The sequence below is a fragment of the Pogona vitticeps genome, chromosome 2 (genome assembly GCF_051106095.1).
Source record: "Pogona vitticeps strain Pit_001003342236 chromosome 2, PviZW2.1, whole genome shotgun sequence".
Classification (NCBI taxonomy): domain Eukaryota; kingdom Metazoa; phylum Chordata; class Lepidosauria; order Squamata; family Agamidae; genus Pogona; species Pogona vitticeps.
The window spans coordinates 151,042,302-151,103,249 of NC_135784.1; the positions used below are offsets into that span (position 1 = coordinate 151,042,302).

A 60,948-nucleotide genomic window follows, 5' to 3' on the forward strand; every position below is an offset into this window, starting at 1 on the left:
TCCCCCACTTTTTTCCCTTCACTTTTTTCTCTGGCAAATTCTGTCATTAAACTAATTATCTTCCAAACCCTCAACCCCCTCTTTTCCTCCTCTCCAACCTGCCCTCCTGTTCATTCCCCCGGTTAGTACACTTTATTACTTTTTTAATTTATTCCAAACATAGCTGAATCCTGGGATATGCTGAAGAGCAACTTGTTTTGGTGTACGTTTTGACACCGATGCACTGTCATCTGTTAATTGTTAAAATGGCATATGGCTTTTCTAGGCAGAATTCAGGCTTAATTTGCGCTAAAGCCCACTGGCTGTGGAGATTAGCATAGCTGCTCTTTCATTCATTGCTTCTGTAGATGCATAGGTATGGAAGTGATCTATCCGAATGGCTTGTCTGTTCAATGATGCCAAGCAACAATCTAATCAGAACACACTTGTCTGGAAAAGTGAGTATGTTAATTCATGGCAGGCAGCAGGAAAGCAAAAGATGCTGCAACATCTTAGGGATGCCTGGTTCAAAACACTTATTTAAGGAACAGCTCTAAGAATTCACCAACTATTGTGCCTGTGGATAACAAACCTGGAAAGAAAAACAATCTTTACAGAGAATGGTTGGACAACTGTAGCTGTTAAAGTGCCGCTTCTATAATCCCTCACTACTGGCTTTGTTGGCTATGGCTAATGGGAGTTGCAGCACAGTTACTACCTTTGTTATAGAGGCAAAATTACACATTCAAACCAGTTCTTTCTTTCATTCAAGACTGAGGCTCAAAAGAGTAAACCTCCCTCCCTTGCCCTGAGGAAACTTAGGTGAATGAGATCTGAGGACTGCTTGTCTGCACAGAAAAATGGATGACTATACAGTAAATGCTGTAGGATGAATGATTGAAGGAACATTCCTGCAGTTTGGAAAGAGGCTGTTACGGTGACTCTCTTATTCTGGCTTAGCTTGAGGACTCTGAACTCTTGTCACAAATTTGCCGCATGAGGGGCCATGAGGGCACAGCCTGATAACAGGATACTGTATATTTTTGGGTCTTGGCAGCCTTCAGGAGAGGAAATGCAGCATGAGAAGAACCAGACCAAATGTTACAGGAGGCGTAGAGTGCTGGTGTGATGTTGCCTGTTCAGCTAACAAAGTCCTTTGCTCTGTAATAGCGTATGCATTGTCACTCTCTTCCAACATTCTTCAGTCCTGCCATGTGGTGCAATTCAACATTGTGTCACTGCTGAAAAAGAGGCATGCTTGTTGTTCAGATAAACAGACCCTGCTAAACCCTCAGACTATGCAACTTTATAAAGCTTAATCCTGTTTCAAAAGAAGTCGTTTAACAGTGCTGGCTCAAGACATTTGCCATTTGAGACCAAGAATAAGTTGAAGCCAGCCTCATTCTGACTGCAGATGCCAAGCAGCCTGGATTTGACAGTTCAAGAAATGGAATTGGGCTCCTTCAGGCAGTGGTTTTGTATAGTGCAATATTTCCCAACCTGGGGGGTCTCCTTATATGTGTTGTATCCCTTTCTTTTACTAATTTTTTTTGTAACTTCAGAGAGGAATATTAAAATTAGTGTATATATGAAAAACAGCCCCTTGGGAGGAGAAAGATGCCTCTGCTTTCTGAAAAGGGATGCCTTTACCCCATTAAAAATGCTTTTTTATGCAGACATTGTGGTGGCGGGTTGCAGGTTACTTGGTTACTATTATAAAAGGAGTTTGCAACTTGAAAAAGGTTAGAAACCACTTGTTTAGATTATGCATATACCACTTTGTCCCCTCCAACAAGTTTGTTGGTACTTTGCGCTTCCCAGCATTTGCTGCACGAGCTGGCCTCTACATCCTGCCTTAGTGGCCAAGCTGATCCTATTTCAGAGGAACTGTAGCCATAACTCACAGCAGTATATTAACACATAAAATGGGGATATCTTTTTGCTGTAGTACAGAAAGATGTAACTTTTGGGTGATGCAGTTGAAGCACCCGAACAATCCATATCATCTGCCACGCTTCTCTAGCTTCCTGTGGGCCACCAGAAAAAAAGAAAAAATGCATCTGAACCCCTAGTAGTGTGAGGGAGTCCTGCCAACATCCTTTTTTTTGAAGTTAATAAATGACCCCTCCGCCAACCCTAGTGCCTTTTTAAAAGTGCTTCGCATGGGAAATTTAACAGGTGAAGCTTCCCCAGCCTGCAAGCCAGTGGTCCCCCCCCCCAAAAAAATGAGGAAAAATTCGTCCTCCTGTCAACTGAAACCCCATCAAATTCGAAGGAAGCTTGGCTCCGCTTTTCCTGAGGGAAAGTCATCAGGCGCCCGAGGGGGACGCCTAAATTCCCACCCCTAGCCTAAACCCATCCACCTCCCGCCCATCCGAGCGCCCTTGAGCCCCGCCCCGCGCTCCCTTCCGCCCAACGGGCTTCGCCTTTAGCCCGCCCGACGAAGGGGGCGGGGCTATTAAAATGAAGCAGGAAGGCTGGTCTTTCACGCTTTTGGGGGCCTTTGACCGAGGCGTGCTCCGCCCCGCGTTGCCGCTGACGGAGCCGCGTTGCGAGGACCCTCTCGGGCGCTGCTCGCTCTGCTTCCAGCAGCCGTTGCCGCCTCTTCCTCTTCCTCCTCCTCTTTTCAACCTTGGTCTTCACCCCCCCTCCCTCCCTTTCCCTTCTGCTTGAGGCGGCCGCTGCTCTTTCCTCCCCTTCGCCCGCCGTGTCAGGTCCGCCGGTCGCGTCTCGCCATGACCTTGTTGACTGCCAGCAGCAGGGCGGCCGCGCGCCTCTTGGGGGCCAAGGTGAAGGAGGTTCTGATTCCGAAGTTCTATATATATATATATTTGGTGTTCTTTCTCCCCTCCCCCTCCCCCCCCCACACTCCTCAGTTCCTTTTTGGGGGGGGGCGCGAAAGATCCTTAAAAGGGCCGCGCCCATTGTCGGTCTCTGGGGAAGGGTGCTTTAAAGGGGCCGCGCGGTGGTCGGCCGGTCGGCCCACGGGGTGGTGGTCGGTCTCTCTTGTAGCTGTGAAAATGGTGGTGGCGGAGGCGGCGGCCTGTGGTGGAGATCGCTGTCCTGGAAATACGCCCGCGCCGTGACTGGGCCCACCGGCAGTCCGAGGCTGTGCGATCTTTGTTGGCGAGTTATTCCCCCAAAGTATTCTAGGTCAAGATTGCAATTTCACTGGAACCTGAAAGACTTGGAGGGAGGTGGGTGGGTGGGTGTGGAGAAATTACTCTTGGTGTGGTTACGAGCGAGTAAAAGGGTGAGTACGTGTATACACATGTGCAGAATATTTTCTGCCCTTGGGTTGGGATCGTCTCCTTTTTCTGCCTACCTTCATCTTTCAAAGAAGTGGCACTCAATGTAGGACATTCTAAATTATCTCTTTCTGTTCCCTCGCCCGGATCCCTCACAGCATAAATGAAATTAGAAGTGGAGCGGGATTGTCCTGGATTTTTTTTCTGGATGAAGTAAAAAAAAAAAAGGCCTCAAAGAAAGGCAGGAGGCTTGGGAGATGGAAATCATGTGGAGTGACTTTTGGGGAGGAAGCTGCAGCCCTTCCTTCCTTCCCCAGTATGATGAGGTGTATCTTTATTTTGGGATGGCCTGATACTGTTCTCTTGGGAATATGGGGTCTTGACAGTGGCAGCCTAATTTTTCCTCTCCACCATTCACAGGGCGTCCAGATCAGAAGCAGCTGAATTATTCTGGCAGCAAAGAGCTTATAGGTTTGGTATTTAGGGGAAAGGTGTGCCATGATTATACTGATCTCTTTTTTTAAGCATGTGATTGAAGTAGTTAAATTTTGCTGCTTTAGTTGGTGGAATCATGGCAGAGGGGGAGGGCTGGGTGCCCCCTTGCCTGAGCACCTAAAGAAAGGTGTTTGCAGGGTGTCTAAAGGATAAGGAGGTCAGTGGTCAAAGGGTAATCTTTCTTTCCCAGCTGTGCTGAGTTTTACACCGTTGCTGCTGCTTCTCTTATTTTGTGGCAAGTGGGTCATTGGTGCTATTTGTTTCTAATGTTCTGTTTTTAAAGGTGGAGGTAGTTCTAGCAGTTGTGCCATATATGAATCTGTATAAATCAGGGGCTCTTGACTGGCTTCTGTCCCAGCGGGAACACTGTGTGCAAATTAGACCTCTTACAAGGAAGATGCCTTGTAAAATGACATCTTCCTTTTCTTTCTCTTTCTCTTCCTCTTGGTTGTGACAGACAGTTAAAGTTGTGGAATGTGTCAGAGGCATTTAACACCACTCGGCTGCTCACATCCTGTAACAGGTGAAAGCAGTTTTCTGAGGCAGAGATTGCCCCTGTTTCATTTCCCCCCCCCCCATGGTTTATATTCTCCCTTGGCACTGCTTCCTTATCTGCCTTCTACAAAAAGTTCAATAGCTTGTTTGCTGTTGTCTCGCTGGAAAGTCTGTCCATGACCTCTTTGTAGGGCGAAGGGCCCCTTGACAATTTTATTTGGACTCCAGACCTATGCAGTTCCCCAGCAAATTGATTACAAATGACAGATGCCAGCGCTTTTATTTCTGGCTTATTTACTTTTCCCCAGTCCTGGCTCTTCTCCCCCGCCCCATTTTGTTGTGCTTGGATTGCATTTTGGTGGTGGAGGAAAGTTGCTGTGCCAGTTCTGTCTGGGGCAGATAGTGCTTATAGACAATAAGGCATAAAGAGTGAAATTAAAATTAGGACATTCTTAGCATGTATCTGAAACAAAAGCCTGATGACCCAGACTTGTAGTGACCCATGTAAGCTCTTCATCTTTATGCTTCTAATCCTCTCCCAGCCATCCTCCCCTTGGCCTTTTTGATCACTGTCATTGTCTTTTTGTGTTCAAATGTGCTTCTTGTGTACTGCCTGTTATTTCCTCTTCAGAGAGTTAACTGCATTGCTAGCATGCTTAACTTGGTTATTCATTCTGATACCAGGGTATCTAGAGATGCTAGTACAGTATTTTCTAGAATCTGCAAAATGGTGATTTCTTCTTTTTAGGGGTTTTGGGGAAAATGAGGGTGTTTTACAGAGTGTAGGATACCTTGTGCATGCCTTACTAGTTTGGTTTATTCTAGCAGTTGTGGTTTCTAGTTTTACAGAGATAGGATACGGGGAGTGCTTTTTAGTGAGTCAGACCTTTGTTCCATTTAGCTCAGTATTAACCAACACTGACTGGCAGCACTTCTCCAGGGTTTCAGGCAGGAATTTTTCCTAGCCCTGCCTGGTGTCATCCTTGGATAGAAACTGGGACTTTTTGCATACTGCAGATCGGCAATGCCATTGAACTGTGGACTAGATTGTGAGTGGCTTGGGCCTACCCACAATGGCCATGTAAACTTAATTTTAATGCTCCTGATTTCTTCCCCTTCCAGCCAGTTTCTCCTGTGGAGTGATTGGCCTTCTCCCCACTCTGGCTGAGAAACAAGTAGTAAGAGGACTGCCTCTTAGTTCTCTATTTTCCACCCTGTTGCAACAACTCAGCATTGGTTGCTAGCAGCCAAGAGAGGAGGCAGTCCTATCATTTTCTGTTTGTGTATAGTCATAATCATTCCGTGGCACAACGTGGATAGATGTGGAGCATGCTCATTGGAAATCACGGTAATGTAATGTCAAGCTAGAATGTACTTGTTTTGTCCTGTCCTGAAAATTCAGTTCATGGAGTTGAGGCAGGTTTGGGTAGCTGTGAACAGGTGCTCTGCCTGCAGTGACAGTGGTAAAACTTGCTTCTTTTCCGAAGTGTTCTGGATTACAGGTAAAGGCAGTAAAGGCAGAAATTAGAGGGGTGTGTGCTTGTGTTCTGTGAAGCATTAGCAGAGGAGCTAAGATTTATGTTTTGATAGGGTGCACCTAAGAACAGTTTCCTGATCTTGTGGTCTTCACCTGTGTTTAAGGGTGAGGCAGTGAATGTGCTTGGGCAGCATCCACAACCACAATCTGCAGTTGTGCAACTAGATTCATATATGATTCAGAAACTGACTCCCTGTCAGTGAGTGCAATATAACTATGCACCCAGCAGTTGCACCAAGAGGTGAGGTGCTGGTTGTAAGCAGAACTCTGCAAATATCTGAGAATTGCACCGAATAGGCTATTCATCACCACCACAGGCCTTCACTGTTCCTTAGTCTCGGGGATTGTGACCCCCAGGAGGTCTCCGATGGTGGCGGGAAAGCCCTGGGAGACCTCCTGGGGTCCCCCGTCACCATCGGAGATCTCCTGGGGGTCCCTTTTCCTAACCGTTGGGGCGAAAGAGCAGCCTCTTCGCCACCAACGATTTGAATGGAACGAAAAAAAAGGCAGGGGAAATTTGAATTTCCCACCCTTTCCCCCTGTCTTTTTTTGTTAGTAGGTCCAGGTTCCGTTCGCAAGTCGATGCAAATTTTTGCGAACGGACCAGTTCATAAGTCGAAATGTTTGTAGGTAGGGACGTTCACAAGTCGAGGTTCCACTGTACATACTGTAGAGTGACTACATATTTGTTTAATATGTATTCAAAAATGTAGCCATGTTAGTACAGTTTCAACAATAACAAAAAAGTAACTGGTGCCTTAAAAATAATTTTATTTCAGTACCTACTTCTTTGGAAAAGTTGTTTGAGTCTGAAGAAGTGGGTTGTAATCTGTGAAAACTGAAATAAATTTGGTGGTCTTAAAGGTACCACACTACCTTTGCTTTTATTTTCTTGTTGCATACAAATAAAGGGTATTTGGAACAGTTGTGCTTGCTTGGGTTTTATTCCTTGCAGAATGCTCTCTCTTCCTGTTATCTTGTGTGTTGCAGGGCCATCATCCATTTCATGCAGTGGGTTTGTCCTGAGAACAGCTGCCTAGGGGGAGACCAGGGACTGCTAAAGTATTTGTCTAGCGGGACCCAGTCTTGCTGCTTTTCTTTGTTTCACTGAATTGGGAGGTGTGGTGTGGAGAGGGATGGGAGAGACACTGTCAGTTTGATTTTTTTCGAGTCTGAAAATGAAGAGTGTTTCCTAGCAGGTGCTGTGGGGACGTTTTGTGTCAAGACAGGCATGGACAGTTAAAATGCCAACGTCACTCACCTGATGCATGGAGGCTTCCCCCCTTGTGAGTTAGCAGTTGCTGGTAAGGTGGCCCTTTGTCTTGGCCAGGCTGCGTCATCCAGATACTGATAACAAGGTTAGAATGACATGGAGGTACTTGGCTGGCCTTGCCACCGTAATTGCACTTATGTTGGCTGAATCCTACTGCGTGGAGCTTCGCATCAAAGTCTCTGTGTAAAAAAAGGCAGCATTCATGAAGATCTTCTGACTGCGTCTGCAAACGATCTAGGCAGGAACAGGAAAAAGATGTCTTTTATTCCCCACCCTTCTAGTTTCATATTCAGCATCTACTAAGGGAGGCAAATGGACTCCTGCAGTGTGTGCATTTAGAAATGAAATATGGGAAAAAATTATAAAAGCTGTATTGTGTAAAGGGAAAAGGAGAAAAACGGGCAATGAATATGTGTATTTTTGAATAAAGGAGAAGGATGATTATGATTACTGTATAAGTAACAGTATGTAAGATCTAATGGTCCCTAGGGGGAGGGGTGCACTTGTATTTTGTGTTTATCTATTTAGTAAGTTTTATTTATTTGTAGTATATGTATTTTAAAATATAGTATATGTATTTTATATATATAAAATAAATTAGGGTAGTGAAAATGTATTTCCAGAAGTTAAATGCAGTGCCCTTGGTCACAGTGCGCTCACTTGCTTAGATGCCCTAAACAGATTTGCGTAGGAATCCCTTAAGTGGCTTGAACTTATAACACAGAAAGGCAGCGTGATCCTGGGTGAGGTCTCTGATCTGCTTCATCTCTCCCCTGCAAGGCCAGGATGTGACAAGTTTAGTTATTTTTGTTGCATTTCCATGGTATCTTTTCTGAGAAGTTCACTCCCTTCATAGCAGGGAAGTAATAGGGGAAACCTTCCCTTCTGGAACTGATGGTTTATCTACACTATGCAGTTAGTTTGATACCATTTCAGATGTCATTACTTCATGCTATATAATTCTGGGGTTTGTAGATTAGAGAGATTGTACTTAGATTTCTCGGCTATATTTCAAGTGAGTGAAGTAGAGCTCTCTGGCAGAGAACTTTGAGCATCTCACCAAACTGGAAATCCCAGAAGTTCATAAGGTGGAGAGATGACAGTTAAGTGATATCAAACAGGTATCTCTGTGTATGGTAGATATCCTATCAAGAAAATTAACTTCTAAAGATCCAACCTGCCTGCCTTTTGTGTATGTATTGGAACTTGGACAGTTACTTTTTTTGTACTGTAATTTCCCAGACTCTATGCTAGCTAGAAAGGGTTCTGGAAGTTGCAGTGTAAAAGTGTAGTATCTGCAAGCCCTAATATGTATCTCTGTGCCCTCTCGACTTTGTGCACACCCAGAGGGTGTTGTTGAACCAAAGTCGTAGGTGATGGCAGAAGAGATGCCATTTATTCGAGCTGTTTCCCCTCCGTTGAAGCAAATTTCACTGGTGAATTGCTGCAAATTAAGAAGTCGGTGTAAGCATTTGCTGTGTGTTGTGCAGCAGAAGTACAGCAGGAGAAGCCTGTGCTGACATCTTAACTTGCGGCAAGTCACAGCTGAGATTTACCTTTAAGATTGTTGAGCCAGTGGGCATAACTAATAAGATTCTGGCCATGGTATTTAATGAAAAAATACTGTCATTCTGCTTTTCCACTAATTAAGTTAAAGCAGATTTATTTTGTATTAAATATTTATGCAAATATTCCAACTGATTGCAGAGTTGTTTCCGTCTTGTGGAAAACATTCTAAAGGGGGGGGCAAGGGTTGCTCTCTGTGCAGTAGCTGAGATTTGCAATATCCTCCACTAGGCCATGAAGCTCACTGGATGACCTTGGGGCAGTTGCCCTTTTTCTCATTCTTACCCTTCCTTGTTGTGAGTATAAAGGGAGTGAGGAGGAAAGTTGTATGCACTGTGCTGAGGTCACTGAAGGAAAGGCAAGTAGAAATGTTTAAAAATAATCTTTGTATCAGAAGTATTATTGCAGAATTGATAAATGTATCATAACTTTCACTTAATAAAGTGAAATATCAAGAGTCTTTGGGCACCCGACACCCGATCTTTCATAGTACATATTGAGGGACAGAGAGTAAATACCCTGACATAGGTAAATACCCTGTTCTTCTCTGCACTCACAGGAGACTCTGTCGGTGTGGAAACTCTAAGGAATAGGTTGTTAGGGAGAAGCTATGCATTGCATTAGCACTGTGGCTTAGCAGCCACATCAGATTTTTGAAGCCAATCCTTTGGAATGTAAGTCTTCATTTTGTTATCATCTGTCTTTTGATTACTGTTTTATTTGTTTCTGGGACAAGACTTGCATGCTTCCAATTCCTCAAGCCTTGTGCTTCAGAAGCTCTATAAATAAAAATTGTTATTTTAAAAATTAAATGTACTGAAATGCTTTGGAATCTTGCTCGGGGCTTGTTCTTCAATTTGCAAAGAGAAAAGAAAAGAGAAAAAGAAAAAAGGCTCCAGTTTTGCTTTTAAATTTTACCTTGGATTTCTCTGGACGTGTTTGCTTTTTCAGAGGTTATGACAACTGTTTTGACCTTATTTCTGCCTTGATAAGGTGGACAACTAATAGTGTTTTCTTAGACATGTTCATGCTGGTTTTGCCCTTTCAGATTTGGGAGAACTAGAACTTTTGCTGCTAAACGTCATTTAAAAGTTGGGGTTGTTTGCCTCTAGCCCTGCTGTATTTGCCTGCAGTGGTCAGCGGGAGTGCCTCCCTTGAGCAACGGAGAGGAAGAAAGAGACGAGCATCTGGGCACGGCTGAGGAAGAAGTGTTAACAGGAGGTGCTAGTGGGAGAAGCTTCTCTTAACACTTGCAGTAGCCTTCAGAGCTGATCACCACTACAGTCAATGGGTAGCTTCTAGGGTTGGTTGGCAGAGCTTAGAAAAGCTGCTTTTTAAAGATGGGAAAACTCCCAGAATTTGCTGGCCAGCCTAGCCATGGCCATCAGGCTAAAAGACTGTAGCAGTTGTAGCGCTTGGAAGTTAAATCTCTGGACTAGGGGATTAACTTCCAATTGGTCCTTGTGTGACATGGCCTGAAATAGAAGGTCTCTTCATCTACTGCTTAGATTTCACTGTATTTTTTGAGGGTGTCTCATGAGTGGTAGGTGACAGTAATAATAAGAACTGCAGTGACTGTAACCATGGCAGATGTTTGATGCTGCACAAGCACTCTTTACTACAGGCAAGCAGAGACTGAATGGAAGAAATGAGTCGTTCTCGAGAGTTCTTTTGAGAGAGTGGGAACCGGGGGGGGGGGATTATGTTTTGTATTAGAAAAACAAATGTGAGAAATGGTTAAGATTAACTAGATAAATCTCTCAAGGCAGAGCTTGCACTGCCAGCTAAAACAGATGATGGGTGCCACATGCACATATATGTAACACAATTATTACATTGTAATGCAATTAAGAACACACACACACAAAAACACACACACACACACTCTCTCTCTCTTACACTTTTTTTAGATCTCTCCACTTCTGGAGTTGTGCACCTATAAAATAAACACAACTTGAACTCATTTTCTGCACTAGAAATACGTTATTTAACCATTTGGCTGACAACCAGGAACCTCCCCTCTTCTTCCCCTGGCCCCCAACACCCCCCTTTGTGATCATTACTGTGGTGGTTTTCAATATATGTAGTGAGCTCTTGTTTTCTGAGAGAAGCATTAAGCAGTAACACTAATATATTACTAATAGTCGTATGGAATTTGAAAAAAGCACCTTGTCCATAAATGTAGGTTTCAGTAGGGTGGGGTGGAATTTTGGGGGGAAAAAACCCATATAAAAATAGCCTTCCTCCCTGAGTACCTGATTGTTCTGTCCGGAGCAGTGGGAGCAGTCCGTCCAGGTACCAGGATTGGTTACTCTGGCTGTAGGAATTTTTCTTCCTTTGGAAGCTGTTTAGAAAACTAGGAGCTTATAGCGTTCATCGTAACCGGACAAGGAAAGTTTCCTTACATTTTAAAGAAAGGATGACCTGCTGTAGAACGATCTCATGTATGGGGGTTGCCGAGTCAGGTGAAGAAGAGGGAAGAATCTAAAGGAGTTTTCCTATGCATTATATTTGGATTCTGGAAGTTAATACAGTTTAATTCTTTGGGGACCTGAAAACAAACAAACAAAGCAGATGTGTACAGAATTTGGGGATAACTTGCACATAGAGAGGGAGAGAACATGAAACCTGATGTTGGTTGTCTGCAGAAATTTTCCAAGTGCCTCATTAACCTAATGCAGTCGGTCTGCACAGTGGCTTTCATGTTCTTTGTCAAGAGTTGAACAAAGGAAAGTGGAGCCATTGCAGTAGGAAAGATAAAGGAATAGAAGGTAGGATTTGTGATACAATTAAGAAGATGGACTGTGGTACAAAGACTCCTCCCTGCAATAGCCATTGTAGTATGTACACTGGCCTTTCACATTCTAGGACAAAACGCGACCCTATGTTGGGATCTGATTCCCTTGAGCTTTCCACTACCTACAGTATTGCCTGCTTGCCCTAAGCCTTTGAAGTGAATCTGTGTGATAGCCAGAGTGTCTCCTGTATTCCTGCCTCTTCAGACATGACAGTACCAAGGTTGTCATGGATTTATGAGTTTTCTGGATATAGGCTGCTTCTTAGCTTTCCCACTGCGCTTTCACCAGATGTTCCTCGTTAGCCAAGCAATAGTGAATGAAGATAAACATTGTTCTTTCGGGTTGCTCATCCTGAAGAATCTGGCAACATTTAGCCAAGCATTTCTTTATGTGTGTGTGTGTGTGTGTGTGTGTGTGTGTGTATATATATATATGTCTATATATGTGGGGGGGGGGGAAGGTCACCCATATATCCAATATAGTGTAGTGGATAGAACATTGAACTAGGATTCAGATCTGAGGTCAGATTCTCAGATTGTGGAAACTCACTGAGGGATAGTGTAGGTTTTTTAAAAAAAAACCTTTAAATCTCTCATGTAACTTGAAAACCCTAGTAGGCTCACCATCAGTCAGATGCCATTTGATTGCACGTAAAAAAATTCCCAAATAAAGGTCAGTATTAACCCTGAAAAGATGAGGTGGTTATAGGCTCCTTGATTCTCCCAGTGCTCTGGCAAAAGTAAAATTGTATTCATGCTCCAACTACCGTACAATTGCACTCATCTCACATGTTAGCAAGGTTATGTTCAAAATCCTACAAGATAGGCTTCAGCAGTATGTGGACCAAAAACTCCCAGAAATACAAGCTGGATTTCGAAGGGGCAGAGGAACTAGATACCAAATTGCTAACTGTGAGGCTCCCAAGGTGGAAGCCTTGGTAGGAGTGCCGCTGCTCCCGAAGAGTAACAGCCAGACCCAGACAACTCCCCCACCATCCCCACCGCGACGGGAAGAGAGAGGTGTGGAAACCCCTGATTGGGAGACAGAATGCGGCGGAACCCTCACCCTGAACAAGGGGGTAGATACCCGAGACTTAGAGGAGGCTGTGAAAGGGTTAAGCTTCACCCGCGAACCGGGGCAAGTTCAGGCGGGAAAAAGAGGGGAGGAGATAGAAGCCGGGATGGGGGATATAAGAGGGAGGGCCAGGGATATTCCAGGCGGTTGGGAGTGGGTTTGGATGGGGGATCCCTGGACCCACAAATGGGAGCAGGTTCGGATCCCTCATGAGGAGGCCGAGAAGCGGCGGCAACTGGGGTTGAAGCCTCGCCCTTCCTATTGGGGAGAAACGGAGGCTAAGGAGTGGCGAAGAAAGTTGAGAGAGGAACGAGAGGCGGTAGCCCGGGAATTAGAACGTAAACGACAATGGCATATCGCCGAGTTGAAGAAGCTGGGGGGTTACCCGGTCCATGGGGCGTCGAAGGAGGAGAGGGATCCTCCTGGGACGGATGGAGCGGCGATGAGGAGACCCTACCGTTAATCTCGCTAGATGAAGAATTGAACCCTGGACTGGGACCTGTGCCGCCTTCAACAGGTCCTTGGAACCCAGAGAACACCAACCCCTTTGTACATAGTTTGTGGACTCCTTCTAAACATAACCTCGGTCTTCAGACCTCCCTCAACCCTTTCATGGGGGTAGTTCCTGATGATGTTAATGTCGAAATAAATACTGTTCCGTTTGATGTTCCTCCTGTGCCTCGTCTGTTTATTGGAGAGAAGACAGCCCACACCAGCGAACCTTCACATATTGGCGCCCAACGTGGGGCTGTCAGCCCCTCAAGAAACGGAGGGGTGGATACGACAAATAACAGAAGGTCAAGAGGCACTGATGAAACAACTGGCGGATCAGCAGAAACTCATCATAGATCAACTAAGCAGAACACAAATAGGGTCGTCCGCCAAGACACCAGCAACGGAAGGAAGAGGAGCGATTGCACACCGGCCGCCGATCAAACTCCAAAAGATGGGTCCCCAAGACGACCCGGCGGCGTTCCTGAACATATTTGAACGGGTGGCGGTGGCGGCACAGTGGCCAAAGGACCAGTGGGCCCTTATCGTGACCCCCTACTTAACAGGCTTACCCCAGGAAATAGTGGATACGTTAGACCCGGAAGATGCAGGTGACTACGAAAAGGTCAAGACCGCAATCCTCAACACGTTGAACCTAAACGAGGAAGCTTACCGCAGGCGATTTAGGGAGCTACGGTTGAAGCCGGGCATACACCCACGAACGGTAGCGCAAAAGATGAGAGTGAACGCCACACGGTGGGTGCAACCCAAAGGAAAAACGGCAGAACAGGTGCTAGAGCTAATGATACTCGAGCAATTGGTGTCAACGCTCAGCCCAGGACCCAGGAACTGGGTGGTGAAGCACAAACCAACGTCGGTAGAGGGCGCTGTTACCTTACTGGAAGACTATCTAGGAGCGGAAGATCCATGGTTAAACCGCCCTGCGGCAGGGGGAGAGAAACCCCGGAGCAAAGACAAGATGGCGGAGACAGCGAACGCGGGAGCGCCACGAGGGAACCAGATGACGACCCCCAAAAAGCAAGGCCCCGACCGCATCGAGTACGTGAATACAACGGGGTCCCGGATTCCCCGCCCAACGATCACAACCGACCCGGCCAAAAGCAAGCTGGCGCCCACTTGGAACCAAGGGAAAGAAAAAATGACCGCGTGCTTCGGCTGCGGCCAATTCGGCCACATCCGGAAGTTCTGCCCAGCTGAAGAGTATGCCTGGGCCAACATTTATGCAAACGTCGCCAAGGTGGGTGAGAAGTTCCATCCCGGGTGGGTAGTGACCGCAGAGGTCAACGGCCAGAGGAAACGGGCCTTGATAGACACAGGGTGCACCCGGTCGCTCGTGAGAGAGCTAGAGGGACCGAGACTGGGAGAGACTGTAGTGGTAAGGTGCATCCATGGGGACGCCAAAGAATATGATACCGCTCGGGCAAACGTGACTATCGGGACTCAGGAGGCCACACTGGAGGTGGGAGTAGTGCCCGGCCTAACCCGAGAGATGCTGTTGGGCAGGGACTGGCCGGGCCTAGAGGATTTGGCACGACGTGCAGAAGACAGACTGGTTGGCGAAAAGGGAGAGGGAGAAAGGGAAGGAGAAGTAATGCAGTTGTCCAGAGATCAATTAAGGGGCCTGCAGCAAGATGATCCATCCCTGAAACCTTATTTCCAGAAGGCCAACCCAGAAGGGGAGACCCCGATGAACGGGGAAGGATTTGAGGTGCGCCAGGGGCTGCTATACCAAATACGTAAGGGGGAGCAGGGTGAGGAGTCGGCCCTGGTGGTCCCAGACCACTTAAGGGGCTGGGTAATGCATTGGGCACACGATTTGCCAGTAGCTGGGCACTTGGCAACGCAGAAAACAGTGGCACGTATCCGACAAAGGTTTTTTTGGCCAGAGATGGTGAAACACATCGAGGACTACTGTAAATCATGCCCAGAGTGCCAATTGACTCAACCAAAGACAGGTCCGGGGGCAGGATTAATACCTATGCCGCTGGTTGATAGGCCGTTCGACCGCATTGCAATGGACATTGTGGGGCCCTTAACTAAGTCGGAAGGGGGCATCAATATGTGTTGGTAATCATTGACTATGCTACCCGATACCCAGAGGCCCTCCCCTTGAGATCGACCACGGCGAAAGTACTGGCTAAAGAACTCTTGGGGGTATTCTCAAGGGTGGGGTTCCCAAGGGAAGTACTGACGGACCAAGGGACTAACTTCATGAGTTCAACGTTCAAGCAAATGTGGGATCTCTTGGGGGTCAAACCCCTCCGAACTTCCATTTATCATCCCCAAGCCAATGGCTTGGTGGAAAGGTTCAATAGAACCCTGAAGGGAATGTTGAGGAAGGTGGCGATGGAACACCCCAAAAAGTGGCATTTGTTTGTTAACCCTTTAATGTTTGCAGTGCGGGAAGCCCCTCAGTCATCGACGGGTTTCTCACCATTCGAACTGTTGTATGGAAGAAAACCCAGGGGAATACTGGATCTAATACGGGAGAAGTGGGAGGAAGGAGAAGATGCATCACGGAATGCCCTGCAGCAAATAGTAGAGATGAGGAACAATTTGAAAATAGCCTGGGAGGTGGCTCAGGAGAATCTGGCCCAAACACAGGGGAAACAGAAAGAACGTTACGATAAGAAAGTGAAACCCAGGGAATTTGAGCAAGGGCAGAGAGTACTGGTGTTGTTGCCAACTGAGACTTCGAAATTCTTGGCTAAATGGCATGGGCCGTACGAGGTACTAAGACGGGTTACTGAAGTAGACTATGAAGTCGAAACCCCTGATAGAAAAAGGAAAAAACAGGTTTTTCACGTGAATCTACTAAAAGCGTGGGTAGACCGTGAATGCTTCTTCGACGGTGAGGCAGATGATGAATTGGGGCCAGAAGTTGGGGAGATGCGGGAGGAGGAAGACATAACAGTGGGTGAACGTCTGAACCCCACCCAAAGGGGGCAAGCCCTCTCCTTGAAATCAGAGTTCCCACAGGTGTTCTCCAAGATCCCGGGACAAACAAATCTAGTGGAACACACCATTGAAACTGACCCGGGGGTGGTGGTAAGGGAGAATGGCAGAACGTGGCCTCATCACGTGAAAGCCCTAATGGAAAAGGAGGTAGAGGACATGTTGAGCATTGGGGTGATTGAACCCGCCAAAGGCCCATGGCGCAGCTTCCCGGTCATTGTACCCAAGCCAGATGGGTCCTTAAGGTTCTGCGTGGACTTTCGAAAGGTTAACGCAGTTTCAAAATTTAATGCCTATCCCATGCCAAAAGTAGGGGATTTGCTGGATAAGTTGGGGAACGCGCGCTACCTGAGCTCAATCGACCTAACTAAGGGATATTGGCAGATTCCCGTGAGGGCTCAGGATCGGGAAAAAACAGCCTTCTGCACCCCCAAAGGGCTCTTCCAATTCGTCAAAATGCCGTTCGGACTACATGGGGCAGCTGCCACCTTTCAGAGGCTCATGGATAGGTTGTTAGAGTCCCAGGGAGAATGGGCTGCGGCATACATTGATGACATCATTGTTTTTAGCGCTAGCTGGGAGGAGCATCTCACACACCTAAGGAGGGTACTTCAAGAGTTAAAAAAGGCTGGATTAACCGTCAACCCCAAAAAGTGCCGGATAGGGTTAGATAAAGTAGAGTATTTAGGCTTCAAAGTCGGTCAAGGAGAAATTCAACCCCAGGAAGAGAAAGTGACTAAAATTTCCAAGTGGTATAGACCGAGGACCAAAAAGGAGGTGCAGCAGTTTTTAGGCTTAATTGGTTATTATAGACAGTTTATACCGCGGTTTGCCTCTATAGCGGCACCCCTCACGGACCTAACAAGAAAGGGGGCCTCGGTCAAGGTTAAATGGGGACCAGCCCAGGAACAGGCCTTTGAGACACTAAAAGGAATAATTTGTGAGTTGCCCATCCGATTCTCCCCAGATTTCTCCTGTCCCTTTGTGTTGTTCACTGATGCCTCTGATCGAGGTCTCGGGGCGGTGTTATCCCAGGTAAGGAATGGGGGCGAATATCCCATTTTGTATTTAAGCCGGAAGCTGAAACCCCGGGAGGAAAAATATGCAGTTATAGAGAAGGAGGCTTTGGCTATAAGGTGGGCCACTCACGCCTTGAAATATTATTTGCAAGGGGCCCCATTCACCTTGGTAACGGATCATGCCCCCCTCCAATGGTTAAACCGTATGAAAGAGACAAACCCCAGATTAACTCGCTGGTACCTGGCGTTACAACCATACTCATTCACTGTCCAATACCGCAAGGGGAGAGAGCACTCTAACGTAGATTATTTCTCCCGGCAGGGTCCGTGGGCGCGGAGCGAGGAGGAGCGTGCGGCACTCTCGGATGGGGGGGTATGTGAGGCTCCCAAGGTGGAAGCCTTGGTAGGAGTGCCGCTGCTCCCGAAGAGTAACAGCCAGACCCAGACAACTCCCCCACCATCCCCACCGCGACGGGAAGAGAGAGGTGTGGAAACCCCTGATTGGGAGACAGAATGCGGCGGAACCCTCACCCTGAACAAGGGGGTAGATACCCGAGACTTAGAGGAGGCTGTGAAAGGGTTAAGCTTCACCCGCGAACCGGGGCAAGTTCAGGCGGGAAAAAGAGGGGAGGAGATAGAAGCCGGGATGGGGGATATAAGAGGGAGGGCCAGGGATATTCCAGGCGGTTGGGAGTGGGTTTGGATGGGGGATCCCTGGACCCACAAATGGGAGCAGGTTCGAATCCCTCATGAGGAGGCCGAGAAGCGGCGGCAACTGGGGTTGAAGCCTCGCCCTTCCTATTGGGGAGAAACGGAGGCTAAGGAGTGGCGAAGAAAGTTGAGAGAGGAACGAGAGGCGGTAGCCCGGGAATTAGAACGTAAACGACAATGGCATATCGCCGAGTTGAAGAAGCTGGGGGGTTACCCGGTCCATGGGGCGTCGAAGGAGGAGAGGGATCCTCCTGGGACGGATGGAGCGGCGATGAGGAGACCCTACCGTTAATCTCGCTAGATGAAGAATTGAACCCTGGACTGGGACCTGTGCCGCCTTCAACAGGTCCTTGGAACCCAGAGAACACCAACCCCTTTGTACATAGTTTGTGGACTCCTTCTAAACATAACCTCGGTCTTCAGACCTCCCTCAACCCTTTCATGGGGGTAGTTCCTGATGATGTTAATGTCGAAATAAATACTGTTCCGTTTGATGTTCCTCCTGTGCCTCGTCTGTTTATTGGAGAGAAGACAGCCCACACCAGCGAACCTTCACACTAACATGCGCTGGATTATGGAGGAAGCCAGAGAGTTCCAGAAAAACATCTGCTTCATTGACTATGCAGAAGCCTTTGACTGTATGGACCACAACAAACTATGGCAAGTCCTTAAAGCAATGGGAGTGCCTGACCACCTTATCTATCTCCTGAAAACCTCTATGTAGGACAGGAAGCAACAGTTAGAACTGGATACGGAAACACTGATTGGTTCAAAATTGGGAAAGGAGTACGACAAGGCTGTATTTTGTCTCCCTGCTTATTTAACTTATATGCAGAATACATCATGCAAAAGGCAGGACTGGATGAATCCCAAACCGGAATTAAGATTGCCGGAAGAAATATCAACAACCTTAGATATGCAGATGATACCACTCTGATGGCAGAAAGTGAGGAGGAATTAAAGAACCTCTTAATGAGGGTGAAAGAGGAGAGCACAAAAAATGGTCTGAAGCTCAGCATCAAAAAAACTAAGATCATGGCCACTGGTCCCATCATCTCCTGGGAAATAGAAGGGGAAGATATGGAGGCAGTGACTACTTTCTTGGGCTCCGTGATCACTGCAGATGGTGACAGCAGCTACGAAATTAAAAGGTGCCTGCTTCTTGGGAGGAAAGCAATGAGAAATCTAGACAGGATATTAAAAAGCAGAGACATCACCTTGCCAACAAAGGTCCACATACTCAAAACTACGTTTTTTCTAGTAGTGATGTATGGAAGTGAGAACTGGACCATAAAGAAGGCTGACTGCTGAAGAATTGATGCTTTTGAATTGTGGTGCTGGAGGAGACTCTTAAGAGTCCCCTGGACTGCAAAGAGAACAAACCTATCCATTTTGAAGGAAATCAACCCTGAGTGCTCACTGGAAGGACAGATCCTGAAGCCGAGGCTCCAGTACTTTGGCCATCTCATGAGAAGAGAAGACTCCTTAGAAAAGACTTTGATGTTGGGAAAGTGTGAAGGCAAGAGGAGAAGGGGACGACCGAGGATGAGATGGTTGGACAGTGTCATCGAAGCGACCAACGTGAATTTGACACAACTCCGGGAGGCGGTGGAGGATAGGAGGGCCTGGCGTGCTCTGGTCCATGGGGTCACGAAGAGTCGGACACGACTAAACGATTGAACAAACAAATTCTTGTTTTGATCTGCGTGTTTACAAGCCTGTTCATTTCCCTAAAAAGGGAGTTCCATAAGTCAGCTAGATTCCAGATGCTGTAAGATATCAGGAAAAAAGTTAATATGAATACTAAACTTAAAGAGAAGACTCTGCTTGAAGCCGTGCTAGCATGGAAATCCATCACAATATGATCTTAAGAGCTTTCAGATTTAGGGAGCCCAGATGCCCGCAGGAGATACCCAGGCGGCTTGTGTGCACTTATCTGAGCCCTCACCGCTGCTATTCTTGAGATAGTACAGCTGTCTGCCTGGAAATATGGTGGTGAATGATCTCCTTTAGTGTACTTTCCAGTGGGTTTTTTCTGTCTTTTCCTCCAAGCCCTCCTGTTGGGAAGTGGTCCCATGTTGTTCTTCTAGGTCCAGAGTGGAGATGTGACGCTTGTTGCTTAGAGACAGTGTTAGAAACCACACCACGAGTCCCAAAGCATCCTCTGAACACTGGCTGACTTTACCTTGTTCTGTTACCAAAGCGGTTTTCTCTCGCAAGCTGAAGCTAAGCTGTATGGCTGCCTTTTGGTGACAAAGCCACCATTTTAGCAGTTCCGTAGGTTCTGTAATATTCTTAAATCTGAACCCTGGATCTCTCTCTCTTTGAGAGTTGTGGTTGGCACAACTCCCCATCTTTTTTAGAGAGGCCTAATGCACGAGGACAGCTTCTGAATGGGGCTGGCTCTTCACGATCTCTGGGGCAGGATGTCTTTGTGCAGTTGGAGGGGTGTATGCGTTGAGCCGAGTAGTTCAGCAGCAGCCTGGGCTGTGGAAGAGGAAGGGCTTGTGTCCATACACTGCCCGAAAGAGGCAAGTGTGGGGATGAGATGAAGGGGAAGCTAGCAAGAAGGAACTCAGGGGTGCTCAGAAGAAGCCTCCGCAAGGGAAGAGCAGGGAGTCGTTAGCAGTAGGTGAGTTTAAGGGCAGCGCTCTGGGAAATGGGTTGAACTTTTAATTTGGATGCTTACTAGGATGCTTTGGCTTCCTGATGGATCCAAAGGGGCAGCAGCAGCAGAAGAGGGCTTTAAGCTTTTGGAACACTTCTTCTTTTCCTTGGTTCCTCCATAAATTTTGGCTGAAGACCACGGATGCTTTATTTGTATATGTATCTCCCTTTGAAACTAAGAAAGCTGAGTATGAAATCATGGTGACCAAAATCCAGCAAGAAGAAGAAAAAAAATCTGGATTTGTATAAATGACTTAAATTCCACAAAATGTGCATGTGCTTCCACATCACTTATTCCTGCCCTTTCATGAAACCATAGAAGGCACACCTCTTGGGACGCGGTCTGGGAGCACTTTCACAGGGAGTTGAGTCATTTTACACAGAGGGACAGTTAGTATTCTGAATCTTTGCTGTCAGAGCCTGGCTAGTGGATCATCAAGTGCAGCTAGAGGGTTTTGAATAATGTTTATTATGACTATCTGGTTGGCCCATTTCAGGGCTGGCCCATCTAGTATTGTCTCCTGCACCTCTCGAAAGGAAAGCTGGGATAAGACTGCGGATGGGCACTTCCAGTGTTGGCAGACCTAGGTTGGAACTCAGCAGCTGGCAGGTATCCAGTGCTGCTAAACTGGCCAGATGACTGGACTGTGAAACTTGGAGGGCACTTTGCTTTCCCAGATGAGAGTGACTCATAATGAAGGTTTGAGGGATGGGCTCTTGACCAGAACTCTTGGGCAGCTGATGCTGGACGTCATGCGGTATGACACACTATGGGCTTTTGAAGCAGTAGAAAAATCGCACATAAGTGGGAGGATGCATTTGTGAGAGGGGTTGGCAGCTGGAGGCAGGAGGGGGTGAGGAATAATGCCTTGTTTCCTGTACTGAAAGAAATAGGAACCAGCATTTTAAAATGACATCTGGGAAACAGAAAGTTTTTAACCCCTGGTTTAAAGCTAAAGTTGCTCCGTGGTAAAACTTCGGTTTTGCTTTGAGCCTGGTTGATTGGCAGGATGCAAGAAAGCTGGAGTTTCCCACATCCACTGAATGCAGAAATGGTTCTGAGTACCACAGGGATTGCAAGATGCGCTTCTGCATGCTTGTTGCCGAGGCTGCCTTGGAGAACACGTCGTCTGCGTGTTTCTGAACACCCCCTCCCCTTCTGAGTAGAGTATGCTGTGAAAATACAGGTGGTGTCCTTCAGCAGACTTCACTTGCCTGACATGGATGGGTATCTTCCGTGGTCCAGAAGATGGGATATCTTTTAGGAGTGAATAACAATGATATGTATGGGAGGGGAAATTTTTATTAAACACATGTGGACACGCTATTGTTGTTGTTGTTTTTCTATGAAGTTAGCCATGTTGAAGAAGGTATTTGTTTTTTTGGGTTTTTCCAGAATTCATCATGTATCATCTTTGCTGCTAGACATGCCAGCGCTTCCACGGTAAGTAGTTCTTTTAATTCCTTGTGTATTGTGCAGGGGGGGTGAGTTTTGGCTGCGTGAGTCCCCTAGCTAAACCCAGAAGACCGTGATAGCATGAATAGGTCAGCCAGTGTCTCACATTGTCTCATCTGCACTTCAGCAGAGAATTTGATGCCATCTTCCCTTTTACCTTCTCTTTTTCCTGGGTGTGAGTCACTGACATTAATGTCACAGTTTGTGTGTGATCAGTCTCCATCCTTTGTGTTTTCAGAACCTGAAAGATGTTCTTGCAAACATGATCCCCAAGGAGCAAGCAAGATTGAAAAACTTCAGGCAGCAGTATGGCAGCACCGTCATTGGCCAGATCACTGTGGATATGGTGAGTTGTGTAATCTTAAGAGTCGGGGCCCGAGAGCACATCAGGATGTAAAAGCCATGGTTCTCAGTTCCTGCATGAGATTTAAGCCCCTTGTGTGCAGATTGAAGGAACCGCGAAGCCCCCCTCTGTGCTGTGCCTCCTTGTGCTGCCAGCTGGCAAAAGGCCAACAGTGACAAGGAAACGCCAGGGATCCCTGGGGTGCGTTCGGGCAACATCAGCAAAACCCCACAGTGCCTTAAACCTGGAAGTTGCCTTTCCAGAGGCACTTTTCCTGTCTCTTCCACAGGCCTATCCTTGGGACCGCTTTTAGATGGGATGCTAAGTTGAAATGTAGGCAAAGGAGTGAGAAGGTTTTTGTGACATTAGAGCACATTTTCAGAAGGACATTGGAGGGGGGCGGGGAAGGATACTGTTCACTGCCAGGTCGAAGGGTTTGCCTAAGAACTCTAGACTCTGTCCTTACGTCGAATGTTGTGAAGAAGCAAGAACAGAAAGGGCCTCTCACTGGCATTTGGGAGAGCTGCTATTAGTCTGAATGGATAAGAAGTACGGATTAAATGAATTAGCATATTTTTCTTTGTATAAGATGCCCCATGTATAAAACACCCCCCCCTCACTTTTCTAAATCAAAAATTCTTTCTTTGCAAGAAAATGCAACATTTTTGATTCAAAAAGCAGCTTTCCACCTCCAGGTTTTGCAAAGAAAATGCAGGGGGAAAGCAATTTCTGCTTTCCCCCTACATTTGCGTTGCAAACGGGCAAGCAGGGCTTTTTATTTAAGGGCCAGCTGGAAATCTGAGCTGTGGCATTCATTGAAAAGGGCTCTTTTCTCTCTTTTTTTTCAACTCAGTTGAGGCCACTGTTCTTTAGAAAGAAGAAGAGGAAAGGGAGAGGAAATTAAATCAAAGACAAAGCAAACCACTTGTGGGATTTCTCTGTGTGCCTCCTGCTCTTTATTGTCTAAAGGGGTGCCAGAGAGGGTAGAAAAAAGCTACCCAGCAGCCAAAAAACAGGGCCTTGGGAACAAATCTCTGGCATAGTACCCTGGTACTGAGGACCGGGATATTATGCAAATCAAGAAAACAGTGCAAAGTGTGAATGGTTCTGGTTGTAGCAAGTTTTTTGAATGTGCTCAAACTTGGGTCACAAACTGAGTGGAGAGAGAACTGCTGGGGTGAAGCAGTGGGACAACAGCTGGGTTAGGGGCGAATTACTGTTGCACACAGGTCCCCCAACCCAGTCTCTGTCAAATGTTTCATACCATAGTGAGTTCGACATTTTCAGCTCTAAAAAGGTAACAGTGATTGTTAAGGATATTTGCTCTCAAGGACATGTACTACGTGACTGGTTATTTTTATATATATATATATATATATACATGGAGAATAAGAGAGAGAGAGAGAGAGCAGTTCAGATAGGAAATAACATGTAGCCCATGGTCTAGTTCAGATGTTATGCTGCCATTCAGCACAAGCCTCAATCATCCCTAGGGCCATGCGTTGTTCCTGGACTCCGGCACGGTCACACACAGGAGATTGAAAGCTTTACTTCTCTTTTAGATCAGCTTCAGTGTATGTGTTATTTGAAACTGACAACATTTAGTTTGTCTTAACTGTGTTTAGTAGAAACAAGCCAATGTCACACCGTGGTTTAAGATTAACCACAGTTTAGGATTTGGACATGGCGATAAGCAGCAGTTAATCTAAAATGCAGGCATAAGCTTCCTCCGTAGGGTTGCGCTGGACCAAGCGTGTGTATGTGGCTTATGGATTTACTAAGCCTGGTTACACTTTATTTAAATTCTAGTTTTTCATTAGGTCTGAGCCAGATGGGGAACGTGGTTTTGTGTTGCTGAGTGCATATATGCTTGGGAAGCTTACTGTGTGGACAGCCTGTGCCTAAGGGTACAGAAGTGTGTGAAGACGGGGCATGTGAAGAAATAGCTCTTTGCAATCCGAGTTGCCTTGATCCAGAGATTAGATGCTGGGGAATGTGGTGGTGGTGGTGGTGGTTTGTGTGTATGCCAAGCGCTTTCTGTGCTCTGGGTCATTCTCTGACGGTCTCACTGGTTCTTTCTGTCCCCAGCTCTATGGTGGGATGAGAGGCATGAAAGGGCTAATCTACGAGACCTCCGTCTTGGATCCTGATGAGGTAAGCAGCCCTAAGCGGTGCAGCCATGCCAGGCTGGTTGTGAAGCTTGCCCCTGAGAATCTGAAATCTGACTGTTTGGTTTTGCTTGTCTGTTCTGGCCCCGGCTTTAGGGCATACGCTTCCGTGGCTACAGCATCCCCGAGTGTCAGAAGCTGCTGCCCAAGGCCCCTGGAGGTGAAGAGCCCCTGCCTGAGGGGCTGTTCTGGTTGCTGGTGACAGGAGAGATCCCCACACAAGAACAGGTAAGGAGAGGGACCAAGGCTGTCCATGGCTTTCACCCAGGATCGGATCCCGGAAGGTGATTGGGAGGCTGCCCTTTGGTGGTCTCGCAAACCCACCGTGTCGTGTGTCTTAAGAACGAGGTGTGTGTGTGCGCTGACATGGCACGGGCTGGAGGGGAGAGCAAAGGGCAGGAAAGTCTGGCGCACACTTGGCGAGTGGCCGTGCTTTGCCTTATCCTTCCTTTCTCCAGGTGAACTGGGTGTCCCGAGAGTGGGCCAAGAGAGCAGCCCTCCCTTCCCATGTGGTGACCATGCTGGACAACTTCCCCACCAACCTTCACCCCATGTCACAACTCAGTGCCGCTGTCACCGCCCTTAACAGTGAGAGTACTTTTGCCCGAGCCTACTCTGAAGGAATCAGCCGGACCAAGTACTGGGAGGTAAGCGTGTGAAGCGGAAGGCTTCGTGGGCGGCCCATCGGTCCCCTTTCCTTTCTTTAGGTGAGCTGCGAGGGATGAGAGCGTTGGACCTCTTAGGCCACGAGTCCCATCATTCTCCATGCTGAGAATTCTACCTGCCATGCCTCCCAGACAATTTCTTTTAAGTGTGGCTCAACTGGGAGGAAAGCCTCAACTTGGGAGTCTTTGAAGCTTAGCTAGGCCTCGCTTAGGCTTCCTGTTTCTGCCCCAGTGCTAGCTGGGAAATTCCTTTCTGAATAGGAAGGTGGGCAGAGCTAGGAGACACTAGCGAGGCCCCTGTGCCAGGGCTGCTGAACTCGCTCCCTTCCAGACCTGACCCGCTAATGCTAGAGTCTGGTAAAATGGTCAGAAGGGGAGAGCCATGGGCCTGCCTTCCCTCAGAAAGGGGGCAGTTGTTGTGTGAAGAAAGGCCTTGCCTGCCAAGCTTGCCTAGTCCTGACCGAACGCTGCCAGCCCAGCAAATTTGGTTTCATGATGACCTTCTGCCTCTTAACACATGATAAAGAAGGGAAGAGGTCAGCTCGGTGACCTTGGGTCTCGGCATGAGGGGGACTCCAGCTCTGTGGCTGCCCTGGTAACACGAGACTCCGAGCACAATGGCACAAACCTCTGGCTGACCCGACTGTGTGTGTGTGCACAACCCCAGCGCTCCTAGGAAGGGAAGACTTGGCCAGGCCTTGGTCTCTCATGACCTGTAGCTCTCTGGGCTTGGGGGCAAAGAGGGAGGGGGGGCTTGTATTTCTGTTGCTGCTGCCCATTAACCATCACCTCTTACTCAGTCCCTGCCCAGTGGCCATACGGAAGCTGGGGATGTCTTTGTGGAGGATTTTCAGTGGCAGATATAGGAACTCTGTTGGAGATGTTGGTGTCTGTGTGTACTCTTTCATTACCTACTGAGCTGGAATGGGAAGTGCTCATTGTATCCCGAGGATGGGAGTCCCCATTGCTAGAAGCAGCTGGCCAAGGGCTTTGTGGGTGTGAGCATCCACTCACTGCCTGGTGCTCTCTCGTCTCCTGTGGTGGTGGTTTCATGTTGGGGTGAATCACACCGATTACTCAGCCAGTCTTATTCTGGCTGCAACCTGTGATTTTTCTTGTAGAATTCAGAATATTTTTGACAAAGGCCCATGACCTGGTTAATTACAATTTAGCCAGTATCTTTCACTTAGTTGTTGTTCCTTTCTGCCTTGTCTGCTGTTCCACTCGGCTCTGGGAATGTCACCTAAAGTGGTCTTTCGTTCCTTGCTTGAAAAGGCGGCCTTGTGTCCAGATCTGCAGGGGGCGAGGAAAGCTAGAGCAGTGGTTCTTAACCTTTGTTACTCGGATATTTTTGAACTGCAACTCCCAGAAACCCCAGTCAGGACAGCTGGTGGTGAAGGCTTCTGGGAGTTGCAGTCCAAAACTCCTGAGTAACCCAAGGTTAAGAACCAGTGAGCTAGAGCATCACTGAGAAAGTTAGGACGCTTTCAATCTAATCCTTGACCATTTAAAAATGTGCAGCTTCCCTTCAGAGGGGACAGTTGTCTGCCTCTGTCTTTTGTGTGTTGTTGCTCTGTTGTGTGTGTGTGTGTGTGTGTGTGTGTGTGTGTGTGTGGGAGGTAAAGGTCCCTCTTCATTGCACACTTTTCTTTTCAGTGAAACCCAGAGCATGATAAATCCCTTCCTTAGCCACTTCAGCCTCACTTGGAAAAAAAATATTTTTTAAAACATTTGATAATAGTAGGACAAAGATTTGCAAAGATAAACTCATAGATAATTTAAATTAGCATGGTGTAATGGTATATCACAGGGATGCCCAAACCCTGATTTCACCAGTGCATTCGATATTGCACAAATCGGAGGACATCCGCCTCAGAGGAGTGCTGCCAGTGCACTCTGCCTCTGTACGTGCTTGCGTTTCTCCTTGCCTTTTAAGTGCTATTAAGTGTGATTCTGAGGGCACAAATAAATGGAACTGTATTGGAGTGGAAGTGTCTGTTTTCCTTTTTTCTGTTCTCTCTCTCTCTCTCTTTTTAATGTGGGGATAGGAGTTCTCGACACAGGGCTACATTCAGGATTGTTTCTTCCCTGCTGTGGATATTAAAACAATAAGTCTTTCCTGTGCTGCATGAGTTCTCGGTGTGTGCAAAATTAGTCTTTTGTGTAGCAAAATTCCATTGCCACTGAGGAATGAGGAGAGACACACACACATACCCTCAGCCTCACTTGACCTCTGCCTAAACTACCTGTTGATCTCTGTCAGTTGAGAAGCTTTTCATCTTCCCTCTCTACGGTAAGCATGGTAAAATATTGCCTCTCTCTTCCACGGCTGCCTCTAAACCCCCACTATCGACGTCCTAGGGTTACGAACAGGCTGATGGCCCTCTGTTTTGGCCTGCCCGGCTTGCCTGGTTTGATCAGCCTTGCCGACTTCCTCAAGGGCTGCTGGTTTGAGAAACCCCCTGGCAACCCAAGCAGGGTGTCGCTTGCCAGACATGACTGCTGTAACTTACAGCTCCATGGGTGCGTGTGTGTGTGTGTGTGTGTGTGTGTGATTTTTGCACCAGTTCCATACACCATGGAAGTGAAGTGTGCCGAAACATTTTATAGGGAGACAAGGAAGGGTTGATGCAGCTGCCCAGACTAACTGCTCTGTGGTAATACTGTGCAAGAGTATGGACTCAGTCTGTGAGAGAAGAGGCGTGTGTGTGTGTGTGTGTGTGTGGGTGTCTTGTCAAAAGCGGTCCTTTTGAACGTTCCTTGTGGCTTTCTGAAGCCCTCAAAGCAACCTCCTTGTTTTATTTAAAAGCAGCAGCCTGAATCTGCTTGCTGGTCCCTGCTAAACTAGACTCATTGGTTCAGATGCTGACTGTTGGGTCCATCCTTCCATGAATCCAGTTGATTCGATGGGTCTGCTCTGTTGGCCCAGCAGTAGAAATCTGTGACGGGCAGATCTAGTGGCAGAAGTCGGTCCCTCTGACTATCGACACAGAAAGGGAAGTTCTTAGCACTGCTTCCTGTTTTGACTTCGGAGCCTGCAGGAGGTGCCAAGCTGTGGTGGAAGGTCGTCTCTCTCCCCCCCCCCCAATTATGAGAGAGCCAGCAGCTTGTCACGTTCCTCCTCCTCCTCCTCCCTCGTCACTCTTTCTGTGGACAGCCAGGCATCCTCTGGGAGCCAGTGGACAGGTGGTGTACCTGGAGATGGAAGTAGGGAGACCCTCATGAGTGATGCCTCACCTTCCTCTTGCCTTTCGCTCTCCTTTGTCTTACAGTTTATCTACGAGGACTCCATGGACTTGATTGCCAAGCTGCCCTGTATCGCTGCAAAGATCTACCGCAACCTGTACCGCGAGGGGAGTAGCATCGGCGCCATTGACCCTGCCTTAGACTGGGCGCACAACTTCACCAACATGCTGGGCTACACTGACCCCCAGTTCATTGAACTGATGAGACTCTACCTCACTATTCACAGGCAAGTCGCGTCGTGCATCTTGAAGCCCCCGAAGGGCTGCCACGTCTGCAGCTGTGGCGTTGCCGCCTTTGCGAACCGGACCCATGGAGGAAGAAGGGACTTGACCTGACAGGCCAGGCATGGGGGCAGCGCACGCCTCCGTGCCCTCAGGGGTTGGCTCGGAGGGCCCCCATGGGTGGCTTTGATGGTATCAACGCCTGTCTTGACTTAATGAGTAGGTGGAGGAAACGGAGCTCTTGCGCAGGTCATAAATTCAGCAGGCATAGAGAAAGTAGGGGCAGAGAGGGCTGAGGCTCCGTATCTCTGTCCGTGTCTTGCTCCTCCCGCAACCATGGAGCCATTTTTTTGGATATACTTTCTCTGGTTCCTTACTATAGAGGGGAAGGAAGCAGAAAGTGCCCTTGCCTGGTGGGTGTGGGTGTGGGTCTGCTTCATCTGCGCATGGGAACCTTTGTGTGAGCAAGTCCTTTTTCATCTCTGTACCTCACATCGGCTCTCCACCTTAGCAGAGCCCCGTCTCGACACCTTCTAGAATGGGTTCCCAACCTCGGGTAACCCCGAGTGTCTTGGACAGCATCTTCCAGAAGGCCTTCCCCGCACAGCACAGCGGTGACGTTGCTGCCCAAGAATACCTGGGTTACCCAAGGTTGGGAGCCCCTGTTCTAGAAGGATAGGCAAAGCCCCGTCCTCCGGCTGCTGATTGATTGATTGATTGAATTTATATCCCGCACTGTCTGGCAACCAGGCCACTCCGGGTGGCTAACAACCGTATCAGCAACAACATTAAAACACAATAAGAAATAAATTTATACATAACCAGATAGGGTAAATTAAAACAGATGGTAATGAAGGTGGTAAAAATGGAGTGATGTAGAGGATGGCAAAAAGGATGGTAAAAGAGAAGCTGAGATCTTAATATTCTGGGAAAGCCTGGTGGAAGAGCCAGGTCTTTGGTGCTGTTTTGATGCGTTGCGGAGCACTCAGCTGTGCTTTGCCTGTCACAGTAGAGTTACTGAGTGCAGGATGTTCTCTTTGAGACTCTCTGTCTCTCTCTCTCAAGTGGATTCCAGGTGGAACATGATTTGATACACACACACACACACACTTCTTATACGTTCCCTGCACCGCTTGTGTCGAGAGCTGACTCCACTAGGTGGAATGGGGCACGCAGGGTGGCTGTCAAAAGATGCATTGGACAATCTTTATTATTTTATTTTATTTGTTTATTTTAAACGTTTTTACTCCATCTTTCTCCTTAAAAAGGACCCAAGGTGGCACCCAGCAATGAAAGTCAATACTGTACTTAAAGTTGAAAACAATGATTATAGCCTTGGTGTGTGGGGGTTGTGGGAACGAGAGCGAGCGAGCGCTCTTTTGCCCGTAAGCCTAGAACTCAAGTAGTGAGTGTTGCCCAAAGGTTTTTGAGATGGGGAGAACACTCTTGAGGAGGCACCTCCGCTCATTTGTAAAGCCCTGGATTTCACCCCCACTGCATACTAGGCGAAAGGATCTTGAGCAGCAGAATCAAGCACGCCTCTTGCTCGAAACCCTGGCTGTGTTAAGCAAAAGCTTTCCTGCCAGGCTCCTTCCTGGGTTTGTATGGAGCTCCATCTAGTGGCCGTTAACGTCAACTCCATTTTTTTTCTGCCTGGAAGCTAATGGGTTGTAGCTGCTGCCCTCGGGCTGGTGCTGAAAATGTTCCTTTCGGCTTGCTTAGAGATGTCCCCAAGTGTTCAGTGTATTTTTTAAACATAAAACTATTGCTTGGTGCCTGTCTCATCTGAAACGAGACTTCAGTTCTGGCTAGTAAACTTACATCTGAAATATAACGTGAAATCTCTCAAGCAAAAGTGCCTCTTTGACAATGAAGGAGGGGGCCGTTCTGCCCATGTAGAACAAAATCTAGGGTTGCCATTGAGTATACATGGTTTCCCTCTCAGTTTACTTGTCATAGGATAATCTGTCTTTTTGAACATGTGTCTGCAGTTAATGTACAGAAGGACACTGTATCTGCCCTTTCACTTATGTGCAATCTAAAAAATATTTAATTTTTTTTTAATCCCAGAAATGTGTACTATATTTCTCTGATGTCACTATCAGAACTGGCCACTAGAGGGAGCCAGGGACTATGCTATGTGTAGTATTTGCTATTATCCACAGTTTTCAGCATTCGTAGGGGTGGGCTTGGAACCGATCCGCTGCAGATACAGGGGTCCTACTGTATTGCATTTCAGATGTACAGTTAGAAACAGTGTAGACTGGATCATGATGAGAGAGGGTGGGAAGGAGAACTGTTCAGTATTACTAGGGAACAGTGAATATAAAGTATGAAATATAACATTTGGGGCATGGAATTAATTAATTGGAAGTGCTTTTATATACATGGAGTAACACTCCCCTACCTTCCTGTTCAGGGGAAATGTTAATGGGTCTTAATTTATTAGTTATAATGCTCCAAATATATGCAGATCTTTGTTTCAGCCTATTGTATAGTGCAAATAGTGATTTGCCTCCTTTTCTCTTTCCATAGTGACCACGAGGGAGGGAATGTCAGTGCCCACACTTGCCATCTAGTGGGCAGTGCCCTCTCGGACCCTTACCTGTCTTTTGCTGCAGCCATGAATGGTCTGGCTGGCCCACTCCATGGTCTTGCGAATCAGGTAGGGAAGACAGCCTTCCCTGACCATGCCAGGGAACCTGGGGCTGCTTAAAGGGGTGTGTTTGAGGAGCGCCCTCTTTTTCTCGGCTATCAGCATTGGCAAATCTCCTGGGTTTCTTGCAGGAAGTGCTGGTATGGCTGACAAACTTGCAGAAGGAGCTGGGAGAGGACGTGTCTGACCAAAAACTGAGGGATTTCATCTGGAACACCTTGAACTCTGGCAGGGTAAGAGTTGCTGTCCTAGCCTCATGGGGCCACTGTGGAAAGTTGTCATTGCAAGAACACAGTGATTTGCTCTGCAGAGTTTGCCAAGTTTTATCAAGCAAATTCCCTTTGGAAATGGCGTGAGGTCATAGCCCAGTGATAGGTGGAGCACCTACTTTGATCAGGTTGTAGCTAATGAGAAAAGACTGTCTCTCTCTCTCTCTGCTGGAAAGCTACCACCCATCGGAGGAGACGGTATTTGCCTACCTGGTTGGAAACTGTGGCTTGGGGGGGTAAGACAGTTCTCTCTGTGCCTTGCAATGTTTTGGAACATTTGGCAGCCTGGAGACTGGGGGAGATGATGTGACTGGGAGGGCAGGAGAACGAGCTTTGCAAAAGAGCCTTGAACTTCCCAAGCTAGATCAATGATATTAGGATCCTAGACCACCAGTAGTGAATAGTTAGTTGGACTGTGTTACTTGGCCTGCGGTGTAGATGTTTGTATTTTTAGTGGGGACTTTTAGTGGGTGGGGAGTGTTGGGGGATTTTTTAGTGGGTGGGGAGTGTTTGGGGAATTTTATGTGTGTGCATGTGTCTGGTCTCTGGGTGTCTGTGAATTTCATTGTATGGGTATACTGTGTATATACTTACAATGACGATAAATAAATAAATCAGGGATGCATGTCAGCCAAACGAAAAATGTTTATACCAAGGTGCACCGTGTTCTGAGACAAATATTGACCCATATCCTACACAAACTATTAATCTGTGTACAATTTGCCATTCCTTTACCTAATCTCATTTGGTTTATAAAGCTGGAGAGGAGGAATATGGGGCACTGAAGCGGTGACATTATTGGAATTTTTGTTCCTGCATTTATCTGGAAGCATCAGATTGCATCCTCTTCTTCCCCCGTGACCACAGATTGCTCTCTCTCTCTCTCTCTCTCTCTGCTTGCAACTCCACATTCTTTCTTTGTTGCTCAGCCGTGGAACTTTGGTGTATGGCCTAGTCCTGATGCTGATTTTCCTGCCCTGTTTTGCTCCATGTGTAATAAGCCCCTTCTAGGGAACACTTTTGAGTCCCGTTATCAGAAAATAATATCCGTCCCTCTGTTTACCACCCTGGTTATGCGATGACAGGAGCAGCCAAAATTGATGAACAATTTGGGGCAGGAGAAGGACTCCCAGTTCTTATGCAACAATGCCTAGAAAGCGGAATCTGCAAATTAGCTGAAGAAAAGAGTTTGGTTACTGGTTAGTGGGGTGATGGTTCCCATTGGCATAGAAGTAGGAAACTGGAAGTTGGCAGCAGCGGCAGGAGGAGAAAACATGTTGCGCAATGCTCATTCAAGCTATGGAGCCACTGAGTTTTTGGGAGTTGGGGAATCAGCGCTGAGACCGTGGTCTGGATGAAGTGAAGCAGGAGATGGATTGGGTGGCAGAGAAGTCCAGAGATCACTGGATTTCAGAGGCAATTTGTTTACATTCATAGCAATGACCATTTTCGCTTCCTGAGCGTTAAGACTCTTCTGGGGGTTCCTGTCCAGTTCTTGTTACAAATATTGAAGAGAGTTAATGGGAAGAGTGTGTGTGTGTGTTTTGTGTTTATAAACCACAACTCAGCTCACCGGGCGGTGTTCAGACCTTCTGGCAAGGGACGGCTCTCAAAGGGCAGGGAGTGCTACCTCTGGCCCTGCCGGGCCCCCCACCAGCAGGTGCCATCATCAAGCCTCTCACCGGGCCTTGTGTTGCAGGTGGTTCCGGGCTATGGCCATGCCGTGCTAAGGAAGACGGACCCCCGCTACACCTGCCAGAGGGAGTTTGCCCTCAAGCACCTTCCCAAAGATCCCCTTTTCAAGCTGGTGGCCCAGCTGTACAAGATTGTCCCGAACGTGCTGCTGGAGCAAGGCAAGGCCAAGAACCCCTGGCCCAACGTGGATGCGCACAGTGGGGTCCTGCTCCAGGTGAGTGGCTGCTTGCCTTGCCCGCCTGGCGACCACATATAGAGGGGGAGGACCAGGAGTTCTGTACCACCTGAGTTAAGGCGGGTCCCGGGGCCTGGGTCTTGCAACCCTTTGGTTTCTTCCGGTAGTGCATGCACCTCGAAGCAGCCCATGGCAGCATTTCCCATGGGCTCCTTGAGTACAAGCCGGTAGTTCTAGGACTGTTTGGCTTCTGGGACTCACTGATTGTGAGTTAAAGGTCAGCATCCCAGAAGGGGAAAAACCAGCCCCCCTCATGGAGGAGGTTTGCTGCCAGTGTTGCTGTGCTGTTCGGCTTTTCTCTCTAGAGAGATCTTCTGCCTCGTTATCAGGGACCCAGCAGAGGAAGAGCAGCCGATGATGATGAGGTGGACTTTGCCTACCGCTGAGTGGGCTATGTGTACATTAGCCCTGGCTCTTCCTCCGTGAGCTTGCCATATCTGGCCACTCACTTGCTCCTCCGCTTACTGTTGGGGGTTTCCCCAATGTTGAAACTTAAATATTGGCTGAACGTTGTCAGTACATCCAGCATTCGATGCAGTTACGGGATTGGCCCAGCAAGGTGGAATCTGTGCCCTGGAGTGCTGGTGGTGGCCCTGGATTGATTTGAGCGCCAAGCTTCCTTTTCTTACTGTATTAAAAGCAACTTTGCCGAGCGCTGGTGTTTTCATGCCCCACCTGAAACGTCTTCCTTGACTGCCCCAGTGAGTACACAGCATGCTTGCCTTTCCTGAAAACGAACCATCTTGTCAAGTCCTAGAAATGTGGGGCTCAGCTACCTCTCCAGTGGCTTCTTGCAAGGACAGTTAAGCTTCTGCTCCTAGGAAACCCTGTTCTGCCTCAGTGTTTTCCTCAGCACCTGCCTTAGAAAGGGTGCCCAGCTTGTGGGCAGCGAAAGCCCCTGAGCTTTGCTTGGTGTTAATTGGCAGCAGATTTAGGTGTAGGGCCAGTGTTAATAATTGTCGGGGTCAATACTTTCTGAATCTGACTTCTCTCGGACCTGACTGTGTCTGCAAACCCTTCTAGCTGTGAGGGATGCTGAGCTTTAACTCTATGTATAATTTACCTGGGATTTTGAATATTATGCATCTGGTGACTGTAAGAACTGCTGGATAGCTCAGCGGTCTGGCCATAGTCCCTAAAATGTAGACCTTAGTACGTTTGTCAATCTCTAAGGTACCTCTTGTTTTGCCACAAGTTAAATGTGTCTGTCTTCTGAGGGGTGTCCAGCATTTCTCTCTAGCTGTGCCTTGTGGAGAAAAATTAGTTGTTAGGGGCTGCCTGTGTGAGAGGAAATTTGGCTCCCGTTTCCATCCAGTTGCTTGCGGGAGCTTTGAGTTAAGCCTCCACAGAACAGCAGCCTGAAAACAGCATCTGCAGAACCCAGAGCCTGTCGTGGTATGGATCACCCTCTGGCGGTTGCTCTCAAGCCCTGCAGGCACTCGTTTGAGGGTGAAGCTGAGCTTCTCCGACGACAGACCGGCTTTGTTTAGGAGCTGGAGGAGCATTTCAAATCTGAACGCAGACCAGACCAAACAATGAAGTGTGTCTGTCTCCCATATTGACTTGGAATCTTTCAGAGGCAGAGAAATTGACTGAAATCTACATCTTGCTTCTGTCTCCTGGGAATTGAACAATAGCGGAAATAGAATATAAATAAATAAAATGTAACCCTTCCACAGGATGTAGCTTATGTGTAAGAACCACATTTGGGGTTTTTCAGATATGGAGCCTTTTTGTTCAGGTCAGGTTTTTAAAATCTCCCCGTCTGTGGCACTTTGTTTTAACACTAATTAGAAAAAAATTATACTGGTGGTTTGGATTGAGGCTAGTCCCAATTTTTCTGGGAAGCCTAGGAGCAGGACATGAGGCACCACCATGCCTGTAAATCAGGAGTGGGTAGCGCCCCAACCACGAGATGATGCTGGACTGTAGTTCCCAGCACGGTCGATGATGATGGATGCTAGGAATTGTGGTCCAGCATCTTTTGGGCCATGCTTCTGCTATAGAGTGAACTTTCGCTTTTAGTGGGATTGGCTGGTTTTCCTGCTCCATCTTGCGTACAAAATGAATAGGGGTGGGATTTTCATACTTCAAGGACTTCAGTCTCCACAATTCACTTGAAAACCTCCCTTCTGGGCAGAATTCTGGGAGTTGGGAGAGCACAAGAAAGAGGCAGCCTTGCTCTACTGCCCCCTAGAGGCAGGAGGCCTCCCTCCCTCCTCCTCCTATCCTGGAAAAAGGTCCTGGGGAAACCTCTCCTTTGTTGGTTATTTGTATTTTCCTAGAATTCTGCCTGGGGGAGATTCCAGGTGAATTCTGTAGGTGAAAGTTCTTGAAGTGCACAAATGCTATCCCTACACCACCACCACCCCTAAGGGGAAAAAAATGCTCTTCATGGCGCACGTGATAACCTCAATACAATTCTACAATTTTCCCAAAATAAGGGAAAAAATGGAGAACTTTTTTGTGAGTCATGGCAAGTTACTTTTCTGTGGGGCTCCAAGGGAGCCTGTCTAGTATAACTGGGCTGTTGCCCAGTTATACTTAAATGTATTTCTATCATTACATCTGATCTGTTGATGGTAATAAAGTAAATAAAAGGACATTTCTATCATTTTCTTGATATAAATAGGGCTGGGGTGGGGGTGGGTTTATCTGTGGGCATGTTGACCTTTGGGATTGCAGTGGTCTTGATATGAAAGTGGGTTAATTTTGGCAAAAGAGGAGATGATCCCGAAGAGCGTGACTGTGGGTAAACGAAGCAGGGTGGATAGGGGAGGTGTGTTCTCCCAGAACACCTTTGGGGAAAGGGTCTTGCTTTCCTTTGCAGTCCTCTAACCACTAGCATTACTGCCCCCACCCTCTTATTTGTCTTTCTTTCTTTCCTCTCCACAGTACTATGGCATGAAGGAGATGAACTACTACACTGTGCTCTTTGGTGTGTCTCGAGCCCTTGGCGTCTTGGCGCAGGTCATCTGGAGCCGGGCGCTCGGCTTCCCACTGGAGCGACCGAAATCCATGAGCACGGATGGGCTGATGGTGCTTGTGGGCGCAAAGTCTGTTTAAAAAGCAAGGGATGTGGCAAGGATTTAGTGACAGAGGGAATAATAAGAGACAATACAATCTGTTGTGTTTGTTCAAAGGGCCTTGAAAAGATCCTTCCTGAGAGGCACTGACCATCGCATATTTTTTCAGGTTATTTATGGGATTAAATTCAGAAAAAGCTATATACTTAATTCCTCCACCCACCCGTTACCTTAAATTATCACTTAACGTTAGATCCTTGAATGTCAGGCCTAAGGCCCTTCTTCCCAACCTGAGCTGATGTCCCCAGGCTAGAGGCTGTGTTGCTTGCCAGCCCAGTTTCTTCTTCTTTTATTGCCTCCTTCCCCTCCCTTTTCCTTTTTTTGTTTTTTTTGGCAAGCCAGGAGCGGAGGGGACTTGCCCCTCTTATAATCATGTCATATCACGTACTTGCTTTGTATGGCCTTTCATTTCTAGGCAGGAGTGGTGTTCTTCTGCAGCCGAACAACACCCTTTCAGTGCTTCAGTTTGGGGGCAAGGAACAGAAGGTCTTGCCCCTCAGAAATCCCCCTTTATTTATATTCTTCTGTTACAGAGAAAGGGGAGATGTTAAAAGCTCTTAAAAGCTAAAACAGGCAGGGCTTCAGTTCCAGGACAGTTCACCTCTACCAAAGAAGGGGCAGCGATAGCATGCTTCTCTTCCCTAGACAGCCTCCATCATCCTTCCTTCTCCCTGATTTGAACAGAAGCACACTGACATCTTCCTCCTTATTTGAGGCGGTGCTTTGTTCCCTCAAGCAGTGAGCTGCTAGGAACATAGGTCTCCTTGTTCCTTCCTGGGAGGCCTCAGTGCAGGAGGAGGAACAGGATGGCTGAGGCAAATGGTTTTGTGATTTTTCCCTCTCCTCTTCCTCAACACTCTTTAAATTTTTTTTTGGGGGGGGGAGGAGTGAACCTCAATGTCAGTATTGTGGTATTGAAACATGAAAGGTGGTATTGGCAACATTGCCATCATGGCTGTTGTGATGATGATGATGATGCCATGTGGCCCTAAATTGGCTAGCTGCTGTTTGAGGAGCAGTGACAGGGAAGAACATGGCATCTGTGTCCTGGCATCCTTTCCTCTCTAGAAAGGACTTCATACACTCCTACCAATGTTTATTTTTTTTTCCTGTGTGTTCGTGTGAAATTTTCTGTCCTATAACCACATAAGAAAAGGAAAGAAACCCCCAATCTCAGTTCAAGGCACAGCGTAAACGGCTGTGTAAGCATCAGCATTCTGTTTGCAAAATTTCAGGTGGTTCTGTACAAACTGCAAAATAAATGTTTTTATTAACAGGTTGCTGCAATAAGAGTCTTTCTTTATGTTCCCTGCAGACCCTACAGGGTCCCCCCTCCCTGGCCAGGACTTTCCAGTAAAAGTGTGTGGATTTGTGTTTTTAGATTACAGCCCCCAGAAATTCCCCAGACAACATAACTATGGTTGCTTCAGGAATTGTGGTCAGAAAGTCAAATCTGCGCACGTCTGATTTCCAGCGGTTTGTAGATGCTTACACCTTATGGTCTTAACTACCTTATTGTGTTTGCTTATGATATTGCATGAAGATGTTTTTTGAATAGTAGTATCAGGACATCTACACAGTCAGAGATGCTGCTGTGCTCCCTAGAATGGACACAAGAGCCTGTGGTTTGATTGATCAAGAGGGAGGCATTGCCCCACTTAGCACTTCCTGCTGACACTCTTGTTGTGTGCCTTAAATTGCTGCTGTTGTGCCCTCCACTGCAGGAGAATGTCAGGTCTCTGCACACATCTTCACCTCTGTCCCTTTGCAGAGGACAAGTACTGGTTTATGCAGAGTATGAAGCAATTCCTCCTTCAAAGCATCATCACCTGATGCTGTGAGGGATTTGATTCTGCCAATGTGAGTTCTGTATGAAGGCCAATAGGCACACCAGTCAAACAGGTAATTTTGCCTTCCTCTACAAAGCAACTGTAAAGGTGAGAGCTTGAAGGCAGGGATTACTTGTGTGGTGCCAGAAAGGGGTGTGGGCAGGCCAGACTGTATGCGCAAAGGGCTGCCTAGTCATCCTACATATGTCTTAGGAAGAACAGTGTGCTTCTGGCATGATAAGTGTGTCTCATAAATGTTACTCAATGTCTCAGTGGTGAGCAATTCGTAGCAGGGTGAGAATCTGCACTCCTTCCTGGTTGACCAAGTGGAACCCTTCCTTTTGGCAATAAAGAGAGTAGGTCATGTGCTGAAGCAGTAATTAGCTGCCCTTTTGCTCTAGCCAAGGAGAAAACAGCAGAAAGTGACTTGAATACCTGAATTCAGTAGGTTTTACATACAGCCTGCTCTTTGTTTTATGACCTGGCCTTTTTCATAAGAGTCGAAATGACTGAGAGCAGCCCTTCCATTGTTGTTACCAACAGAGGAAGCTTGTCACTGGAAGCCATCATAGTTGGAGCCAGTGCTGGAAAGGAAGCATTGTGACTGGGCTACAGCAAGTTGCCCTGTTCTGAATCATGGTCAAAAGTGGGCAACCTCCAGCTGTCCTGTTGCTCATCCCTAGGTTTTGGAACAAAGGCTCACTGCTAAAAAAGACCAGTTACTGAAAAAGCCCCCCCCCCGCACCCTCTAGTGGCTAACATTTACAAAAAAATTGGGGTGAGGATCCTCAAAACATGGCAAAATAGTCATCATGCCAAATAGAGGGCACATTTTTGAACCACCTTTCATTTTTTGAAAAAAACATGCTTGCTAGCTCTTGTTTACTTATGCATTGTCTGCAATGATTGGTAGTCTTAAGCTTTCAAACAGGCATTACTGCCTGCCTGATCTGACTTCGGAGCATGTGCTCAGTTACTGACCTAGGCCCACTTTCGTTTATTCGTAGCCCGTTTTTTCACAGGCATAAAAGACAAAAAGTGAACTGGATAATCGACAGGTCCCGTGTGATCATGAATCCATATTTCTCAAGACACAATTAACTTAAGAGGTGTGCAGGAGCAGATTCTCTTTGCCGCAAGCCAGAATTTTGAAATCCAGGACCTAAGCCCAGCCGTGACCCCAGATGATCTTGGGTGAACCTCTTCCTTGGCCTTGAAGGGCATTGCACAGGCTGGAAAGAAACCAGCACCTGTTGTAGGCCGGCTGGCCTAAGCTCTCCTGGAATGATGTTCCCAGAAGGCTTCTATAAATAGCCACTTCCCTTGTGGTTGTGCCAAGAACTTGACAGCACGTGGCCTCGCTTCCCCGAACAACACTGCAATGTTAGTTTCACCTGAGAATAACATCAGAAGGTACACACAGAAAAAAGGGAGCATTATTCCTTTGAATACTTCTACTTCATGGGCACAGTTCTCTCAAGTTAACAGGCACCCCAGCCCTGCTCTTTCAGATTGGAAAGCATTTTAAAATGATCGTTTGACATGAAAGACTACGGTATATGTTTTATGAATTAGCTGTTTAGGTCTTGCTGTGAGTTCCTCCAAAATGTTTTGTGCAGAACTCTCCTGCTAGAGCCAGCTTTCGGTCTCAAGGATGCTGGGGTTTGATTAAACAGAAAGGAGTAACCTGGTCAGTCGGACAGCACAAGTCAAAATGCTTTGTGAACGGGCTGATGGCCTTTCTGTTTATATAAGCCCTATCAAACTGCAGTCTTAAGAAATTAGTGCCTCTTCAGGTTTCACTTTAAATTTTAGATTTGTTTGGGAAAGACACAGCAAATAATTGGAGTTGTGGTCTCTGGATTTTCCAAACCTGGGACTCAACTTGGATCCTAGTGTGAATCCCACGTAATTTTACTGCTACTTCTCTTTCTACATAAAAATGCTTAGTTTGTTCTTCTCCACACGGCTACCTACCTCCTCCACTGCAAAGCAGAGCACAACGTCATTCAGACAAGGTTTTCTGCTCACCTTGCACACTATACCATGTATAGTACATTACTTATGAGCTGACTGCAGTTGCCAAGGAGGATGTGTTACATTGTAGATGCAAGTAGGAGCCCAGGTATGATGATTAATAAATAACAACCACACGCCATTAAGTTGATTCCAATTTAAGGTGATCAGTGTTTTCTAGTTAGAGAGTACGCGGAAGTGGCTTGCCATTCCCTTCTTCTGTGGGCTCTGCAGCTTGCCCAGGGCTACATGGGCAGGCTTTTCTTTTGAGAGTTACCATGAACAATTGGAACTCCCAGCCTCTGGTTCTGCAGCCAGCTACTCAACTCATTGAACTATCTAGCCAAGTGTCTTGCCACCAAGTTCATGCTATCGTATGACAGCTGCTTCAAGGCAACACAACATTCAGACATGGTTTACCATTCCCTTCTTCTGGGGGCACTCTGGGACTGTAGCTTGCCCGAGGCTACACAGGCTGGCTCTTCTCCTGGGAGGCACAATGGTGTGTTGAATTCCCAACTTCTGGCTCTGCAGATAGATCAGCTATTTCACTGAGCTCTCTAGCCAGCTAACAAATACTCATTGTATAAAAAAAATTCAGCTGTGCACACGTATTCCAAATGAAGGTAGAAAGTGCTTTACTGTCCTCACTGTATGTATAATGAAGACTCTCAGGCATTTCCCCAGTGCCTATGAAGCCCATGCACCCCACAGTTGTGGTCCACAGTGTATTTCCAGCCTCACTGCTGATCATCGAAAGAAAAGTTAGTCACCCCATACCCTTTTGCAAACAGTTTTTTTAATTGGTCTACAAAATGCTCTTGGGATTGGTTTGGTGTTTGAACATTCTCATACAGATTTTTTTTTTCAATTACCAGCTAAAATTCACAGTTAAAGGAAAAGGGGGGTGGAATTAAAAATTTCCTTCTATGGCGCATGATAATCATCTAGTCTTCTAACTTTGCTCTGGAATCATCTCCTTTTTTACAAGCTGAGGTAGCACATCCCAGGCGAAGAAGCATGAGGGCATGAGGGTCAAAAGGCCGATACATACATGCACACATAGGCTAAAAGCAGAAGGCACTACAACATTCCCCAAAGCTCTGTTGTGCCCATGGTGACTGACAAGACCAGATGTTTTATGCCTCATTCAATAATAGGTTTGGGGGGGGGATATTAACAATCAACTGCCATTTAAAGCAGTTGTCCTCAAAACTTTATCCCTCCCAGTGTTTTGGACTTCAACTCACAGGTCAGATTTGGGGAACTGAAATCCAAAACATCTGGAAGGACAAAGGAGAGGATGAAAGATACTCAGCACAAGGAAATAAACAAAGCACCTCTAACTCTACATGTAGAGAGGCCATTCCAAAGATCCAGCAAAGTCCCACCGAGGCAGATCTCATCTGAACATATGGCTGTGCAAGGCTTGACAGGGACTTGAAACTTACAAGGTAAGGTTTTAAAGGGAGCCCTTAAACTGGGCACATAAGACTCTATGCCCGTGTCAGTTATGGGTTCTACTGCAACTGAAGCTAGGCCTTATGTTTCCACTGCTTAGGGGAACATAAGCGCAGCTAAGATCAGCACCATGAATGGTTTTTAAACTTAAGAGTTCTCTATTAAATTATAGTAATCTGGATCCTTCAGTCACAAATTGTATTTTCTGTAGCCTCCAAAACTTAAAACAGGTTTGAGTGTGAGCTACCGAAAGCACAATCCAAGACTGAAGGTTCATTTCCTATAATCCACAGTAACAGCAGAGCTAGTAAGTTGTCTTTTGGTCTGCTGTACAATCTCAACGAAGCTAAGTTATTCTTCCTTCTGAGAGCCAGAATTTCCTGTGTAATACTGGAGAGAGGCTGGAATTTGTCCTTTCCTGTCAAATCACTGCCTACAAGCCAGACCCTTTTTGATAATGGGTGTCCCTTGAAAGCAGTCACCAGACCTAAAAGGAGCACTCTGCTTTCCATTTAAAGAAGCAAGTTGGTTGCAGCAGCTGTAGTAGAGTGCTCAACTATAGGGAATGGCAGGGTCAGGAAGCAAGAAACAGAAAAGAGTTCTTAAATAAATGGCTTGGAAATGGAAGAATAACCAGCAATCTTTCAGGGCAATTTTCTGTCCCAAAGGAGTCTACAGTGATCAGCATTGTCTGTACTGAAAGTCATTTTGGGCCCTGGAGCAACCAATTTTGCAGAGTGCAGCTGGGTGCAGTGTGAGAAACAGCCGAGATATGAAGCTCCAGGGTGCGGAGGAGCTGCTGTCTATGATCACTCAGAAAAGGGGGGGAAAAGACTGAGTCCTTTTTTTTTGCCAGGAGAAGCACAATTCTGGAACTGTGCATAACTCACTCTGCAGTTTTTCTTTTCTTTTTACATACTTCTTTCAGTGTCACAGCCAAGTGTACAACACTGAAGTGCGCGATTCCCCACTGCTAACAAGAGACACCCTGATGGCTTCTGAAATGGTTCACCTAAGCATTTCTATGTAACCCACAGTAACTAGAAACTTTTTTTAAAGAGGGAAGAAGCTGAGGTTTCCCAGAAACTGAACTCTGCACTGGTATGGTATTGCTTTGAGCATTCTTGGGGAAGACCAGGATGCCAGTACACCTCTCGCCTGGCCACAAGGGAAAGACTCTACTGCAGACAAAAGTCCTTACAAGCAACCCTACACCCTGGGTGCTCAAAAACTTCTCTTACATTCCCCCGACTCTGGCACCGAGCTGGTAAATTCACCTCAAGGACACAACCAGAAGCATATCTGAAGTAAATCTAATCGGGTTCAATGGAACTGGCTCCTGAGCAAGTATGAAGGAAGACTGCAACCGTCCTTGGTTAGGTCAGCAGACATCAGAGACAGAAGACGTGTTCCCAAACTATAAGAGAGGGGAAGAGCCTGCATCCTTCAAGCTATTAGAGAAAACAGACACTTGCTTCTGGTACTACAACAGTAGAACCAAAATCTGCTCGTGTTGTGTGGGTAACGTACTTTAGTCTACCAACTTTTAAAATGCTTCTTTCATTTCTCTTTGTAGCTGCTCTGAGAGAGGGTGCCTTGATCCCAAAGGGCCTACAATGGTCAGGCTTGAAGCTGGGGCTCCCTCCCCAGGCCTACTCAAATTCTCCTTCCATGTAAAAGAGCCTTCTATAAACATATGGGTTATGACTCATGTTTGTTTCATGTTTTGCAGGAATGGTGGGAAGGAAGGGACCCAGAACTGGCTCAGTTGTCACACAGTGAGGTGCTATCAATGGGTCATTTCCCCCCCACACACATGGATGGGGAAAACTGTGTGTCTCTGCCAATCCCAGCCACACCACATTGTCTACTACACAAGGTAGGCATGATGAGATTTTCAGAATTTGTGGACTACAGCCCTCAAAATCTGCACGAATCCCCTAGCCAAACTTTTTGGGGCTTTTATTGTGAAACCAAATTCCCGACAGGTGTTTCAAAGTTGTATCCAGTTAAGGCTCCAGCCCCATTTTCATCCTGTGGAGGGAAGGCAGGGGAAATGGGTGGGCAGGGCTAAGCTCTGCGGACATTGCAAGAGATTGCAGGTGTGGTAGTCTCTTTCCTTTAGTCTCTGAACAGCAAGCCTCCCACCAAAAACTGCCATACCCAAAATCCCTTGTAGCCTCTCCCCTTCCTCCCCCGCCCATATGCACACAGTTTAACCCTGTACCCACTAATTCACCCTGTGTTTACAGAACAAAAATGGCTGCTAGAGTCTGAATTCATTACCTGTAAGAACATGAAAACATCTCAGGACTTTGACTTCTTGATTAAAGCCCCCCACCCCCCCAAGGTTTGGCTGGGAGAATATCCTACAGATCTCTGGGGTCTGATGCACACTTCAGAGCACAAGGACAATGAAGCAGGAGGGAAAAGTTCTCGTGTTGCAGATTTTCACAAGAAAACAAAGAGCGCGCGCCTGGCAGAGTGGGATATAAGGCAATCACCATGAGTGACATTTGCCACAGTACCAGGAACTTCTACAGTGAGTCTCCTGCAAAGATTTCTGCTGGAAGGAAGGAAGGAAGGAGAGAGAGAAAGGGCTTGCTCAGACAAGCAACCTGAACACTCCAACCCTTACCTTAGGAGGAGACTATCACCAGGTGCATTCTCCAACAAAAAGCCAATTTTGCTTGTGTACAGAGTGAGTGCAAGAACCGGGATAAAGAGCGAGTCAACAGTTTCAATAGCCCCAAAGGGCAAAAGGATGTTCTTTGGAGTCATGCCACCTCATGTCAGTTAAGTTACATTTGAGAGCAGGGAGAGCACATGTAAAAATGAAAGAAGGGGGGACAACAGGAAAGGAGGAGGAAACATCTCAGCCAAGGGCACCAGCTATAGGGTCAAATGCATACACATGACACCAACACAATGCTCCCTCGCACTGAGAGAGCAGGCACACAAAATTTAAGGGGGAAGCAGTGGTCAACTGACTCCTGGGAATTGCCTCAAAGCCAGCTGGCTGGCTCAAAAAGCAGGTAAGCAGTTGTTCCACAGCTCCGGCACCAGCTGGAAAAACCACAAATTATGGGATGGGCACAGGACGAGCAGGTACATCTAAAACTCTTGGCAAGAAAGCCGAGCACATGACTGTGACCAATGAAAACAGCCGACACATCTATGCTGCAATAAGCACACCCTAGTTCATGACACAGCTTTCTGAGGAGGGTGATCTTTTCACTAGTTTTGATGTGGCCTGTCCTCCACTCAAGAGCTTGGATAAGCCACTTTCTTGCACTACAGCTGGTGGAATCACATGACAGCACAGCCAGCAGCCATGCCGGCCAGACAATTCTGATAGGTGTAGCCCAAGAAGTAAAATTTCCAGACTCTGCTACCTCCCAAACTTGACCACCTCCAATCTGTAACCTGCGGCAAGTCTGGTTCTAAAGTGGAAAATTCTCCAAATGATAGCTTTAGTGGCACTTGTAAGGGAAGCCTCTGTAGAGCCACTCTGCCAAGAGAGCTGCCCCCCCAACGCCTTCCAACACATTCCTCATCTCGCCCCAAAAGAGAGGTTTTGCAGCATAGCAGGACTACACTGGAGTTGGTGGGATGGTTGCCCAACTGGACAGCAGCTCAAAACTGCAGGGTCTTGAAAAGCAGCCCTCTACTTCTGTTCCCCCGTCTCAATGTTTATTTATTTTTCATTTGGTAGTAACATACCTACCCCATCTCTCAAGAAACCGCCCCCCTCCAATTCAGCAATATTGAGCAGGAATCACACGTCCTTGGGAAGCTATGAAAACTTAATAGGCATCATACTCACTCTCGCACACTTGCCCAACATTACCTCTCCACACAATCTGGACCGCAGGTATATTCCTCCAGCCCAAACAAACAAGCAATCAAATCCAAAAGTGGCATCATAACATCCAAAATGCTCCATGCCCACACAGCATGGACCAGCCCTTGATACAGTGCTTTAGGATACAGCACCTGGGGAAGGGGGACATGGGGCGTTCAGACTTATCTCCCAGAACAGCCGCACTTTGTTGGCAATGGGATTCTGCAAGTTACAGCCCAGAAAAGGGCTCTTCTCGGGCTCTGAGTGCCAAGTGAAGGGGCTGGTTCAGTCCCTCTTAAGGGCCATTTCGCCCGTTCGCTCCCCAATCCCAGCACTCTTGTGTGCGCACAGTTAGTGCAAAATGTGCATCTTAACATTGGAAAAATTCCCTTTACTAACTAGGAAGAGGGTACTAAGTGGTAATAAAAGAGGCAATAGAAAAAGGTGTCTGATAGGGAGGTGGGGGGAATACAGGAGATTGGGCACAGCAATGGGCAAAATGGCTCCATCACCCAGCTTTCAGGATGGCCAAGCTGAACTGAAGCTGGGTTCCACAGCTTCCAGCTAAACTACTTCCTACTGGCTGACTGGAAAGAGGAGGTTCACCATTGCTCCCCTTCAGCAGTCCCATGTAGGGAGCTGCACCTCAAGGAATTTCAGACGGAACGGCCTCTCTCCTGTTGCAGGAGGGCGAGGAATCATGTTCCTAGGGAGGATGGAATCCTGCCTGCAGAGGAGTCACCCTCCTTCCCCTCTGTCCACCTTAAAATGCAGCAGTGAGCAACCGCAAGGCTGGCAACATGGAAGATGTGAGGCTAGCTCACACAATGGTCTCACTGTCTTGACTAAATTTACCAAAACAGCACAACTAAGACCCCTGTTGTTGGGAGTTCCAGGTGAGATTTGAGAGTTTGGAACTTGAGATATGAATGAACCAGGAGACTATAGCAACTGGAGCTGTATAGACTGCTCTGGCAGCAGGCCAACAGGAAATGTTCCCAGACCCACTCTAAACACCCATCTGGGACATCTAATATCTCATTTTTAGAACAGCCCAGCCTCTAAGGTGCTTTCCCTTAACCTTGATTTGGCACACATCTTTCCTCCAAGCACCAATGCCCTGTGGCACCTGACTATCAGCCAAAAGGCAATCACAGGGTGGATGGTGCCAGCCACCTCATGCCGGCTAACTGCGACCAAACCCTAACACACTCTTTGGGTGAGAAAGAAGAGCCCAAGCCTGATGCTGCGGCACAGGGGCTAGGCCTCTTTCAGCCCCCCACTCCTGTCTGTAACAGACATGAGACACCCGGCCTCCCTTTGCTCACCCTCTGCTTGGCTCTGTGTCTTCCATGGCAAGGTGAAGTTGGCAGGGTACTGTAAACCCTGCTGCCACCAGGAAACAGGCCCAACCTCTCTGCATCTGACTCTCCTTTCTGTTCCTAAGAGGCAGTCTGAGTCAGGGGCTGGAAGTTGGTTTGGTTTTTTTTTTTTTATAACCACATGATTTAAGAGGCACACATTTTCTAACAGGCCCTATGTTAGGCACTGAAACAGAATCACATGACACCTGTGAGCTTCTGCCGAGAAACAAGGATTGGCACTGACTGCAACCTAAGGCAACCAGATGAGCAGATGACAACAAGTGGAGGGTGAAATGAGGGACACTCTTCAGATAACCGATTTTAAAAGGGGTGTTAGAGGGGAAACCTCAAATAAACGTGTGCTACAAAATCTCTCCCCCCCCACGCTCTCTTTTTCTATATATATATCTATATATCTATATAAGTACGCCCCAGCATCAAAAGAGCATAGCCAGGCAAGAGACCAGGCTCAGAGGTTGCTCTGGACATGATAGACTGGCCCTTTCTCCTTAGGATCGAGTCTCTTTCATGACACCAGGCCCAGTGGATAAATTAGACAGGATATCAAGAGAAAACAAATAAATAGACTAAAAACAGGCAGGCTGGGGATGCCCTGATTGCAACCCCTCCCCCATTGCCAAGTGTCCGCACAACTCCCCGAAACAGCAGGGCGGCCTTCACGTCTGGTGGATCTCATGGAACATGAGCTCTCGGGGGATGCGGGTCTCAGGACCGAAGGTCTTGGTTGCCTGGCGCTCAAAGGCTGCCACCATCTGCTTGACCACCTCGTCGAAGAACATTGTCGCCAGTTGCGAGTGCAGCAAGGAGCGGAACTCGAAGGAAATCTGGGGGAAGGGGGGGGAGAAAAAGAAAAGAAGAGTGAGAGGGAGGGAGGGAGGGAGGGAGGGGGCAGTTCCAGCCCTCAGAAACAGGGCAGAAAGCTGGCCAGCCAAGGCTCCCTCCAGTGAGAGACAGGGGGAAATGTTATACTGTCACACCTTGAAACTTTTTAGTCCCTTGTGTTCTGGGTCAAAGAGGCTTACTGGACAGTCTGGAATAAAAACATGCTCCGTGGCTGACATTTACTAGGCATTTTTAACTCCCCAAACACAACGGACAAAGCTAAGAGGCCTCTCTTTACCCCGTATCAAATCAATAAGTATTAGCAAGAGCAAGGCTTATGTTAAAGTTCTTATGAAAAATGCTCCAGCAAAGCATTCCTCGGACCACAAAATAGATCTCCAGCAATTGGAGCAGCTTTTGCCTCATCGCTGCTTTAGGCAAAAGTTCAGTGCTCATGCTAGATGCTCTTCCACTCCCTCCATTCCTTCTACTGATTGAGAGTCTCCACTGGGGTGGGGAAAGTGATGCCTTTTGGGTGTAGTTGGACTGCAACTCATGGCACACCTCACTACTTGTTCTACTGCCCAGGCTGATGGGAAATGTAGTTAAAAAACACACACCTGGAAGGTCACATATTCCCCAACCTGGTCTTTAAGGCACCATCAGAATCCTAGAGGAAGTTTTCAAGGGCAGTATCATGTTGTGTGACATTGCCACATCCTAGGTATTGGGCCCGTCTCTCTGGAATGCATCAACCTTGCCCCAGGCAGGAGGTGGCAGCCACAGAAGGCAGTCAAACAGGAGAGAGAGAATAGAGATAGCAGGTTTCCTTCTCTCTAAGTTCCTGGATAGCTTCCTCAAGATAGTTCTTGGTTGCCCCAAGACAGAAGCACCATTCCTGAGCCTTTCACCCAATTCACAGAACACAGTGAAGAAACCTCTGTGGCAGGGGGAAATCTACACTCTTTCCCATGTGTTATTTCAGGCAAGCACTCTGACCTGCCTCATGATCAGGCTAAGTGTTAAAAACCAGCCTAAATGAAGAACCCCATGGCAAACTATCACAGCAAATGGGATTACTAAGAGTTGAACAAAGAGGGGGAAAAGAAATATCACGCCCAGCTTTGTCTTGTGAACTACTCAAGATTTACACTGTAAGGCGGAAGGGAAAGGAAGAGGCCAAGTGTCACACGGCAAGTGTATATCCACACCCTGCACAGAAGGGCATACTTGAGGAATCAGACTTACTCAAGGTCACAACAGTGCAGCCTAGCCAAGAAGTCAACACTCACAAGCTGAGCCCTGCCCTCCGGTGTGAACTCACATTTATTGGGCAGCTTGAGCAGATGAGGAAAAATATTTGCTGCCTCATCTGATTAAAGCCCGGGTGGGGGGGAGGTTACCTTTTACTGCACAACAAGAAAGTGGAGCTTGGACATACTAGTTTTGAACAACAATCCCAGAATTCCCCACCGGTAGCCATGCTGGCCTTGGGAAATTTAAAAAAAAAAGAGGAACATTTTCCAAAGCAATGGGAATACATTCTGGGCTTCTGTTATAGGCAGGCACCCTTCCTGGTCCTGTCTGAAGGGAACAGCCTAATCACTCTTTTACACAAGAAGAGCTGAGCAAGCTGGGAACATTTTTAGCTCACACGGGACTTACTGAGAAATCCACAGTGCACGTGCGAGGATAGCCTGGAATGCCAGGGCTGAAACGCCAGTTTGTCTCTAGATGGTTGAAAAGCTTCCCATCAGTGCAGATAGCCTGGAGGGGAAAATGACAGAGGCAAAGTGAGAGAAGGCTTCAGCTCCCCAAGCCCATGACTACCGTGAAGATCTGGCATGTCCGTGTCACCTTCCCCTTTCCCCTCCCCATTTCCCAACTCCCACATGCAGCTTCGGCACTGCTGCCACATCTCAAAGGGCTCACAACACTGTCTTCCAAGCCAGAAGCACCTGTGCCTTTCTGGCTGAAACACAGCCACCTTCCAACTTGTGACAAGGTGAGCTTTTGAAGCCAGTAGCTCTAGCATGCCAGGTTGCCTGAGGTACTGGGGACACATGGTCAATCCTGCAGCAAATCCGTCTATTTGCTTTTCTATTTAATGCCAAACAATCCTCCCCGATGAGAAGATTGCAGTCAGGATGACAACGATGAGGTAGAAAACTCGCCTTCACCAGATGCGGCCGTACTAGTGTCAAAATTGATGTGTAGCGTTCCAACACTGGAGGGAATCCGACTTCCAGCTGGGCCTTTGCATGGCCTGCGCGCTTAGACACCACAACCGATTTCTTGCACCAGGGAACAAATTCCTTGTATTCATCTACATTGGACACGACTGCGTACATTTCCTGCATGGAGAAACTGTTGAGGAGAGAGAGAGTGAATGAATTTTGGGAGCCCCTCAAGAGGCAATGCAACATCAGCCCTTTAATGACAATAGGGTGTTGTTAACATCACCCAAGAGAAATAAGTCATTAGCTAATTAAACGGTCCAAGGCATTAACTGACAAGATGGCATTCAAACATGGCATGGCTACACAAAAGCGTGCATGGATATGCATCACAGGATACTGGGAACTCTCTCTTTGTCACATTCTAAACAATCATGCTCAGAGAACTTTCACAGGAGTATCATCTCCCACATCTTTCAGTGCCCAAAAGAGCAGTAAAGTGCTCTCACAGAAGATAACAGGGATGCAGTGCAACTAACACCTTGATGCTAAATAGACTCACCTAAAAAAAAACTTCCTTCCAGGTAACTGTCATTAGGAACATACATGAGTTGCTCAAAAACACACAGTCCTATAGAGTGATCAAGCCCAGGATGCAGTTTCCCTTTGATCACAACCTCACCCATCCTCTGCTCACCCAATTATCCTCCTCTCAGAATATTCTTTTCGTTTATTGGTGAAAGGCGCTGTGAAATTGATGAAGGTCCGGCTGTGCTGAGTGCTCAGATCCAGGTCAAGACTGCTGGCTGCATGGGGGGCTCGGATCATCAGAAGCCCACAGGATGGCATATACCTGAAACTGCAAGGTATAATCGCCAGTTCATTACATTTCCTAAGAGACTGGTTCCAAAGGAAACTGCTCCGCGAAACTTATTGCCAAGCTAGAAGCAGAACAAGGAGCGCACGCCTGAAATTCTACTCACCGAGTCCTGCAGGAAAGGATCTGAGCTGTATACATAGGAATACAGGAATACACTGGAAAATGCAAACATCTTGACATGCAGTCTGTGGTCCCTACAGTTCTTAAGTTTTAACTCTGGGACAACCAATTCCCAAGGACAAAAGTCACCTGTTTACCTTAAGGCTCGCAAGCTCACTCCTGTGCACACAGCCAGATCAGAGAATCATTTGTAAGAATAGCTGACTATTTGTTTTCCAACCTGTGGAATGGACCTTACCATTTAACAATCATTCAGTGTAGACTGTTGAATAGTTCAGAAATTGGGAACATGTGGCCCTCCAAATATTGCTGGACTGCCAATCCCATCAGCTCTAGCTAAGTACAGCCAATTGTGAGAGGTGATGAGAATGGCAGTGTAAGAGCAATGGGGGTGAGGGGAAAGTCTTGTTAGTCTCAAAGGTGCTACAAGACTTTTTTTTGTCATTTTAGCTTTCATGAGGCCACCCGCAGGGTCACACTAGCCCAACTGTTTCTCCATAATCCCACCCCAAACCAAATCACCACCCTTTGCAGTTTTCTCCACAGTAAAAAAAATTCTTCAATGCTGACTATAAAAGGAAATTAAAGAAATGAACAAGTACCGGGGTCTATCATTCCTGTCTGCCTGTGAGTTGAGATAAAGGCCCCGGAATATCTCTTCCAATTACCACCTTATCTCTCCCAATCTGCCACTCCCCAGCATCAAAGTACAGTGGTGCCTCGCACAGCGAGGTTAATCCGTTCCGGATTAACCCTCGCTGTGTGAAAACATCGCTGTACGGATCAGAAAAAGCCATTGGAAAAAGCCATTAGTTTAATGCGTTCCAATAGCAGCTTTACTCACCGTACAGTGATGTTTCTCCGATGGCCGGCAGCCATTTTCGTGCCCTCCCCTCGCTTAACGAGGGCGCGAAAACGGTATGCACGGCCATTTTGGGGCTTCCGGCGGCCATTTTGAAGCCGCCAAACAGCTGATCGGCGGGGCGCAAAGCGAAGGTCAGTAAGTGAACCGCTTACCAACCTTCGCTCTGCGATTTTGAGCCATAGGGGCCGTTGGTGTGCGATCGCATTTGCGACCGCTAGAACGGCCCCGTTGTGCGGATTCGTCGTTCTATGGTGCACTCGTTGTGCAAGGCACCATTGTAATTGCAAAATGATTATAAAAACTAACAAGCAGGGCTTTTGTTCTTTTTGTTTTTGTTGTGGCCCAAGCCTCCTGGCCAGGTCAGATACAAGAAACATAACACATAGACATCATTTGCACTTTTCATGCAACTATTTTACCCTAGCAGTTGGGAACACCACGGTAGCTGGATTGCTGGCTTGTTTGATCTAGAGTGTGAAGAAGCATATGGGGGCTCCTCAGCAGCTCACTCCAGACAGCCCAGGCTATGAAGCAAGGCCTCAAGTGCTATGCTTTGGACACCACTAATGGCAGCAGAGAGCAAGGCAAGCAGATCTGATGCCTCTTGCACCCCCACCACCCCCACCGAGAACTCTTGACTGTTTCAGCAGAGCTTCTCTGAGAAACTGTGTCCAGCCTTAATCAGGACATGAAGAAAATGACAGGTGAGCCTTTGAATTTACATATAAAATCATCACCATCATCTGAGAACTACAGATCTGGAAGGGACCCTACAGATCAAGTCCAGCCCCTTTCAGGAGGCAGAGCGGGGAATCAGATTCCCAACCTCTGGCTTCACCCTCAACTCTCCACTCATCTTGCTTTTGAGCACTGAGAGAGAAAGCTTACGTCCCATCTCTGCTCCCTGACCGGAAATATTTCAGACACTCCCATTAATTAGTAGGCAGCAATTTCCTCCCCTACAGCTTGCTCTAAAGGTCAAGGCAGAAAACGTGGGACAGGTTACATCAGGGCTTCTGGGCTTTCTTCCACCACAGCCAGTATCCGTCTCCTCCCTGGTCCCCATCCCGTGGCTGGCTGAGACTTGCATAAGTCTTAGTCCATTAAACCCTCCCACTAGGTCAGCTGAGCTGCCCTGTCAATCCTGCTCAGATCACCGAGCAGAAACTCTCGCCAGGGAAGGAGGAATTCAGTTTCCCGAGGAGAGGGAAAAGGCGGGGGCGGGGGGGGGTTAAGTCCCCTGTCTAGACCAATCACAATCTCATACTGATCAGGAAATCAAACAAAAGGGCCTGCATATTTCCTGTTCCCTGTAATGAATTAAGGGAATCACTGCCATCCCCACCCGAGGCTCACTGTGCTCTGTATCTGTTGAGAAACACTTTGTTGCACTGGGGCCTCCTTAAAATTGGGGGTGCACACCACTCTCTGCCCTGAGAGAGTGGTATTGAGAGATGCAGAGATGCAATGCATAAGTACCCATATACAGATGCAGGCAGGCACAGAGACACCACATACAAGCGAGCAGTCACCACTGATATCCTTTTTAAAATCATCCCCTAGCAATCTTGAAAGCCAGGAAACAAGAGTTCTTCTTTCCCACCACCACAGCCAGCTGTGGGGAAAAGCAAGTGGTCTCTCAACAGCTTAAGGGGGGATGCACAGGTGGCAGCCAAAGGTCCTATGAAGCCCTCAGGCTACCTTTTGGTCAACCTTTATCTAAAATTGATGGAAAATAATAAATATGCCATTATCATGCCAGTTCCACCTGTCTCTCGTGGCGATTCATATGATCCATGAACAGGAGCAAAACTACACCGGTGCTCTTCTCTTCTTTTTTAAAAATCAAGGTTCCAGGGCAAGATAGAAGGATGGAGAGAGCAGAAGGAGCCCGCAAGAGACTGCAAAACAGGCAGGAGTCAAGCTATCACATGGAACTTAACTCCGGAAGGATTGCCCATTCAATGGGTGAGAGGACGGCAGTTTATGGAAGGAGATGCAGACGTCAGAAAGTATGAGCACTTAGAGTAAACAGTTGTCCTGCCTGGGACATTTATTCTGAAGCACTGCCAAGCAGTGATTGTGAAGAGGACTATTATGTAAGAAAGTTAAAGCAGAGGAAATCCAGGGCACCACTGGTGAAACCAGGTGCTTTTAATCTGGGACAGTAATACTCCACATGGCTCTCTGAAGAATGAGCCCCAGAAAGCCCATCCATTTCTTCTCCTCCGTTAATTGGTTGAGGGGCCAAGTTTCATATCGCTCCCCTTCCTCACACAGATTTTCCAAAGTATGCCTCACAGCTCTGAAAAAACTTCACTGGACCTTGGCACTGGTGATGAAATCTCAGGCTGCTGCCTTTTGTGGCTCAAACTCAATACACTGGCACAACAAACAGAAACAGTGAAAGGCATAAACATTGTGAAGTTGTTAGCCACCAACCCTCTAAGCAAACACCATCTAGTGTCTTGAGTATCTGTCTCTGGAGTCAGAGGTTGGGAGTTTGATTCCCTACTATGCCTTCCAAGAGACAGCCTGTGTAGCCTTGGGGGCAAGCTGCACAGTCCCAGGGCACTCACAGAAGAAGGGAAGGGTAATCCACTTCTGAGTATTCCCTATTAGAAAATCCTGCAAAGGATCGCTGTAATTCAAAATTGACTTGACTATACATGATGATGATGATTAACAGCAATTCAGAGCTTTCAGGTAAAAATACATGGAATTACCCCTCTGAAAATCCACATTTAGTTTATTATCTATTACTTCCTTATAATATTTCCTTATATTTGCTTTCTACATTTTAATGCAGTTTTTAAGTTAAACAGGCTCCAAAACTCAGCATCCTTCAATTTAAAATCTACAGTAAAATGCTACCTTTACAAACATAAGATCAGGACAACTCTGATAGCTGTCCCAGGCTTCTCCAAAGATAGGCACCTATAGATACTAGGAACAGAACATGATGTTCTTGCCAATCTTTTTCACAATCATCCTGCATTACAAGGGTCTTCATTTTATTATTAGGAGGAACAGGGAGGCAAGATATGTTGCCCATGACAGCAGAACAGCATATGACCCAATGAGAGATTCTTGCAGCCCTCTAAGAATTTAGCAAAGCTGTTCTGGTAGAATTCAAACCCTTCTATGTCTAAAGTTTGGAGAAGAGGAAGGGGCATCTTCCCTCCAGATACTGTCAGACTCAATTCACAATTCAAAGTGCTGATTCTAAGCTATAAAGCTCTAAATAGCTTGGACCCAAGCTTTGCATCTCCCTTTATGAGCCTCCCCTGGTGTTAAGCAGGGGAGGCCTTTCTCTCAGTTTCGCCACCTTCACAGGTGTGTCTGATGGGTTACAGGAGAGGGCCTTTGATGTTGCTGCTCCTAGACTTTGGAACTCCCACCCACAGGAGTCCAGGTTTGCTGCATCTTTGCTGTCCTTCCAGCAGCAATCAAAGACTTTTCTCTTCAGGAAAGCTTTCCTTCACTTGATTGCCCAAGTGGGGTTTTTAAATTGATTTTTGTGCCTTACTGCTTCAAATGTTTTTGATGTTGCTTTTGTTTACCATCTTTTAGTGTGGCATTTTTAAAATCCTTTTTAGCCATTGTACTAAACAACAACAAATACATTACTCACTGTTTCTAGCTTTAAATGTTGTCTTTTAATGATGTAAGCTACCTTGGGTTACTTTTAAGGAGAAAGATGGGGTAAAAATATTTTAAATAAATACATGCATGCATGTATACATACAGGAAGAGGGAAATTAAGGTGTGGAAATCTTCTCTCAGTTACCAAAAAGTGCTAGATTTGAAGCAGAGACACCTCCAGTATTGTGCTCTCTTGAGTGTTTCAGTTCCATCTGCCCCAAACAGCATGGCCAATAGTCAACAAGATGATAGAGGCAGGGATAGTTATCCAAGCTATCTGGCAGCCACTGTATTTGGAAAGGCTGCTCCAAATGGAAGAGATCTACCAAAGTGTAGGAGGGACACCTTCCCCACTAGCTTCAAGCAGTATTTCAGCAGATGCCTGATGGTTTGGAAATAGTTTTGGCTTGTGGCAAAAGGGAGGTAAGTTAAAACTCCAAGATCTTCACTACACAGCTGTAAGCAATTTGACCCCATTGGGACTTGTAGTTCCTCCCTCAGGCACCTTCTTGAACTACAGCAAAAAGTCACAATGACTTTACCAAACTACAAATCCCAAGATCACACAGGAGCACTGCAGCTAAAGTGGTACCAAACTGATAATAACTGTAATTTAGATATAATCTCTGATGTTTTCAAGAGGTAGCCCTTTTATTTCAACATATTAAGAGGGACACCTTAAAGATTAAGAGATTACTTCATCATGATTTCATGATTACAATCCACTTTTGCAAACATATAGAGTAAAAGTTTATAAACGTAGAACACAGCAAGTGATATGGTAAAAAAACAGGTGACAACTACACTGGAATTGAACGTTGAACATGGTAATTATATTATTAACATGGGTAATTAACATTCAAATGCTTGATTAGATAAACATCCTGTTCATAGGTAAAGCATTCAGCTTGCTGTCAGTTGCTGTTGCGCGCCATCATGTCAATTCTGATTTATGGTGACTTCTTCCAGGGTTTCCAAGGTAAGAGAATACATAAAAGTGGTTTACCATCCCCCTTCATCTGGGGGTGCGCCCTGGTACTGTGCAACTTGCCCAAGATCATACAGGCTGGCTCTTCTTCCTGCAGGCACAGTGGGGAATCAAACTCCCAACTTCTGACTTCACAGCCAGATACCTAAACCACCAGGTTGTTGCTAAACCATTAACTGTTAACAGTATGTCTATATAATCAATACTTTAAATGCTCATGACCTGTGATGCTAATCATTTCAGAACTGCAACGCTGGAAGAGACCCTATGGATCTCTCAAGTAGAGCTCCTGGTCAAGGAGGGACAGTAAGGAATTGAACTCCAACATTTGGCTCCGCAGCCAGATATTGAAACCACTGAACGATCCAGTAGTTCTTATGACATTTTCATTCTGAAGGTGCATTACCAACGTTAATGTCACCCTCTTTTACCATCTCATTTGGTTCCCCTCTCACTACTGTGTACTTTGTGTATATAAACCTCTGACCTAACTCTTATACGCCATTTCTGAGGAAGCAAATTACAATCCATGAAAGTTCCCAACATAATGAATATCTTGGCTAGAATTGAATTTGTTTTCACATACGGATTGTGTAGCTTGTTAAGAGATAATTGTGTCTAACTGGGGCATATCTTCAGGCCCAACTGCACAACCTGAGACTTATCATGGTATCTAATTAATTAGTGGCAGCAAGTCACATAAATATAAAATACGGCACTTAAAGGCATTATCCTTATCAGAATCGCCACAACTGATACTATGCACCCAATACTTCAACTTTGCCAGAGATCAAACACTGTGCTATGGCAGGAACCTCTTGGTCCTGCACCATATTCTGTGTTGATGTTCCATCAGAGTCATCTAGTTGGCCACTGTAAAACCCAGGACTACCTAGGCCTTTGGTCTGATCCAGCAAGGCTAGCTGGCAAGAGGTTGTGGTGGCTTTGTATTTCCTTCAGCCCCAAAAGCTGCATTCATGTGAACAGTCTGTTGAAGAACATGAGTGGGATGGTTCTAGTCCACTTATGTTCTGGTTGTGAATTTCCCATAATCATCTGACTGGCTGTTGGCCTAATCAAGCAGGGCTCCTCTTGCGTTTTTATGGTATTTGCTGATAACTAGCACAAGCTAGAGAAAAGCATGAATGCGTGTCAATATTTACAATGCTCCATACATTTTAAACATGTTCACCCTGTAAGCTTTCTGATCAGGCTTGTTGAATCCAGAAGCTGAGAGGGTAAAACGCAACCCCAACAGAGACTATTTAAAAGCTACTGGTATCCTAAGTCATGATGCTAAGTTTTCCTCATGGAAATGACACAACTGTAAACAAGAATAAGAGTATTCGTGAAGGCTTTCACAGCCAGGACCTAATGGTTGTTGTGGGGTTTTCGGGCTCTTTGGCCGTGTTCTGAAGGTTGTTCTTCCTAATGTTTCGCCAGTCTCTGTGGCCGGCATCTTCAGAGGACAGCACTCTGAAGTAATCTGCCATATAATACGAGTGCTGTCCTCTGAAGACGCCGGCCGCAGAGACTGGTGAAACGTTAGGAAGAACAACCTTCAGAACACGGCCAAAGAGCCCGAAAAACCCACAACAACAAGAGTGTTTGCAAGTTACTATTTGTAGCACAGCAAAGGGGCATGGACACCATTACAAAACACATTATTCCCTTACGTACCCACATTAATTAGTGACAGCAAATCACATAAATAAAAAGAAACATCCTTAAATTCTTCTTCTAGCATATATGCTAAAGAACTCTGTATCAGTGGAACAACACTGAGAGCACTATCTGCCTAAAGAGCTCCAGCTCCTCTCAGCTCTGTCTTAGAAAACAATGGCATGGCAACATTAGTTCTCTCTAGAATAACACTTTAATAAACACTAGGCTCTGAAACCTTCAGCAACATGTCCAATAATCTTCCATGACTTTGGCACAAAATTAATGTCTTATTTTGATGAAACTAATTCAGGAAAAGCAACCAACTCCTGGTTCTGCACTTGCATTCAAAACTGTCAACAAACATCTACCCGCAGAGTGGGCAAGCTCTTTTACATTATGTAACTGTGAACAGGCCAAGGTAGATAAAAATTAAAGATGGACTTTTTTATTTAAGCCATCACAAAATCTGATTTTTTAAAATTTAAAGTGTGATTTAAATTAATTTGATTTAAATCACACTTTAAATTTAAAAAAAAAAGATTTTGTGATGGTTTAAATTTTAAAAAATGATTTAAATCACATCTAACCTGGAACAGGCAAAAGAGACCAAGGGCACAACTTACAAACAAATAACAGAAACACAGATTCCAATCTATATATGTACTTCCTCCACAGCCAATGATCAGAATTTTAAAAAAATCCCCATGTACTGTATTTAGATACAGTAGGAGTGAGGTCCATACAGCCTGCTAGAGTTTGCTTAGACTGTAGCTCTTTCACCAAATAGTCAATGGTGAGGCATAATGGGAATTGGAGTCCAACATCTAGAAAGCCACATATTCTCCATTATTTTGCTGCAGGAATATCCATTTTTTAAAAAAAAACGCTTCCAATAACAGGAAGAAGTCAGCTCTCTTTCAAAACACCACCTGGTTGTGCCCTTATGTGCTTAAAGACAGTATCAGTGTTATAATTTATAGGAGAGGAACTGCTACTAAAGAACAAAAACAAGCCATCTACTGATCTTCCCCTGCTTAAAAAACTAAGGAAGCAAGGGGTTGTAGCTTATGGTGTGCAAACTTTTTCCATCCTTGCCTCTTCGTTACAGGAACTCAGGAATTACCAAAATATGAAAGGATATCAACCCATACTGTATTCTGTCCAACAACTTGTCTTCTCCCGGTGTGGCTTCCGTCTTGTAGGCCTTCTCTTACTGTATGCCCTTGACCCTTTACTTCTGCTGGCTTCCCTCCTAACTGACCAGAACCCCCTTTCAGGTTCGTCCCCCACCCTGCGTGACTGCTCATACACAAAACCTGTAATCCTGCATAAGCTGCCACTACATTCCTCACCGAGACCTCCTTCCTCAGGTTATGACTATCCCTCTGGTTCTCCTTCCCTTTTCAAGGCCTTCCCACTTGCTCACCTGATGACCTCCCAAGGCCCACATAGGCTGTTCTCCCTCTTCCCCCCCCCCCCCCAGCTCCTTAGTTGTTACACATGTGAATCAGGAATCATCATTCAAAGCAGCCACTATGGTTGTCCTTTCCCCTCTTATCTTTTTCAGGCCATATACTTCCCCCCCTTCCCCCGTCCCACAAAAGCGTCTCCCCCCCCCCTTGTTCAGGTTAACTCATTTCCAGCAGCACCGAACCCACACCCTTTTAACTCAGGCAACGCAGCTCTGAAGCAGCTGAGGCGGCGGCTTCCTTTCCCCCCCCCCCCGCCCTGCTTCCGAGGCTTTGAACGCCTGTCTCGGAAACGGCCGCTCAACAGATAAAGACTCCCCTAACCGAGTCAATGGCAAGAGGGGCTGAACTTCACCGGGCGAATGTCCCACCGACGCTTGTGAAAAGCACAGGAGCCTTGCCGTGAAAACAGACGGCAACCCGAGCTACACCCTTTTCCTTGGGGAGCTGCCAGCCTCCTCCTCCCTGTTCGGGTCCTTACTTACCCTGCTCGTCCCTCACCCACCCAGCCACCCACCCCTCCCGGGGCCCGGCCCTTCCTCCTCTCCCTCCCCACCCAGCTGTCGCCCACCCCACACCCGCCTCTCCGCGGTTCGCCCTGACCCCCCACCCCACCCCACCCCACCCGCGCTCACCAGCCAGCCGGGGACGCCCTCGGCCTCAGCCCTGCCCGCGCTCCCAGGTGCAAGGCTTCCCGGAGGCGACGGGCCGCCATGAAGAGGAAGCCTGGTGGAAAAGTCCCGACTCTCGCCCGCCTTCCGTTCTGCCACCAAGCCGACAGACGCCGGCTCCGACATCCGTGAACCCTCACCCGCCTACGTCACAACATCGTCGCCCGCCGCTCTGGCCTCACCAGACTCGCCGAGGAAGACGGGCGGGGGAAGGAAAGCAAGAAAGAGAGGAAGCCGGCGCAAGGCATTGTGGGAGTTGTGGTTCTTAGGGGGAACCAGCGGCCGAGAGAATGACGGGAGCGGCCCGTTTCCCTTCGGCGGGAGCGCTTCAGGAGCCCGTATGTTGCCATGGGGGGTTGAGATCGAGAGAGGAAGAAGGGTGCGTCATTTCTTGTTCGATCACATGACACACCGTCGCTCTCTCTCTCTCTCTGTCTCTCTCTGATTTATAGGTCTGACTGAGGGCATCTTGGTGTTGAGGCGGATTTGGAAAGTTTTCACCCCTCATCTTTCAATTTTTAAAAGTGTATTTATCTCTCGCTTTTCTTCCAAAGCATTCAAAGCACGGACTCGTGGCTCTTCTTTTCACTCCTCCCTCTTGAGCTTCAAAGCAAATCTGCGAGGTAGGCTCCGAGAGACCGACCCAATGCAGAAGGGCAGGCCTTCCAAGCCTTAGTTCAATACGAAACCACGACCTTGGTCAAGGCCAGACTCACACTTCGCCTGGAGATAGCCCATATT

At 47.0% G+C, this 60,948-nt stretch overlaps 2 protein-coding genes across 4 annotated transcripts; one reads left to right on the plus strand and one right to left on the minus strand.

The window, feature by feature from the left end:
* Window positions 1-2,510: 2,510 nt before the first annotated feature.
* CS (citrate synthase) lies at window positions 2,511-37,646 on the plus strand. 2 transcript variants are annotated; one of them, XM_020785092.3, is made up of 11 exons: window positions 2,511-2,777; window positions 21,727-21,774; window positions 22,025-22,132; window positions 24,218-24,283; window positions 24,394-24,525; window positions 24,756-24,944; window positions 28,235-28,434; window positions 30,965-31,094; window positions 31,217-31,318; window positions 33,054-33,263; window positions 36,180-37,646. In XM_020785092.3, exons 1-11 carry the CDS (start codon window positions 2,715-2,717, stop codon window positions 36,348-36,350), a joined length of 1,419 nt encoding a protein of 472 aa, XP_020640751.1. In that variant the 5' UTR covers window positions 2,511-2,714; the 3' UTR covers window positions 36,351-37,646. The 2 variants fall into 2 exon arrangements, with proteins under 2 accessions (XP_020640751.1, XP_020640760.1); XM_020785101.3 differs by having other exon boundaries at window positions 2,593-2,768.
* Window positions 37,647-45,347: 7,701 nt separating this feature from the next.
* On the minus strand, window positions 45,348-60,394 carry COQ10A (coenzyme Q10A). 2 transcript variants are annotated; one of them, XM_072990864.2, is made up of 5 exons: window positions 60,172-60,394; window positions 50,602-50,763; window positions 49,902-50,094; window positions 49,393-49,494; window positions 45,348-47,729 (listed from the first exon to the last, which is right to left on the minus strand). In XM_072990864.2, the coding sequence occupies exons 1-5, from the start codon at window positions 60,249-60,251 to the stop codon at window positions 47,562-47,564; spliced, it is 705 nt and encodes a 234-aa protein (XP_072846965.1). In that variant the 5' UTR covers window positions 60,252-60,394; the 3' UTR covers window positions 45,348-47,561. The 2 variants fall into 2 exon arrangements, with proteins under 2 accessions (XP_072846965.1, XP_078240512.1); XM_078384386.1 differs by lacking the exon at window positions 60,172-60,394 and adding an exon at window positions 50,888-51,519.
* Between the last annotated feature and the right edge of the window lie 554 nt (window positions 60,395-60,948).

Coding starts and splice junctions, on each gene's coding strand:
- CS (XM_020785092.3), top strand. CDS start 2,715: ATGACCTTGTTGACTGCCAGCAGCAGGGCGGCCGCGCGCCTCTTGGGG. Junction 2,778..21,726: donor TGGGGGCCAAGGTGAAGGAG/GTTCTGATTCCG, acceptor GGGTTTTTCCAG/AATTCATCATGTATCATCTT. Junction 28,435..30,964: donor CTCTACCTCACTATTCACAG/GCAAGTCGCGTC, acceptor CTCTTTCCATAG/TGACCACGAGGGAGGGAATG.
- COQ10A (XM_072990864.2), bottom strand. CDS start 60,251: ATGGCGGCCCGTCGCCTCCGGGAAGCCTTGCACCTGGGAGCGCGGGCA. Junction 50,764..60,171: donor AGGGCGTCCCCGGCTGGCTG/GTGAGCGCGGGT, acceptor TATACCTTGCAG/TTTCAGGTATATGCCATCCT. Junction 47,730..49,392: donor CGTGCACTGTGGATTTCTCA/GTAAGTCCCGTG, acceptor CCCTTCCCCCAG/ATTTCCTTCGAGTTCCGCTC.